Genomic DNA, 72,089 nt, shown 5'->3' with positions numbered 1-72,089 from the left:
AGCTTCTATAGTTACATTGGTGATAAAAAAGGGTAGGGGCTTTCTGGAAGAATATGGAAGACCTGGTTTCTCAGGATATGAAGAAGGTTGAGCTACTCAACAACTTTTTTGCCTTGGTCTTCACCACCAAGCATAGCTTGGAGCACAAGTGTGGCTCCACAGGTTGCCAGGGAAGTTGCTGATGTCCCATCCATGGAAGAGTTCAGGCTAGGCTAGATGGGCTTTGAGGCTTTGAGCAACCTGGTCTAGTGGAAGGTGTCTCTGCCTGTGGCAGTAGGGTTGGAACTAGATGATCTTTAAGGTGTCTTCCAACCCAAATCATTATATGATTTTATTATTCTATGTTTCATATGCCACTTTATGGCATGGCAGCAGCATGCATACAAATGCTTTTTGCTGCTGTGCTCTTTTCCTTTATTAAAAACTGAGTTGGCTGAGGTTAATTAGGCTTCTCTGAATTGACAAGAGGATTTCTTACCTGTCAAGGCTACATAAAGACAATCTCTCTTAATCCAGTTGGGGATTTCCCCTGTTTGGATAGAATCAAACACAATTTTCTCTGTTTCAACACATTCTAAATCGGACTTTGCTTTCCCAAGGTTTCTGAAAAGCTTCATTGAGAGCTGTGTCCTGTCAGTCAGAAAAAAAAAAAAAAAGAAAAAATACAAAAGGATGTTACTTAAACTAAAGAAAAGATGCAATTACCCAGAATATGAGGAAGAAACAGCCTGTAAAAATGTAGGGAAAAAATATGTTGATGATGTAGCACAAGCTTGTCAAGTAAGCTTATTTCAACCTATTTTATAACACAATGGATAAAACTTTTGTAAGACAGTTAAGCTGAATATTTTTCCTGGATTTTTTTTTAGCTGGTGTTTACGAGTTCCCTGATTTCTTTCTTCATATAAATGTAGCCTTTACTTTAATGTACTCCCTTTCCCAAATATGTACTCTTTAAAATGTATTTTCTCTCTGTGAATACATCTGACTATTTTTCTGTGTTATTTCTATATTTGCTTTATTAACTATCCAATATACCTTTTGTCATCCATAGGTTCATTTCCATATAATACTTCATACGACAGAATGTCAGCCTGAGCGTTATTAAAGGCTTCTTTCCGATCAGGCTTTTCATCCTCGTTCTTCCTGATAAGCTCATTGATGTACTGTTTTGCCCCTGGGATATCACAATACACGGTGTGAACCTACCATGGATCAAAAATTAGAACATATTTCCTTTAAAGCTGTCACAGCTGTTTGTAATTCATGTAGTTTACATAATTGAAAGGGTAGAAAAACATGTTATTTCCATGATGCCATTCTCATGCTTCACTACTTTATCTTTTAAAACAATGTTAATTCTGGAGTATACATGTCGGTCTAATCAGGCTTCCTTAGGCTGCATTTAGTGGGTATTTATGGTACTTTAATTCCATGAATTATTTTGAAAATCTTATCTGTAACCTTTAAATCAATGTATGCAGGAAACTTTTTCCAGTTTTTCAAGACAATAACAATAATAAATAAAGCTGCACTTTTTTCCTTATTGAACGTTTTTCCTTACTGAACTTTTTAGAAAACTCAGTAAATAATTTTTCAATGTTACATTAACCAAATTCTTACCTTCTTGACAAGAGTTTTCAAGAATAATAACACTGTGATTTGAGGTTTCATTGCCTTGTTATATCTTCTTTCACTTTGAAGGAGCTCAGTGATTTCTCTCTCTCTTTTCCATAAAGATTCCTGTATCTTTTCCAGCATGGTGTATGCTTGCCAAAGATACCCCTTCTCCATCGACCATTCAGACTTTTCTTCTTCAATAGGTACCTGGAGACAACAAAGATAACTCTTACATGCCAAGTCAGTATCCAGATTTTCATTATAGTATGAAAATCCCAAGATTTTAATGAGCGAGGTAGAGCAAAAGTGAAGAAAAGCAAAAGAAACATTCAATAAAGGTCTACTTGGTTCCAACATTTAAAATGTATTTTCTATAATTCAAAGTAGACCTTTAAAAGATTTTGCAGTGAAGTTAATACTACTATTATAATGAGAACAATAGCATACTATCAGTAGCTCCATGAGAGTAAAAACTGATTTCATTACTGTGCCAATTTATCATTCTCAAGCCACATATATATTTGCACACAGTTCTTGCTATCAGTTAGTCCATGGCTTACTTCAATCTTTGCAAGTGTCAGCCCTATTGCCTTTGAAATACCTGCAGTAATCCTAGAAACAACCAATTACATTTTCCTTTTTGTGCTCACTTGTTCTGGTTTTAATTCTAAAACTTCTGACACAGCTGATTTTTTTCCTTCTGCCTTTTCAGACTTTTGCTGAAGATTTTTCATCTGGAAGTTCATGAGGTTACACATACTTTCCACATATAGACTGATGATGTGAAGTTCCTGCAAAGCTGAATTGAAAATAATAGGAAAACCAGGTAAGAACAGCTTTGGCATTTCTAATCTGCAGTTCCTAGAATGCTGTCTAGACAGGCCAAATTATATCCACTTAGAAATGAAGAATTTATAATGACCTAATACATTTGAGTAATCAAGAATTACATTAATTTCTTAAAATGCAAAGAATTTTAAAGAGGTCATTCTTTAAGTTCTAAAGGGAAAGCTGCAGGTGCTGAAATAAACCCACTGAAACCAGATGCTTATTGTAATAAGCCAGTTATGCTAATGAGTTTGGAGTCATGGCAGACATTCTTTGGTGCTTCAGCATTCCTGTATTATTCCTTCTGTGATACAGTACTGCAATGGAAAAGTTTACATTGACCTCAGATGATGAGCACCTCAGTGTAAACAGAAAAACAAATATGAAAGAAAACAGGCATATTAAAAAACTCCAAATCTGAAATAAAAAACTCACTCAGTGTGTGCTGGGTGTAAAGGTAATCTGTGTTTTTACACAAATTTTCTAAAATCCAGACCTGCAAGACAACAAAAGAAGTTGTCAGAAAATCAGTGCTACTAGTTTTTATTATATTTCCTTGGGGAAAATAATCAGTAATAGTGAATTAATGTTTTTCCCAGTTATAAGCATAGCCTACATATATGGGCTGTTCTGCAGTAATTCGCTGCTACTAGAAAAGAAAGACATAAGCTATAGGCTACTCAAATCCTAGTAGTTTCACAAGAGCCTGTACCAAGATGTTCTATGCTCATATTTTCTTTAGCATTTATATTTATTACTGGAATGAAAGACAAGACAAAGGTTACTGAGACTCCTGAAACAGCTGAAGAACAAAAGCTTTTGGAAGCACAGTACTCAGGCATACCTGAAGCAAATGTTCATACCGAAACTTATCAGCATTATTTGGTGTAATGGAAAGTATTCTGTATTGTTACAAGCCTTAAAACATTGTCTCTTCTTACTCTTTATTATAATATTTTTGCTACATTTCCCTGACATGTAACAATTAGGTCAGATTAGGAAAAACTCATCAATTTGTCAAACAGGATCAGGGTATTGCAGTAGACGTTGAAAGTGTTTGAAAAGAGAAAACCTTAATTTTGAATACAAGCACTATGCAAAGTTAATTTGAAGGTGGTGTTACATCATTTGAAAAAAGTAACTTTTTTCTTGAGACCTTCACTCAGAAATCCTACAGAAACCTGGAAGAGAATCTGTTTCTGAGACTTCCAACCCCACCACACTGTTAGCTGAATACATGTCTTGGAGAAGTGCTATGAAACCTATCTTGTTATAAAGCTATAGTGAAGATTTACAAAATTAAGGATAGATGTGGAATAGCATACTATGCAGAAAATAATTATCAGACCATGCTCTCAGGTGCTATCTACAAAAAAAAAAAGACCTGATTTATTTTTCTACCTCTGTAGCCATCTCAGATCTTTAGTACACTGAAATTGCATTATTACAAAGAAATCTGGAAAGTCTAAAGAATTTTAAGTACATCCTTTTTTCCTAGGGGCTACCAAATTAGGTAGTTTTGCTGCTACTTGCATTGCAGTGTTGTAATAGTGTAGACAAGGTGAAGTTTTTTGTGAATTTTTAATGCAATTGCTAAATAAAAAAATAACCAATGTGCCTACTTGAATTTTAAGATTCTTCAAAAGACATGAAATGTGAAATGAGAAAGAGAAATTACAATCTAAAAATTCTTAGCAGAAAGAATAGTATAGTATGACAAAGAAAATAGACATCATCTTCATTGATGTTTAAAGGCTGAAAAGCTACTTGCATTCTCTGAAAAAAAGAGAAGGCATATGCATAGCAGTTCAAACTTAGCTGATTTAGATTTACATATCTGAAGGCAGACAATGTGATTTCCATGTCCCTGAGACTCCTGGAAACAGTACACACTGGAAATGGTCATGAGAGCACTGTCTAACTCCAAAACCTAAAAAACAAACTAGCTTTTTTTTTACCTTTTCTTCTTCCCATTTCTCTGTTTGTTGCCTCATTTGGTGAAGAAGATCTTCATTCTTTTGGATCAGTTGTCTGTTTCTTTCTCTCAGGCTCTGAAGGCATTAGAATAAGGCAAAAGGGATTACAGTTTCTACACCAGTGCTCCATTTTCAAAAAAGTCCTATAGTTTGCAGTTTGTTTTTTTTTTTTTCCATGCATGTTGAAAAGCCGTAACACTAGGACTAGGCTGCTTAGATGTAGGAATATTTCATTTAAATAATAAAAAAATTACCAAGTTACAATGACCACATGTGACCAGAAGTGGTCTGATTCTAAAGAGCCTCCCCAAAGGCATGAATATGCTGAACCTTTTCTTTGGCAGCAGAACAGGAGAAGGAACAGGATAGATCTTAATATCCGTTCTTCATCAGAAAACCATTATACCCCGTATATATTCCGTGAATATCTTTACACTTTCTTTCGTAAAAACAAAGCTGTTTGCAAGTGCATAAGCATGGACAGTACAGCAGAACCTAACAACGAGTTTTCATCAGAGGAGCGAAGATAAATCAGGCTATGAAGACTGTAGAAACATACTGTGTAAGATTTTATTCATCTCCAGAAGGTGACAGACTTTTTTTTTTATTACTTTCACAGTGTGTGTGCCTTCATTTGACTGTCTCTCCCTTGGAAGGAAACATTACTTACCTTGTAGCCTGTTCATGCAACCTTTGGAAGCATCTGCCATTCTTACTACCATGTAAGAATTGGTTACCTTAGCTGTGTCTTGCCAGTGTGTGTTGCTCTTGCTCATCAGCTCCAGATAAGCTTTTAAATGGGATTTCAGACTACTCATTTTCTCACTATAATGTTTTTTTATAGCTGTCATAGTCTGCTCCTGTATTACAAAACATTATTGAGAAAAGAAATAGTGAGTGAAAACATGAAAGCCAACCATGATAAAGAGAACAGTTTCTGCAACAGGTAGTGCTTGCTTCTCTTTCTTCAATGCTTTTCATTGTTTGAAAATATTTCTTATTCATCACAGGAGGTTTTAATTTTCATGCTCTGCAGGTTTTGAGCAAAACTTTACTGCTAAAATAATTTATCTTTTTTTTTTTTTCCTGCAGAGCCATTCTGAAAGGAAACAATAATGAATTCCCTTTAAGCATAGCTAAGCAATTTTAAAGAAATTAAACTTGCTCAGTAAAAAATATCTTGCTAATATGAAATAGAAGTAAGAGAAAATATAGCTCTCAGCAACAGGAAACATAGGCAAGAAAATATTAGGAGAAATACAAACCAACCAGAAACTTTAAAAAGCACAGATATTTCCAGTGCTTCTAGAAATGATTTCTACTTTCAAATGCTTTAATTAATAACACATTGCAACAGCCAAAATGAAAAAAATTCTGTGAAGAAAGATCAGTACAATGCATGTGTTTGCATCTGTGCCCAGCAGGCAATTTTCTCTTACTCTATAACTGTTCTTGTTTTTCTCTTTTTCTTCTCCATATGCTCTACAGGGTCAATTGAAAGAGTAAAATGGGGCTGTGCAAGGCTTAGATTCCTATGGAAGCACAGAAATGGATCTACACAGGTAATGCAATGCTTGTGAAGATGTGATAACCTGAGAATAAGATGAATTCCTGTTCCCTACCAACGGACGCCAAACATTTGTACACTATACATAGGGAACTTTCTCAGATATGCTTGACAGTCTGAAGACAGTCAGTGGACAGTCTGTCCACTGCTTTTTAGAGGTTCCAGAGGAATTACTGAATCTCTTTGCACCCAGAATAAACTCTAATTGTGTGGAAAACACATATCTGCATAGAAAAATGTGTCCCTGTCTTACTCTGGATTGGAAAAGGAGAATGATCTGACAGATAAGCAGAAAGATGAAGCACTAGCTGCAAGTTTTCAGAACAGTGTAGCAAAAAATCAAGTGGAAAATTTTGTATTTTGGGAGAATTACTGACTAAGGGAATGCAAGAATGCTTCCACTAAGGAAAGTGAGATACCGTGGGGTTATGGTCACTGGAAGGACTCTGCCATTCTGCAAAACATATTGACAAAATATTGCAAGACTAAAGCAAAGCTAACTGCAAAGTAGAGGAGAAAGTAGCCACAGAGCAGGAGGCTGTAAAACTTTCCAATTCTGCTGTCAGGGAAGGCAATACATCTTGGCATAGCCCTTCACAATAAGACCATTCCTGAAAGGCACAACCTACACAAATGTAAATGTTCTATGGTGTCAGTCATTAGAGGAAAGTGGCACTTACAAGAAAAATTTAGTAAAAAATAAAGTTACTAAAAATCTCTGCAAGTCTACAAGACAAAAAGTAAAAATCACATTTCACAAAGTCTTAAGACCAAATACACTTAAAGATATATTGTCATTATTTCTAGATATTGGAATGGGTACATGAGCACAGATGGAAATGTGAATGAAGCAGATTTTATCTATCTTTCTCAATTTGACTAATGTTATGACACAAAAATATTAATGCTCCAGAATAATTACCTGGGTTTTTTTCCTTATATTGTCTAGTTCTCCAATTACCTTCATGTGTTTGTTTTTCATTTTCTGCATGTCTTTTACAATCTATACAGCATGAAAGAAATTATCAAGTCAGAGCGCTAGCAACTCCAGTTATAACGAATCATCAAACAACTTGAGGTGCATTTCTCAAAATGACACATATAGTACAGTGAACTTTGATCTTGGAAACAGATAAATAGCCAACAGGACTGCAGGACAAAGCTTTCAGGCTTCAACACTTAGAAAGTATGTTACATTATTGAATAAAATTCTGTACATGAATTAGATTTTCTTTTCTGGTCCTAGTATTACATCTGCACCTCTTCCTTTTTAATGTATTGACCTGAATTGAATATGGAAGTAGACTTCAAAATTATTCTACAGTTCTTGAAAAAAAAAGATAGATAGGGATGAAGATTGCATTTTTGCATTGAAGAGCTAGATAACAAAAACTGGTTACAGAATACATTCAATTTTATTTTGTATTCAATTAAAATTTGAAAACCTACATATTTGCTATAAGGTGTACTACATGAATATTTCATGACTAATTAAACTGGATGTATAAAGAACTGGCAAAATTACTCTTTCCTGTTTGAAAATGAGTCATTTAAACTTAAAATTGTATTAAGATCCTTAATTACTTCAGTTTATGAATTTTGTTAATCCAATTCATAATAGTCACAAAAGGAAAAATCTATGATCTCCCATCCAATTTCTGCTGCCTGCTTTTTTTTTTATTAACATATTTGTCTGGTAGCTTCAATGTCAAATTTCACAATGCTAATGCTTGTGCATCTTAAATGCACAAGATACAGATGCTTTACAGGATTAATTACAGCATTAATGAACATGCTTATATGTATACTATAAAAATCTAGAACTTTTCCATAAATTTCCTTGGTTTGAGGTTTTTTTTTATAAGCTTAATATGATGCAGATTCTGCTGGCAGTAAGGACCTCAGCTGAAAAAAACTAAAAAAACAAAAAGAACTCAGGTATTTTTTGTGGTGGCTGACTTACTATTTTTCAGAAGTTGTGGCTGTTAGCATTGATCTGTGATCTTTGTGAGTCTTTACAAACAGTTAACATGGAATTAAAAAAGTAAAAAATCTCTTTTGTCTGACACTGCCAATGTCCAAATGATACAAATGTAGCAAAGCAACAACATGGTATTGAAACATACTGTCCTATTTACCCCCATGAAGAAACAGTATTGTAGAAGTAGAAAAATTTTAAAGACACAGTCCAAGATATAAGAGGCCTCTTCTAGGAGAAGACTGAAAAGATCCAGACAGGCTTTTTCCTCTTATCACCCACGGATCTCTTGGGTGTCTTAATGAGATTGCTCCAGCTATTTGAAATAGCTGATGGCTCTGTAGCCTATACCACAGAAGTTACCATAGAACTTTGTTGATGCATAATGAAACAAGTACAAGCGCATGTCTAATAGAATAAATAAGCCAATGAAACCAATACCCCAGGGTCATCTCTTTTCAAATTTAAGCAGCTTACTATTTGATCCTAACTAAAGATGGTATTTCTATTTTAATATTTGGATTTTCACGTCAATATTCAAAATTTAAATTCAGGTTTCCAAATGTGAAAAAGAAATCTACTGAACAATAAGAGTGTGTAAATTGAATTCATACCCTGAAAATGATGATCACAATTCATTATGAAAAGAGACACTTGCTTCAGTTAACAGGTTTTTGTATTGTAAATTATTAATTCATGATGTTTTGGGGGTTTTTTGTTTGTTTTTTGTTTGGGTTTTTTGTGGGGGAAATGGTGTTTTATTTTGGGTTGTGCTGGTTTGGTTTTTTTTTTGTTCTTTTTTGTTGTTTTTTTTTTTTTTTTTTACCTTGATGACAAATAATGTAGCTAACTTGTATGGAATATATGGCTCTTCTTCTTTGGTTGTACATTCCTGCAGCTCTGTTCCTTTGTGATCAACATCAGAACAAAGTCCAGATGTGTTCAGATGACCTATTGTAAAACAAAAATTACTTTATAAACTGGAAGTATAGAATTAAAGTGCACAGCAACCCCAGATGTACATATTAATTCTTTTTTTAGAGGAATCATTTTTTTTTAACATATCTTTTTTTCTGATAGCAAAGAAAATGGATCTTTGGGAGAAAAATTTTAGTAACTCTGACTGCTCACTTTTGATCTATGAACACAGTCATACATAGTTATGTGGTTTGATGATAATTTGTTCATGACTACCCTGATGTCAATTACTTACATATTTTATGTCATTAAAATTAAACAGAAAAACAGCTTGGGTTAAAAATCATGCAGAAATATGCTGCCTATTAAGAAAATTTATTTTCATCACAGCTAAGAATTTAGCACTTTAAAATCTCCTTATAAACTAACTTTTACAAGTTGTTTGGTAGACCCAGTTATCAGAGTATGATATAAAATTTTAAAATCTATTTTTATCCTAGGTTTTATTAATGAAAAATGTATTTTTTCCCCCAAATTGAATCTCTCTAGCTTAACACAATAGGTGACCTCCTATCGGAAAGCTGAGTATCATAATTCTAAACTAAGTATCCTAATAAGTAACAGGTATATAAGGTCAAAAGAGACTGCTGTCATTACTTAGAATGGTGCCCTGTATAAATCTAAGCTATTCATGTTTATTCAATCAAAAAGGAAAAAAAAAGAACAACCTTCCCCATTTATGCAGTGTATCATGTGTTCCTGAAAGCAAGAATAACATTTGCTACTTAAATATACCTTTTTCTAGAGCTCTGTTATCACTCCATCCAACCAGGGAGTTCAGAAATGACCATTTGTTTATATTCATTCCAAGCTTGTGCAGCCATGATGTTTCCTCTCCATCTGTTAACAATATTCAGGTGCTAAAATCAAGTGAAAATAATTGCAATTCTCTGAATTCTGGTAATCCACTAATTCATTGAGTTTAAATGTGGTATACACTAACTCTGTTGGGACTAGAAGAGTTTTAAATGAGTAAAAGGGATACAAAAAGAATACAAAAGAATGAGAGATTGGAAAGTCACTGAGAGACTATAGAGAGAGTGTAAGAAGGATGTAATACTTGAATGGTTTCACCTGATCCTGAAAAGTCAGATATATTGAATCCAAATGCTGTACTCCAGACTTGTTTCTCATCTGCAAAATCTGTGTTGAGAAGATTATCTTTAGATCAAGTTACTCTTTTTTCTGAATTCATTACTTTCATCACTGTATATTACATATATATTAGCTTTTGTTCTGTGAATTAGATCAATGAAGGACACATGTTAAATTTTATGTAGAAGAGCTACTTCTGAAAGGGCTAGACTCCTCATATCTATATCCTTTAAATTCATATTTGGCTTTCTTTCCACCACTCTGAAGACTACCTGAAGCCACAGCTGTTCCTGAAAAAGCCCTTCACTTCGCTTAAGTACTTTAAGCAAAATTAGCCTCTAGAGCTTCAGTGCTTTCAGGCCAAGAGTGTAGGTTTTATCTTTCCATCTAGGATAAAGATTAATCTTAAACCCTGAAAAGCAAATATACAGATATAGTTTCCTACAGGAAAATACGTAAACTACTGAAATGACTGCAAACTTCTCCATCAGTTTATTGCTGATATTATTCAGCCATTGGAAATATATTTGGAAATCCTACAAGTCAATTCATGAATGATAAATGTCAGTCTATAAGCCTTTTCTTTAGCCTACCATCTCATAGAGCATATGACTCCTAAAACTACTGAATATACCTTTTCACACTGCTCTTGTGAGTTAACTTATGCAGAACTCTCTGGCTTGGTAAGGACAAGACATCTGTAAGAGTTCTGTCCCTGTCATTTCAATGCCATCAGTCAGACTGGCTCTCAAAAGGCGTGCAAACCACCACAGTAACTTTCAGTTTAATCCCTCTATAAATGTAAGGTTCCTCAAAGCATACATCTCTCCTTTCTCCATTTACAATTAGAATCAGAGCATGTGGCACATACTAGGCAGCCACGTTACCATTTCTGAATAACAGCTGTATGCTTCGACAGGTTTAGACAGCCTGGTGAGCTGCACACCTTGTTTTAAAACAAGTTACAGATCTAGAACATTGCTGGCTTTAGTTTTAATGGGTTAAAGTCAGGAGGTATATCTTGAACATGAGGAAGTTGAGGGCTTATTACATGAATCATGAATCATGACAGGGACTCTCCCATTTAGTCCACAATCACATTCATCCATATTTGAGTTGTGTCACCACTGATGATGCAATATAGACTATAATGTTTATGCGGTTCTGCTTCTGTGAAAATATAATATAGCAATGGTGTATCATTCTGCCCTTTTATAGAAAATAGCCAAGTACACCCTCATTCAGAATACTGGAGACACTGCTTACCCTCCTCACGTGCGTCTTCAATCATAACACTTTTACTAACACATGAAGGATGGTCTTGTATCTCCTCTGAACAATCAATAATGCTGCCTGGTAGAGGAACAGGTGAGTGATTGGTGGTCTGTGGTTTAGGTTCGGGATCAATTTTTATTGAATCTTCAGGGATTTGAAAGCCTGAAGGTATAACTGATTGCACCCATGCTTCTGGAAAAACAAGCCAAATAATTATTTTTAATAAAGTCAAAATTTGAAAGATCATACCTGAGAAAGACTTTAAGATAAAAATACTGCAAACTTTCAGCCAATTGAGAAGTAAGTCTGCATAAGTTTCTTAAAAATTGAGTAGAACAAGCCCATAGTTTTTGGTCTTTCTGTCTCATTTGAAATCTAATATGATTTGGTGATGTAATCTTAGTTTGACTGCCAGATTTAGCTGAAATAAAAACCACATCAAGGTCCATGAAATAGTTTCGAGAATTGACCATCTACCTTGAGCAAAACCTGCCAAGTCTCATTCAGCGTCCACCCAAAAGAACATCTCAGACTCATTCTTCCATGCATAACTCTTGGACAGCTTTTGTCTCTGAATCTCCTTAAGATGTCTATTCTCTCATTATAATCAAATTCCACTGTGTACCCACAAAAAGTTTTCCTTTTTGCTGAATTTCAAATAAAACTAAAAGATCTAGTAGCAGAAACCCTGTTTGGGTTTGATTACTTTTTCCTTTTTTTTTTTTTTTTTTTCCAGGAGGGGAGGGTGTTTTATTTCTCCATTTGTGGTGGGGGTGTTTTTGTTGCTTTTTTTTTTTTTTGGGGGGGGGGGGGGGTGATGTTGGTTGGTTTGGCTTGTTGATTTTTTTTTGTGGGGTTTTTTTGTGTTTTTTTTTTTGTTGGTTTGTTTGTTTTGGCCTTGCCAGACTCATAATTTCCACAGAGAATGACACTGCTCTTTCAGCTCTTCATGGTATATGGAACAGATAAAAAAAAACAGACATAAACTCCCATATGAGGATAAAACCAGATACTACATTTTGAACCTGAAATACAAAAGATAAGCTTTTCAGGATGCAATCAGAGCACATGCACAGGAACTGAAATCTAGGTGGCTATAAATTCAGCAACTGCACTCATGTCATTGCAGAGTTTTCAGCTATTTATGGGTCTTAACATTGGTGCTTGCTCGCTGACTGTCAATATTGCATTAAAAAGCCTAAAGCCTTTAAAATCTTGGCTCATACACACTGTGAAGGCCTAAAAGTTACACTTCCAGGAGTTACAGAGGTAATCAAGAATTATGAAGTTGGCAAAGTAATTACTGAAAGTTACATAGACTGAAGTTGTATATATCTAATGAAGCTGACAGAATGTTTTCATAGGACAGATTGAGAAATGCACCTTGAGCAGGGATTGTATTTTGTAAGGATAAAGGATTCTCATCTGTCCTTCTTTTCAGCTACAAAGGGTAACAACATTAATGGCAAAGCTCAATAAATGTTTCTTTTGTAATGCTCTCTTTAAAGTATTCCTGAGTTCCTTTCCCATAGGAAAAAGTCATAATGATTTTAATTATTTTCCTTCTTGCCTAGGTACTTTTCTGTTGAGAATGGAATGAATCTATTGCATATCACTATGCATATCACTACAGAACACTGAAATACCAGAGCAGTTGTTAAAAATATTACTCTACACCATTCAGTATAGAGCAGTAGAAGCAAAGAGCTTCTTAGATTGCCATTTTTACCTTCATGGCTCAGTATATCCTGTAACAACTGCAGCTCTCCATTTTATGCAGAAGGTGTAGGTTAAACTTGGATTCACCTGTGCCTGCATAGCAGGCTCCACTGCCAACAGACTTTTTATTTTAGCACTCTGGGAGAGTAAATAAGTAGTTATTCCTCGCTTTGTATCTCCTTTCTTTGGTTTATGTAAGTGATAGAAATTAAGACCTTTTTGAAACATGAAACCAGCTTATCACCGTTGACCAGAATTCCTAGGAAAAAAAACTTCCATCTGAAAGAGTTGGATGAGCTAAGGAAGCATCATAGTAATATTTATAAATGTTTTAAGCCAAGACTGAAGAGGAGAGCAGCTATTGAACTATAGCATTTATTAGTAAGGGGCTTGTATCTGTAAAGGGAAAACTGTCACATATTTAATTCTATTATGATTGGGATGTAAACAAGGATTTTTCACACTCTTTTTTAGTAAATAAGATTACAGTATAAAGTGTTTTAATCTATCATCAGTTTCAGCTATCTACCCCAACAGTGATTTAGAAGGAAAGGACTAAACCTATTAAGCTTTGATGATCTTTCATTTATGCAGTCAGGATGCTACCTTTATTTTGACTGAGGCTAAAACTCCTGCATTTACAGCCAGGTTAACCGGCCTGCAACCTAATGGAAGTAATTCCCTGAAAACTTCATCTTGTGATTAAAACTCAATCGAAATGAAAGTACTTTCACAATTTAAGAAGTTTACTAGTAAAAGCCTTTCAGACTGTAAGGTCTTCATTAGATTATTGTCTTCCTGTGTAGTTAGAAAGAGGCTCACCATATAAAATAAATCACACAGGTTTACTGACAGTGAACTCTACCCTAATCTTTCCTTTGTGATTAGGGTATGCCACTAAAGACATCTGGAAAGAAATACCTATGCCTGATGTGTTAGAACAGGACTTTTAATAGCGGATGCTTCTAAAGAGCAGTAAGAAAATACATGCTTCATCTCTACAGCAAGAATGCAGACAGTAGTCAGTAATGGAATGTTAGAAGTAGTTTAGAGCTTAATTTAACCTGCAGTCATTTCTATATAGTATTTTAGATATGGAATAACTAGATTTAAGGTTCGGAGTGGGGGACTGCATCATTCTACAAAATGGCATTATATCATAGCTTCCTTCCCCGAGATACTGCCTATTTCAGCCTAGCATTACTGAAGGTGTAAAAGGAAAGACATACAATTTGAGAAATGAGGCAAACAGATTCCTTGGGGTCAAACCTGAACAGATTTTTTTTTTTATTAAAACAATTTAATGGAATCCCCCATTGCAGAGGGGTTGGACTAGATGATCTTCACAGGTCCCTTCCAACCTAATCTATTTTTTTATTCTATTATTAATTTTCATGTCACCCTCACTTACAAAAGTGGATCTCACTATGTTATATCTTTCCAGCTTTAACTTCTGGATCAGGCTGTTTCCATGTACCAGTCTATTTTTGAAACTCAGAGGGGTATCTTTTTTACTTGAAAGTTTTAGCTTCCATGCAATGTTTTAGTTCCTCTGTCAACATAGGAACTTTCTTCATTCTCCATCCATGAAAATTTAGCACACAGTACTCTTATCACTCATTCTTATCACCCACATCACTCTCATTTTGTGTGACCAGCAGGTCAAAGGAGGTGATCCTGCCCCTCTACTCTGCTCTCATGAGACCTCTCTTGCAGTATTATGTGCAGTTCTGGTGTCCTCAACATAAAAAGGACATGGAACTGTTAGAACAAGTCCAGAGGAGGACCACGAGGAAGATCAGGGGACTGGAGCACCTCCCATATGAAGACAGACTGAGAAAGCTGGGGCTGTTCAGCCTGGAGAAGACTGTATGGAAACCTCATAGCAGCCCTCTAGTATCTGAAGGGGGTCTATAAGGACACTGGTGAAGGACTATTCATTAGGGACTGTAGTGACAGGACAAGGGGTAACGGGTACAAACTTAAACAGCAGAGGTTTAGATTGGATACAAGGAGGAAGTTTTTTACTGTAAGGGTGGTGAGACACTGGAATGGATTTCCCAAGGAAGCTGTGAATGCTCCATTCCTGGCAGTGTTCAAGGCGAGGTTAGACATAGCCTTGGGTGACATGGTTTAGTGTGAGGTGTCCCTGCCTATGGCAGGGGGGTTGGCACTAGATGATCTTAAGGCCCTTTCCAACCCTATGATTTTATGATTCTAAGATTCTTCCAAGTGTTAGCTGGTGTTAGCTGGTTGTTCCATATGGTACATACAACTGGTAAACATTTGATGGGAAACACAAAATGTTCTCACATTCATAATCTTTATGAGCATGAACCTTATGCAGTCTGCATGGAAAACATGGTCAATCATGATCAATGCAGATCATCAATGCATAACCAGCTATCACAGAAAGAATAGCGAACAACTGGCTGTGGCATTTCCACTAAGATGATTAGAGGACGTAGGTGGCAGGCTGTGCTGAGAAGTCTACTTGGTTGAGATTAAATATTAGTTTATGCTTTAAAACTGAAGCATGGGAAGCACAGAGAGTTGTTTTGGCTGTTTTTTTTTTAATTAAAAAAATTTAAAGTAGGAGCAATCTCTTGATTTATAACATGCTCAGTTTACAGCTAGGCAGCACCCTGTTGGTATTTTATGCTTAAGAATTAACTGTGTGCTTCAGATGCAGTTGTAGCTAAAAAGAGCTGATCCTGCTGTGCTACTTCATGCCAACTCCACGTTTCACCATTTAGCTACCCTTTTGCTCTACTGATTTCTATTTTATGCCTTGAATCAGCATATATTGCTTTATGACAGGAAGTAATTTTCTTTTTATAGAAGTGTCCAGTTACAATTCTGAAAAATGGACATAAAGAAATCTTCATGATACTGCTTAAAACAGGCAAACAGGATAGAAGACTGTTTATTTCAATGGGTGTAACTCATAGCTTTTATCTTTTTTTCTTCCCAGTACCAGAGAACTTTTTTCACCAAAAAAAAAAAAGTCAAAGCATGCCAGCATGAAAAGCATGTTTCTATTTTATCATTATTTTATTATTATTATTATTAATAATACTATTATTATATAGCATTGTAAGGACATATTTTTGTTATGCAGCAAAAGTATTTGCATATTAAAACCTGCATTTTAAAGTGATAAAACATAAAACCCATTATTGCACTACACTCCTGATTTTCTTTTCCCTTATAACTAATCCCTCCTCAAAGCAGATGAGATAAAAGACAAAGCAGATGTGCCAGGTTGTGTGTTGTTATGTAAGAATGTTTCAGAATGTCTCAAAGAAAAAGAAACTGGTCTGGCACTTCTTTTCTTTGCAGTCAAGTTTTGTAATATGTGGTTTCCTTGAGGTAAGGTCAGCTGTAATTTAAGGCAACATACACACAGGTAGTCCTCATGTACTTACAGTGTTGATATTTTTAATTCTCACAAGAAGTACAAAAAGCACAGGCAAGCCAAACATTGTGGGGTGCAGTTGCCCCATAATACATCCAAGCAGCAGTCATGAGAGCCTGCCACAAGCTTATAATATCCCCATTATTGCAACTAGTTTCAGAAAATTTCATAAATGGACTTATGCTGCATCATCGTAAGGAAGTTGGCTCATGGATAAGCAGCACATCATGGAAAGCTTCAGCATGCAAAGTAATGAAAAAAAGAGTTGTAGTGGGTCTGAGCTTTCCTTCATGCGTGCTAATCTACTGAAGCATAATCTGATACTCAGCTTCCTGATCTCCAGTGCAATGATAACAGAAGTGCTTGCCTTAACTTTTTTGAGTAATGCACATTTTGGAGGAGACAATTTTTGCTGTGATGATGATTTCTGTTCTAGGTTCATTTTGAATTCTGTTTTTGTGCTTAACACCCCAGTATCCCTGAGCAAGATTCTGCTTTTGATAAACTGACATTGTCATTGTACATTTTCTTGGGAAAATTTTATCAGAATAGTCAGTTGTAATTTTTTCCTGATTTTATTCTGGATCAGATATCAGAAGTAATCAGAATACCAGGTTCCAATAACCTAACAGGGCTGTATCTAAACTACAGGAAGAAAAGTCCCACAAATAAAACAATAGCAAAATGTCTTTCTTTTGTCCCTGATATTGGATGACTGGTAGGTTTTACTCAAATTTCTTAAAGAATTAAAAGATTAGAAATCAATATCCTGAATAACTTCAATTCCCAACAACTTTGGTAGGAGCTGAACTAATGCAGTTGTGTTTTAGCAACTTACCTCTGAGATTTTTATGCAGCTGACCATGTTGAATCTGCAAAGTTTATGAGCAATTATTTCTTGAGTTCTTAAATTTGCTAATTACCAAGCAAAGAGGATTGTATTTTGAAACAGTTACCTCTAGTAAATGCAGTACCAGTCCAAGATCTAGAAAACCCTCTTGTATCTCCCTTTTCTCCTCTTGAGAAGAGAGAAAGTGACACAAGGTTCATTTCTTTACTAGCATAAAATTAAGTCTAGTCTAGTGGAATTACAAAATAGAAAAAAAACATGAAAATGTCTCTGTTCTTTTTTTTTAAATGGCTTATTAAGAGAGGTATGACATTTGCCTCTTTAAACTAGTCTGAACCTTATAGGTCAGCCACTTTTCTACAACTGCAGTTGTAGCCCTCAAACTGACCTTGGGGGAGGGTGGAACCATGTGTTTAACAGGTGTGTTATGATTTTAAGGCTACTCCAGTGTTATTACTGTTGTTCACACAGGTGGCAGGTAAACACATGTTCTCTCCCAAAACTACATAGGGACCCACCTAGGTTGACTAATTGCAGCAAGTCAAGCATTTACTAACACTAAATGACACTAAATTGGGAGGAGTGGCTGACACACCAGAAGGCTGTGTTGCCATTCAGCCAGACCTGGACAGGCTGAAGAGTTGGGCAGGGAGAAACTTGATGAAATTCAACAAGGGCAAGTGTAGAGTCTTGCATCTGGGGAAGAACAACCCCATGTACCAGTACAGGTTGGGGGTTGACCTGCTGGAAAGGAGTGAAGGGGAAAGGGACCTGGGGGTCCTGGTGGACAGGAGGATGACCATGAGCCAGCAATGTGCCCTTGTGGCCAAGAAGGCCAATGGCATCCTGGGGTGCATTAGAAAGGGTGTGGTTAGTAGGGCAAGAGAGGTTTTCCTCTCCCTCTACTCTGCCTTGGTGAGGCCACATCTGGAATATTGCATCCAGTTCTGGGCCCCTCAGTTCAAGAAGGACAGGGAATTGCTTGAAAGAGTCCAGTGCAGAGCCACAAAGATGATGAAGGGAGTGGAACACCTCCCTTATGAGGAGAGGCTGAGGGAGCTGGGTCTCTTTAGCTTGGAGAAAAGGAGACTGAGGGGTGAGCTCATCAGTGTTTACAAATATGTCAAGGGTGGGTGTCAGGATGATGGAGCTAGGCTTTTTTCAATGATATCCAGTGATAGGACAAGGGGCAATGGGTGTAAACTGGAGCAGAGCAGGTTCCACGTTAACATCAGGAAGAACTTCTTTACTGTGAGAGTGACAGAGCACTGGAACAGGTTGCCCAGGGAGGTTGTGGAGTCTCCTACGTTGGAGATATTCAAGGCCCGCCTGGACAAGTTCCTGTGTGATGTACTCTAGGTTACCCTGCTTTTGCAGGGGGGTTGGACTAGATGATCTTTTGAGGTCCCTTCCAACCCTTGGGATTCTGTGATTCTGTGATTTAGTCACTGAAACAGATACTATTTCATACAGTGCCATAATTTTCTGCTCAAGTGACATAGTAATTGCCTACATACAATTATCTGACAATAATACACTCAGATTTAGCTGGCACATAAAAACAATAGGGCCAGGGACTATTGTAGTATTAAGCCCTGGATGGGAAGATGTTAACCCCTTAGTCTTACAATCTCAAAAGCACTTGGTCTATCACAATACCAGTGTGACAATCAGTGTAATTCTGTGGTCATGCCTGAAACTCCCTATTGGTATGACGTGCTGGAGTGAACTTTTCCAAACACACTTTCCTCTTTCCTTCTCAACACACACACTGAAATATAAAGATTGAGAATTTACTTTGACCCCTACACCTAATGTAGAACAGAATAGATTAGCATTTTTATTTTTATTACTGATACTCACTAGTATCAGTAATGTTCCAAAAGTCATATGTGTCTTTGTATCAACCATACTACATCCAGTGCAAGGGAAAAGAAACCTGAAATCAGCTGTCCCATTTTTGTGGCCTATTTAAACTTTCCAATTGGATCTCCATGTGTTATACCTACAATTAAAGCAAACAGGTACTACAGTTCAGTTGCTGTAAGGAGTGATTCAGATCATCAGCCAAGTGAGACACCTTGATACCTTTTTCTCAAAGACTGTGCTTCAATGTGTTGTATCTTATTGCTTAAGTTTGTGGATAATTAATAAAACCCCACACCTGTATTATAGTGCTGCCATATACCCTTTAATAAGTTCCTAAAAATTTGTTGTGTGCCAATGTTTGCAAATAAAAAAAAGCTAATATTACCTGTTCTGCTTTGGCATTTAGCAGCAGGAGAAACAGAATTCTTCCTCTTCCAGAACCAGGGTTTTACTGACAGAGGAATACTTTCTTCAGAATAGGAATATTGTTCTAAATAACAGTGAGAAAAAAAACAAAACAACAAACCAAACCATGCCAGGAACAGGAAAAAAAAAAAAACCACCAAATCACATATTATGAAAATGTAATTCTTATTCTAGGGAATAGTGGAGCTTTTGGTTAAAGTGTAAAACAAAACAAAAAGAAATATAGTCAGTTATTATGCACAGTACAGATAGAAATGCGTCAAAGACAATTTAGGAAAGATCCTCAGGCAGTCCTATAACTCATATGTTAAAATAAAAGAGTATCACACTGTCTAGTATTTAAAGTAGGTTATTTAAGGAAAATCTTCATAGAGATAAATTAAAATCAGTCATTTTAGTCTAACAGGCCATGTTCATGTTCTGTATATGGCTAAAAAAATCAGTGTGGTAACCTCACATACAGCTTTTATGTCTTTGAGCCAATTCTAATATAACTTCCTGGTATTCAGTCCACAGTGTAGGAAATTTTACATAGAGTATTGCTAGCTATAGTATTAATTAAATTAATGCCTTTCAGATGCCTTTCAGATGAAAAAAAAAAAAAAAAACACAAAAGACCCAATATAGAAATTCTTAGGATATTAGGGATTAAAAATCATCACAAAGATGTATGGAACTGCTCCACTGGAGATTCCCAGAACAGCAAATTCTAACAAATCTTAGTACTTGAATGTTAGCTGCAATACCAATGTTGCATGCTAAGTGTCATGCAAGATACAGGAAAACAGCTAAAAGAGTTCTGTGCTTTTAAAATCAGAATAAGTTTTCCTTGGCTTCTAATTACAGTCAGAACCAATCCAAACTAGCTCTGATAAAAGGGCTCTGAGAGTTTCTGTAAATCATATGTAATTAATTCAAATTGCAAGTTTTGCAAATGTGTGACATGGCTGGAAACTGCTGGAATATGAGGCATAGCTTATTCTAGCAGTAGGTGCTCCAGACATCAAAAAAAAAAAAAGATGCTGCAAAGAGGTGGAGAAATCAGGCAGGTTTTTATGGTATCTTCTTTCCTTTAACTCTGCAAATGGAGTCAATAATGCACATAGTTATATATTCATGCATCTCACTAAGTGAGTATGATAAATCCCCTTCAGATTAATTTCTTTATAGTAAAACCAGAAATTTCAAGCCTGTGGCAGAAAAAGAAGATGGAAAAGCAAGAACATCTCTGTGTGTTTCTTGTTAATAGTATTTAACAGTCATTGTATGTCTCATTGAATGACCCACAGCACGCCAAGATATAGAACACTGCAATTGTCATTAAAATGACAAAATAGTCGAGTGTCTTTTAGCATTAACTGCAATTTCTCACCAGGAGGGAATTTGTTGACATCAGAAAATTAAAAAAAAACTGAGCAGGAGCAGCTGGTTCAAATTAACTTAGTGATTGTTCTGGGCCACACCCCTGTATTGTGAGAAATACCTCTAATTTTTCCCATTCATTTTTAGGAAGGTAGCGGTATCTCACAAAAAAGGTTTGCAATGACAGAAGAATATATATAATATATAAAACAAATATTCTTATAAAAGCTTTGTCAAGAGGGGCTGCCTGAGTATAAAGTTCTTTATTGCTCCTTGTTACAGTACTGTCCTACCAATACACAGACACTCTGCTATTCAATATTATCCATAATGCAAGTGCATACACTAGGCTTTATTATAAAAGCATCAATGGGCTGAATAGAACCTGTCTGTGCTCTGATGCAAGACAAGGAAGGGCACTGAGGGAGAAGACTTTCAGGGTTTGGTTGGAATGTCTTTAAAGTATGGTTCAATAGAAGACCTATAGTGAAAGAGAAAAAGATTGTTTCTTTGACTTGGGCATTGTACAGTGTTTCCCCCTTTATTATGTGGAAAAAGAAGAATGAAACTTGATATGGATAAAGAATCAGTATTCTCCCAATACCCTGAAAAAATGGGCACTGATAATAAAGACCTTATTAGTTTTCTTTGTTGCTTACAGAAAAGGAGAAATTTTTATCATTTTGGTTGCTTCTACTGAACACTCATACAATCAGCCAAGTAACAGAATGTAGTTGCAATGAATATATGCATAGCTGAATGGTTGGAAATGGGGCCCTTTTGAGTCTCTTTGTTTGTTTGTGGATAGAATAGTAGCTGCCTCTTCTATTTACCTAAAGGCTGGATGGTCTTAGTAGTCTGGTCCTTCAATCTCACTGAGCAGTGAATCACATTGATATTGTTCAATGGTATTTATAGCAGTGATTGCTGTTTCATGAATTCAGCCTTTGTACAGTTAATATGAAAATTCATCTTCTGAGAAGGGTACCTTTTATAAATCCATCTCATCCCCTGAAAGTAACTTCACAAAGAACTCTGAGAGTATTTTACATGTACAGGTTTGTTTATAATGTCACAAGCTAAACTCAGACTTTTTCCAGAAGAAAGTGCATTATGCAGGACATTTCTTCTTATTCATTCTGGTCAAACCACATTTTTTTCTCTACATTGTCAGTTTATACTGCGTTAAGCAACAGCCTTGACTAATGGCATTGCCTAACAGAGTTGGTTTAACTTGTTATTCTTAAGTTCTGGTGTCAGAGAAGGTTAGGTAGTCAGCTGACTTCTTTTAACATTAAAAATCCTTAATTACCCTAATAGAGTACATTGCCATGAAGAAGAACTTACACAGAAGCTACCAACAAATAAATTGCTGATTTGGAACAAAACTTCTAAATCAACAGATGATATTACAGCTTGTTATTACAGACAACAGAGCTTTCACTTGCTGTGTTCTGCCAATGTTATTGCAATTTCCCTTTTGAAAATGAAAGTAAAGGCACATATTTCATACTATGAGCCACAAAAATACTGGAGCAAAGACAAGAATCTAGATTTAGTGTCCCTTGGAAAATGATGTGTGTTTGCATGTTTATTTGTAGACACAGCTAATCTGTTGTATTGATTACACTTAATATTCCATAGTATTCCCAATCTTTGCTCATTCATGAATCAGTTTTCTGGGAATATAAATAGATCATAATGCCCCAGTAATGAAGTGTCATTAGTCTTTAAATCAGCCATGGCAATCTTCCTTTAATTTTAGCCATTAGTAAGGAATTTAAACCTTAAATATAATGCTTAAGAAGTATATTTGACATCTGAGAAAAATATTACTTTGTGTGGGAAGGCTTCAACTATGATCATTAATATTGGTAAAAGCAGACTTCTGATTTATGGACAGGATCTTCACGTTGCATAGGAAAAGGTGAAAATCTTTCTTATCTTTCACACACACAGCTTTTCAGCAGTCTGCTCCCTAAGGTAGGCAAGGCAAACTACCCTGGTTTTATTACAGGCTGCACATTTATTCTTTAGTTACATACCCTTGAGAATCACTCGCATAATCTTGCCTTCTGCTTCCATTTATCTAACCCCCTAAACAAAGAGTCAATAAAAATCTCAAACTAAAAATGACTGTAGATTACATGTTAATTTTTGAGGCCCAACCTTAGTTACACACTAGCCCCCAATATGCCACCTCGGGTGTGTAACAGAAAAAAATGAAATTTGAATACTCACAATAGTATCTTGTAAGACGTGTTTTACATAACAAAACTCGGTGCAGTTTAATGACAATTTAAAGATCTTACAGTTAGGATGTATGGAAAATCCAGTACGAAAAAAGCCCACAGAATCTGGCAATATATAATTTATATCCTTTTGCTGTGACAATATGTCCTCTTCTTTGAGGCAGAATTCTCTGGTAAAATTATTTGTCATGCAAATTATTACTTTTTTTCAGCAAAAAGATGTCAAGATTTCATGGAAGATAAAAGCAGCATGGACAGAAGTTGAGCGAAAGTCTAAGTTTTCAAAAAAATATTCCTAAATAATATATGTCATAGAAAAGAAAGTAGGCCCTACTTCACCCATTTTTTATCGTTTATCTAGTATCTTGTTAAATGTCCTTTTCGTTAGCATGTTTTTTGATTAAAGTCCAAATGAAAGTCCCTCCCCTTAAATTTAGTTTCATTGAGTCTTGGTCTACAATAAAATCGAAGATTTTTGAAGACTTCTGGACTGATTCTTCTGAGAAAGAATGTACATTATTAGATTCACTTTCAAGTCTTTTACCAGAAGCCACTTCCAGAATTTCCTGGTACAACCTTTTTTGTTCATTTCCTAACACTGTACTTCTTGAAATGACAATGCTAAAAGACACAATGCATAAACATGAGCACATATGACCACTTGCTGTGGCTGAAATTATAATACTTGATGACTTCATTGAGCTGTGGAAACTCAGTTCTGTTTTTCTAAAAGTTCACAAAATATTTGTGTCTTTAAGTAGAAGACCTTAACTTATCACGCTTCTCTACATGTTTATGAAGATGCGTACACAGCTTTCCAACTATTAGCATTCAAACATGCATTTTCATAGATAAGCAAGGTGGCTTTTAAAAAAATAATTACCTGTATTTAAAACTATTCTCATTCACTTGTTAATCTTTTTTACCACATAAACAGCTCTTTTAGGATGTCTTTCATATAAGTGGCTTCTTCAAACTTCTCACTCAGCTTCTTAACACAACAGTGGCCTGGCTCCACTCTTCCACTAACTGTGTGCCATAATATAGCTGAATCCAGGACAAGCATACATGAACAGTTTTTAATATTTTAACTAAACAAATAATATGTCTTAAAATTACCTTCATCCATTGTAATCAGTCTGTTTCTCAGGGCCAGTGTTTCCACAAAGGCAAGAGTTAACTACTGGTATTTTCCGACAGTCTCCCACACTATGTACGTAAATATTTAATCTGTAAAAAAATGCAAGAGCTTCACTAGGCAACAAAATACCTGCAGAAAGTAAAATGGAAGATATGGATCAGATTTCTTCTCACTGTTTCCTATGACTAGCAGTATCTCTTTTGCCAGGAGACCAAAACTGACTGGATGAAACTCAAATGTGTAGAGGACTTAAATATAACTGAAAAAAAAAAATTAGAGGTTGATGTTATATACATGGAAGCATAAATACTCACAAGATTAGAAGGGTTTCATTAGAATATTTTACAAATATTCACACTTGTTTCACCTGGAAGAATGTGAAATGTGACACTATGGGCACATTTCCAGTAGTGGTGAAACTGATAAAGTTATAAGGGAGATTTTATGCAATTTCAGCCCTAATTTCACATAAATAAGAGATTTTAAATTGTCCCAGATTAAACTTGTTGTTTTAGGGCAAAAATTCCCATGTTTTGGAGGATAGCTTCATGAAAGTGTATTTCTGTCTCCCTTCTCTGCTAATTAATGGTAAAGCCCTGTAGTTATCATTGCCAAGACCATTATGCTTAGACTGGTCTGTCTCAGCTAATGAGACAGGCAGGTTGTTTTAAACTGTATTTATGTGCTGTTTTTTTTTGTATAACTACAGGTGCACAACTTGTGATATATTCCTATATTAATGTGAACAATACAGCAGCAGGAACTGGGAGAACTAGTTGCAAAAGCAAATGAAGAATAAACTGTTCGCAGGCTGGTGTGATCCATTTCAGGCAGGTGAAACCAGTGGCTCAGGATTTCTACTTCATTGCTATTGTTGTGTACCCCACCCTTTCGTCAAAAAGGATTAAAACCAGGAGCTTAACTTCAGTTGTAGCCTAAAAGGAAGGCTTTTGGTATCACTAACTCAACAAGCAGTTTCACTCTGGGTCTATAGGAGGCAGCTTCACTGGGGATCTTATTCTAACTAAACCTCAACTAATTAAATAGCTAGCTTCCTTAGTGCTCTATTTTGAATATGTTATAGCTCCACTGAGATGTGAAGAATATAGATGATATGGGTCCTAGGTAAAAGACTTCTCTGAAAGGATACTTTCCTTATATAGAAAGAACTTTGCTGTGTCTTTTTTAAGAAAACAAAAATATAAAAGTGCACTTTTGTCATCCCTCTTGCCTTTTGCCTACTGCTACAGTTGGGGAAAAAAAGTAAGAATGGAGAAGAGAAAAATGACCATCTGAACAATTGGGAGTGTTCAACTGTTAAAAGAATTCAATCTTATAAAAATAAAAACATTTTTGACAGATCATATTTCCAAATACTTTTTTACTCCGACAAAATTATATATGACATAGAATTAACACTACAACTAAAAAGAAATTGTTTCTTGCTTTACTTACTCTATTTAGGTGTGTGTATTAGCCCCAGTCCTGAACTAGAACCTCACTGTGCTAGTTATTAAACATACACAATAGATTGGCTGTGCCACAAGTATCTTAACATTGCTTCTTTAGTACTTGGTTGGTATTTTTGCTAATCCTGTGTTAGGTATAATTTTTACCTGACAAACCTTCTTTACATTTTTATTTAAAACACTCTTCAAAAAATCCTTTAGTAAGCAGCAACACTATACGACTTTTTCTTAAACCACCATAAGCTGGGAACTCACTATTCATTCATGTCTCTAGTATTGCATTATCAATAATATTTCATGCATAATTGCAAGGAGACAAATTTCTAGGGCTAGGAATCTCATGTTCTTCTTTGTATATTCCCAACCACTTTGATTCTCTTGAAAACCTGTAACAGCTCCTGAGGTAAGTAATTTATTGTAGTATAGAATTGGGCCCAATTTTAAATGTCACAACTTCACCTTTCCCCTTTGAGAAAACTCAGATGCAAATCAAGCTCTGAGTTATGTACCTTTAGTCAGTTCTATAATGGGACAAATTACAACTAGAAACATGCTTGACGTTCCCTCTTTTTTGAAATAGAAACAAGCTTAATCCTGCTAAAATTTCTCATGAATAGCTATGACTTGCACCATGTCACCCATTGTGCTTTATGTGGCATTTCTTCCTAAGCAGCAATAGCCTTGAATCAACCCAGTGTAGAGTAAAACTGAAACACAAGAACAGAAGATTTCTGAGTTTTTAGACAGAAACACAACAAGCAATTGCTGCTTAACATCTGAATACAGAAGTCTGTAACAAATACCATGGATTAAAACACTTTTGCTGAAACTCAACAAAGAGCTTACATTTAAATTGAGGAGAAAACACATGAAATGGAGGCCAGAAGTACAACTTCAAATGAAACACTGCATTTCTCTATCTGTACCTTTTATATGAGATAATTTGAGGAAAAAACACATGAAAAGTTTCATTTGGTCTGAGATAAAACTATTCTGATCATGGAATCATAGAATGATTTGGTTTGGAAGGGACCTTAAAGATCAAGTTTCAACCCCCCTGCTGTGGGCAGGGACACCTTCCACTAGACTGGATTGATCAAAGCTCCACCAAGCCTGGCCTTAAACACTTCCTGTCCTTGAACAATGTCTCTAGGGAACCTGTTCCAGTGCTTCACCACCCACACAATGAAGAATTTTTTCTTAATCTCTAAATCTCCCCTCTGTCATTTTTAAGCCATTCCCCCTTGTCCTGTCATTACATGCCCCTGTGAAAAGTTCCTCTCCAGATTGTAGACTGCTATAACTTCTTCCCTGTTCCATCACGTTTGCAGCTGATGGCTAATTATGAATTAGTTCTGTTTGTTCCGCACAGAAATTCCACTCCTAACTTTTGCAAGTAAACTACTCAGTAAAGCTGTCTTGGACAACTTTTCCTAACCACAGCAATCCCCCACTAATGATGGGAACAATTACGGTCAGGTGTTACAAGTAAAAAATTGAATGCCTAGTTTCCTCATTTTTTTCTGACTGTTCTTATCACACCCTGAATGTAGACAATGAGCAAAACATAACTTATTATTACTCATTTATTATGTCATTCCTGTTTCTCTGTGGTAGTGGGAGACAACCCAGGAGTATCCCACTCTGGACAAATCTCAGCTTGACTGAAGTGATTCTGAAGCTTCAGAATTTGATACTTGCTCCTCATTGTAAATATGGTGTAAGATACGCTTTGCTGTTTTAACCTGGATGTTTACTGGCAATAGATCCACACACTGGTATTCATTTCAACATACAGGAAAAAAACCACAAAACAGCAGTTTTCTAAGGAGATATTTTGAAATTTTCAAGACACTAATTTTATTCAAAGGATAATGAAAACCCAGAAATGGCAGTAAATATAAGGCTACTTTGGAGAATCAAATAAGTTTCAGAATGCCAAATAAACTTGAAAATCCCAGATAGCTAAATTTAACCTACATATTGCAACACCACAGGTAGCTCATCTGCTCATTAACGTTTTGCTAGTTGTTGTTGTGTCATATATGAAGTTCCAACAACATAATTCTGTGCAGGGTTCATGATCTTTTGAGGTAGAGAGGATTACTCATCCTTCTTGATCTCGCTGGAAGACTGCCCAGTTCCACTCCTCCTGGGATCAGTTGAGACATGATAGCAGATCTCCTGTGTGTTTGTCTTTTTCACAAGACTTTTCTCCATGAAGGGCACTGAGCTTTCCACAGTAGTCATATATTTTTCAACTTTTTAAAGTAAGGCTCTTGTCATTTGTTTTCTCTTCTCTTGAATACACTTAAATACACATTCTAATTAGCATTATAGACTGTATAGGGCAGTAAAACATTTATGTCTTTCCACTTCTTTGGTTTGTTCCCTTAGTACTTCCCACTGCATTTGCACTGAATTATACCTTCCCCAGTGATTTCCTATTTTTATCACAACTTCATCCTACAGATACATATTGCTCTAGTGTGATTTAGAGAATTTGTATAAGTAGGATTTCCAAATTTTTTTTTCCTAGAGGCTTCCTAGAAGATCCAGATTTTCTTCATATAAATGACTTTGGTACTCAACCATAGTGGAGTCAGGGCTTATGCCTGAAAGGCAGTCTGACAGGTTGAAAAAGCTTCTGGAAGTGTTTCTCAATATGTACCCCTAAGATGAATTCCTGGTTCCAAGAAAATGAATGACAAAACTTGAGCTCATTTAAGCTGAATGGGATTCCTAGTTCCTAAAATGAAAACATCTTGACATGACTTCACAGTCAGTTATTCTGCTTAACTCTAGTTTAGAATGGGATATTTTTGTTTCTTCCTGTGGAAGGCAGTTCACTAATATTTGATGTCTTCTGGACATCTATCTTGTGGTGGTTTTTGTTCGTTTTGTTTGTTTGTGTTTTTTGTTTTTTTTAATTTTTATTTTCCTTAAGCATGACACTAAAAAAGAAGTTATTTGTCTAGATTGACGAAACTCTGTGCCACCTAGTTCATGGTATAACATCACAGAGATATCCATGATCACAACCTGACTCTAGATGGACTTATGTAGAATCATGCAGATAAGGTGCAAATGAATAGATAGTATAGCTGCTTCCACTGAAATTAAAATCTGATCTGTTGTAATGTCGAAAGAAGACATGAAGATCTGAGGAGGCACTATACTTGAGCATGCAGAAAATAGATTTCTCTGAATAATGCAGCTGAGACATGCTTCCTAAACCAGGAATTTGTACAGGAATTGGAAAAGATGTGGTAGTGGAAGAAGTACTGAATTTGCTCTGAAATGTCTTGGAAGTATTACTGCCTTCAGTAGGACTGCTGTAATTCAGAGAGGTGACATTACATGCTTTTAAATCTATATAATCTATATTACTATCTTTATTACTTGAAATCTGGGAATACCTGGTTATCTTGCAGTTCCTGATGTCTAAGGAAATGCAGTAATGTGTTTCTGCTCAGTTTTGTAGGATGTGGGTAAAAGCTACTGAATATAAATAAGGTAACAAAGCACAAAAGGTGGGAGAGGCAGATTCTAGGCTTTCTATCAGTTGACTTAAAATGGATGACTGTCCTGTTGGGATATAGGCAGAGTTCTGTTTTAGGACATATTGTCTAACATAGCACACTCAGGAGCTCCTGCAGGATAATGCTATTTCATAACAAAGCAATTTGTTAACATCAATTTCCACTTAATGTTTATCTCATAAGTAATCTGAAGGTGACTTGCAAAATAGGGTTCTTTGGCTAAGTGTGTGTAGAACAGTCCTCTCCCAAATACCCAGAAGCTTAGATCTTCTTCAAGGTATCCTGGGCAGAACACAAAGCAACTGCAGGGGAGGTATCAGACTCTGAAATAGATGTAGGGGCTGCTGATCTTTCTCCTAGCCTCCAATAAAATTCCAGATTCAATTTTGCTATCCTCTTGTATAAGATGAATCACTTTCAGGAACTCCATCTGTCTACTCAAGCTGTTATCACTAGTTTCAGGAAAAATATTTGGCCAGGTCATAATGCAGCAGTTTTCAAAAATTACTAATTTTCTATTTTTCTGAACATTTCCTTTTCTCTGAGCAGCAACTGCATTCCATACTATATGTTGACTATTGTATCAAAATAGCAATACTAGCAGTATCTAAGAGATGTCACACTGAGTATAAAAGTAAGAAAAATGTTTCTTTTTGCCTTCTTTATATTAAGACAGTAATAGCTGCATGCTTTGCTACTTCTGAATAAATAATACCAGGTCAACAATAAACAGTGTACAAAATAATGATGCAGATTCACTTAAAAACTTACCAATAAACACTAAAGCTCCCTCCAATTAAACTGCATTTTTAACGTGTAAGTATCTTGTACAATGAAGCTCTCTAAAGTCAGATGGTGACTCACTCCAGCTTCAGGAAGGTGATGAATTGACATTTCCCTGCCCATTAAAAAGGAGGAGCAGCAAAAACAAACAGCTCCCGCAATGAGTTGTAGCACAATACTTTCTTGTCTAAAAGAGGAAACATAGGTCTGAAAGACAGTAGAATTAAAAGGAAAAAAAAGGTTAAAAACTACTATGATGAAAATGTGACAATAATCCAATTTTTGAGAAAGCATATTAGAAAAAAGAGTTGAGGTAGAAGAGTATCTTAATAATTGTAACACACTTTTTTCCCACCTCTATAGGCCTGCAGTAAATGGTGTTGTGCTATTTTCCTTACTGAGAAAATGCTAAAAACACATAAAGGTTGTTTGAGTGAGCCTGTGTAACCCCATTTGTTAGGTTACTTAAGCACTTCAAAAGACTCAGCTAGGTGCACCAGGGACATCCACAGATTCCCAGCTTGTCAGTATAAAAAGATTTGTATTGGCCATACTCATTACTAGACAAGGGAAACAGTCCCAGAAAAAGAGTATAATCAGAGATTTTGGATAACATCGTTCAACAGTGAAATAAGACTGGTAGTGTCATACTGATATGGAGGTCAGGAGGAGTGGGAGTTATCTGAACTTCATACATGATAATTAAATAAAAAAACCACAAAAGCAACTCGACAGCTTGCTCACCATGTCACTATCAGCTGGCAGGTCCCTTCAATTATTCAGCTTATTAAAAGTATATTAAATACCTTGGTCTAATAACATGTCAAATGTGCAGAGGAAAAAAGAAAAAAAGGAAAGAACAACATGCAGCGGAAAATTGTTGCCAGAAAGTCAGGGGAGCTGGTGACTGGGGTCTAGAATTGTGGAGGTGAGCTGGCAAGGCAGGACCTGGCAGCCCCTCCTGTTCCACTGTCCCAGCCAAGAGCAAGACCACTGGGGTGCAATGGTGGCAGACCCAGACCTAGGCCTCAGGCACCGCCCTGGGGATGGAGATGGGGATGGGATAGAACAGGGCATGAGACCACAGGCTGGAATCAGCCCAGGTCCCATAGCCAATCCCAGTCCACCTGCAAGGCAGTGGGGTGAGGGCTCAGACAGGAACCAAGTGCTGGGGTTGCAGCTGAAAGCAAGTACCATGGCTGGGGAGGCCTGGTCACTGCCTCCCATAGCACTACTGAGGGCTTTCTCCTTGACTCATTGGGATGGGACACCCTTGGCGGTGCTGATCCTGAGCTTATCCCCCAGACTCACAACCAAACCCTGCTGGGGGGGATGACTTTATGGCCCCAACAGTTTCTACAGAGCTATTTTAAACAGAGGAAGACATAACCAGTGCTGGATTTTGTATGAGGAATTATGAATACCCCTGTAAAATCACTCAGCACTCTGTTCCCCTTCCTCTTAGTTTTACTAATTGCTACATTTGGGTTTCAAGGGCATGCTGCATTTCATGTGTGTTCACAAAAGACAGATCAGCCATACTTCTTCCTTCTACAGTGTGTTGCAGCAGGTCCAGGTCAGCAAAAAGCAGGGCGAAAGCCATCTGGGAAGCCAATCTGCTAATTGCAAATTCTTTTGTTTCAGGAAGTGGTATTTCTTCTCCGGGCATTGTGCTCTGGGCTAATCTGAGATGTTAGTGATACACTGTGTAGTGCTGTGCTGGACGTGCTCTGAAAAATGTTTGGCTGGCTTGGTGAGGAACTGGTTGTAAAAAACTGCTTCTAGCAGGCTGGTGAACTCCCTGGTCTTGTGCAAACCACTCCCGCTTTGAACTTCGAGTTTAATCAGAGTGTTTCAACCTGTTTCTAATTATTTAGGTGCTAGTTATTGCTCTTCTATCAAGCTTGCCACCTTCAATGTGTTTCTTAAAACAAACAAACCCAAATCCAAAACAAACAAACAAACAAACAAAAGTACCAATATTAAGTTTTAGACTTGCTCCTGGGCCATTTCTACCACAGGCTTCTGTGCAGAAGAACTGGAACTCAGTGAAACGTTGAAGCTACATTAATTCCTCTACACTCTCTCTCAAAGTTTCACTGGACAAAGATACATCTTAACATATTCACTCTGAAGTAGTATGAGACATGTAAAAATGTGAGGTTTATTTTTTCTCCATTTTGATCTATGACCCTGAGAGGTTTGTGGCAATTTCCTGCAGTGAGGGATGTAGCCATAGCCGGGGAGGGGAGCTACCATGGCATGCTCATTTGTTGTCTCTTCCCTTCTGAAATCTGCCCCTGATTTCTCCAGCACATAGTTTTGCAATGACTTTTTTGTGTGGTTCTGTGTTTAGGGCAGCACCCAGATTCAGCCTCTGCAAAGGCTGCTGGTTGCTGGGCTGTGGAAACAGCCTGGTTGCTAGGTGGGGTTTCCCTCGTCAAGCTATAAAAGTGCAGAGAGCCCTCTGCACTCCTACTACTGACAGTGCTGCCCCGAAAAGACTGTTTGGAAGGCAGAAGGTAGGTTTTTATTGCTCTTTGCTGCTGTCTGTAGATCTGACAAGCTTCAAGAATCATATGCTGAATTTGTCAAATGACATGGAGGAATTTTCTGTGGATTGCATTTACTGGCAAGGGAAAGATGGAAGTGAGCAGGAGGAATTCTTTCAAGAATTTCATGTACATAGAAGGGCTTGGATAGCTGCTGCTTTTATTTAATAAACTTAATTGGAAAAAAAACAAAAACACCTTAAAAGATTAAAGGCAGATTTATTTGGAGTTGACAGTTTCTTATGGTTTCTCTTTGCCTCTCTAGTAGGCTGCTGGAGAAATCTGTAGTAAAACTGGAGTTTCCTGGAAAAATAGTGAGCTTTGTACAGAGTTTTAAACAACAAACTGCTGTTGTTACTTCAACAGCAGTTTGGTGCTTTGGGACTGTAGAGGGGTTTTTGCTTATGAAAGTGATGAAAATGGGGCAAAACTAACTTCTAGAAACAAAAACAAACCCCTGCTTTTGTGACTGAAAACTTAGGAAAAGCCACATAAGTAAGGGCTGTATCATGGAAAAGCCACATGAGTAAGTGCGGTATCATCTGGGGTTTGTTCTGCTAAAACTTTCCACTGAGTTTTCCAAGGATGAGATTGTTCTCTCTCATGTTTTCATTCATATTCAGTAGACTTTCCACTGTAAATTAAATTCCTGTGTTAGATCTGCTGCTTTTTTTTCTGATAGGGTATAATGACTCTAATCAGGTCAAGGTCCTGATAACTAGGCTTGGACAGTAAGCAGGATGATATATTTGATATGGTTCAAGATACGATTAAGTTAGCATGGAGAAATGGTGTCATTTAACAAGACTGTAGAGTAGAAGTCTAATCGGTGTCTTTATTTTAATAAATGTTGAGTATTTTCTCAAAACCTAAAAACTTACATATGTCTAGATTAGTGTGCCTCTTCTGGGGACTGGGAACAAGACAGAAAGCAATTGCAGTAATTATTGTGAAGCAAGAGTTAGGGCTTTCAGTCTGGATGTCTGATTTTTTGTTCCAGTTTCAACGTTGTTCATTCCAATTTGGAATGTTCTCGATTCTCTTTCCTTTTTGATTTGACATCCATACATTCGAGTCTGGGAAAAGGCATGGACAATATTTTATTTAACAGAATTTTATTAAACTGAAATAGGTATTTTGTATGGAGTAACTAGAAAAAAGTGTCATAATTTTCTATGATACTTTCTGTTTGATTAATTGCATAGACATGTATCTTTTTTCCTGTATACAAATGGCTGTAAGTGCCAAAGTTTCTTATTTTTAAAAAGGAGGAAAAAAGGACAGTTTTTAAGGCACAGAATTATTTTATTGCATCTCTAATTTAAATTAGGGTAGACACAAAGGTTTAGAGACTTGATAAACCTAATTCAGTGTAGGTTAACAGCTGCCTGTTCTAGTCATCTGCAAGGGCAGCAAAATCTAGAGCTGAGGGAGAGCCATGGCTGTGGTGACAAGCAGAAGAAATTGAGATGTTAGCAGTTCTACCTGGAGCTAGCTCCCTGAGAAGTGTTACTCTATCAATCAAAACACAGGGTTTTTTTTCCACCTCTTGTCAAATGTGGTACTGTGAGACTAAATCTTGTTAGTTTTAAATGATTATACACTCTGTGAATCTATCAGTTGACTGACATTTCTGTACACCTTTGCTGGTGACTCAGTACCCCTAGTATGAAGTCTTTCAAATGTTTTCATTCTCCTACATATGGCCTTTATGTGTGCTGTCATAAAATGCAGTAAAACTTTAGATGCTGTACATTTTATCTAGCCTCATATACTTATTCTGTCAATACAAGAAAGGTACAGAAATCACTATAACTGTTTGATAAAATGCTGATTTTAACAGCAATGTCATTATGCTTTCCTGATCCTCAGTAAGCAAAACATACAGAAAAGTTTGGCCTTAAAACTTATACACTATTCTGACCATTATTTACCAACATAGGATTTGCTTTAAGTGACATACAAATACAGATTTGAAGCAGATTCGTTTTTTTTCCTGGCAGCACAGGCAGGGCTGAATTTTATGCCTTAGGGCTGAGAGAAAGGCACAAAAGCAAGATGTTTCTGGGGAAGAGGGAGTGTACGTGGCTCCAGCATTACAGTGGGAAGGGTGGAGCTGGGCTGGAGGAGGACTGTGGGAGGAAGCTATTGCGTTGTTGGCAGCTGAATGTGGAAGGAAGTTTTACAGTTTTGCTATAAAGGCAAGAAGCAGCTGGCCTGCAGCTACATTACTAGTTCCTAAGTGTGTGTTGTTCTAAATGACTGCTCTTTGCCCTTAGTATGGGACACAGGGCAGAAGTAAGGGAAGTGTGTTTGAAGCATAAGCAACATAATTTTTTATAGTTATGTATATGATCTGCATTATATTATTTGTATCATAAGACTTCAAATAGTATCTTATCTCTTCACACTAGATCCAAAGACACTCTAGTCTACCCAGCAACATTTTCTTTAGTTTATTATTTATAAGTATTCTTTGAACCCAAGCCTTCCCTAGTGTTTGCTCTGGAAGTGTGTTAGGGGGAAAATATGTATTTCGAGCAGACCAAAAATACCCTATTTGATAAAACATGAATTTATTTTCCCTGTTCCCTCTCTATTTCTATTAGCAAACAATATTCCTAACACCAAAGTTGTTATGAAGCAATTTATTAATTCATATTTGGATGTTCAATGTCAAATCACGCCACCATTAGTTTTTTTTTTTCCCCCCTTCTGCATGGTATCTTATGGGAAAGCTGGACTGAATTTCATTTTGAGTGTTTAAAAGCAAAAATTACCCCTTTTCCCTTCCAAAATGGGTAATACTTTATTCTTTTGTAAAAATCAGAGGAAATATGTGAAAAATAAGGAACAATGTAGGTGAAATTATCTAATTTTACTTGCCTTCCTTAAGAAGGGGCTGGTCAAAGAAATTACATGAGAGGGATTATCTTTTGTCTTAACACCCAAAAGTTCCAACCACAGTATGTGATCAGACAAGAATACTTGTTCACCACTGATTTGGAACAGAATCAAATATTCAGTAAGCTAAATGAGCATAGCTGATGCTATAACTAATAGGGAAAGTCATACTTCAATTTATTTCTGATAACTTTCCTTTGTAAGTCAGTGCTAATCCTTAGATATTGCCTAATCTAAAATTTCTGCAAGTAATTAAGGCTGTAGGGGTGAGCAAACAGTTATGGAGTATTGCATCACCTGGCAAACATAAAATTACCTCCTTCCAGTAGCACATGCCAATTGCTGCTTGGGAAACTAACCTCTGCGTATCATAGTTCAAGAAAAAGGATTTTGAGAGTAGGAGACCTCGAGTGACACTGGTACTGAAAATGGTGAAAGATGTTTTGTAACTTCAGGGAAAACTGGGTTTTTACTTTGTGCATCTTTTCACAGAAACTCTGTCAACATGGCTATGGTATCAGAATTTCTGAAACAAGCATGGTTCATGGAAAACCAGGAGCAGGAATGTATTGTAAGTATTATCACCTTCTGAGAGAATCATGCTTATTTTCAAGTATTTTTAGAACTGATTTAAAGGCATAGGCCACCAAATGTCTTTAACATACTCAAAGGGAAGAAGAAAAATGGCAAAAGTCCAGCAGATTAAAGAGGAATCCAATTTTATTGCATGATACAGTCTAATGGAATCTAATAACTTAGTAAGTCTGCTATCAGATGAAAAATTACTCTTCTGTGCATCCATCAGTCCAGTTATCACTTCTTAGGCATAACTAGTTACTGTAGTGAAATTGTAACTTCCAATGACCAATCACTGATTCACTCAAGTCTTTTTAAAGTAGTAATCTGATGCATGGGTGTGTGAATGTATGCGAACATGTTGGGAGACGTACATGAGAAAATCAGGGACTCAGGTTGAGGTACGGGAAGCCATGAGTTGGAGCCCAGGAATGTAAAGGAGGAACTGAAGTTACTAGTATATGTCCTAGCTTTTGAGTCATATGTCATGCTTATGGTGCAAAGAGTCACAATATGTAATAAAACATCCCAGATGGTCAGTAGTGATACTGATTAGAAGGGAGGCTTGTGGTGAGCAATCAAGAGTTAGTGTACTAGGATGACAAGGAGTGTCTTGTAATAATGAAGTTAAGATACTGAAATAACTGGCAGGAAATGTAAAGCAGTACACTGTGAAGTCCGAGGAGGTCCAGAAAGAAGGAAATTGAACATAGGGGGGAAATTTCACTAATTTTGTAATTTTGGCTCCACAGCATTTTGTGCATAAACCTTTGGCTCCATCTTCCTATCTTCCTTGCACTCCCAAGGTTCTGAATCATTCTGGTTATGGTGGTTAGATTTTTTTTTTCTTTATTGACACTAATTTGTCATGGAAACCAATATACAAAGACTAACCTGGTGTGTCTGGGAACAGGCAGCTAACTAGTCCTATTTCTCTGTTGGGTGCAAGACACTGCTTTAGTTTACAGTCCCTCTGCTCTCTTACTCCCTGTGTGGGGTGTTGAATATTTAGTTATCAGGTGTTGGAAGTGTACAAAATTCAGTACAGAATGCTGTAGGCAAAACATGTATCGTAAGCCACTTCTCTTGTGCTATTTAACTTTAGACGCAAAGGATTTTTAAAAAAATCCAACATTGTGAGTTGTTGAAACAGGGAAAAAGTGATTCTGAAAATGCTTAGAATCTGCTGTGGTTTGTTTGTTTTGTTTTTGTGTGTGTGTGTGTTTTTTTAATTACAAATCTCAGTATGTATCATTCCAATGGCAATTTATTTAATACAAGAATCTTGGAGCATTTTATAGCTTCTGTAAAAGAAGCAAACATGGGTTAGATTCATGCTGTTGGCTCATAGGCCCATAGAGTAACGTGATTTGTCATGTTGCTGACTTAGAACAACCCATACAACATGGTGTGTAGTGGAATTCATCACCCTTAGGTATTCCCAGAGCCCTGTAGACATTCATTAGGGAGTCAACTCCCTAGACTACATCTATGCCTGTGAAGAATGTGACTTACATCTCAAGTTTCAGGGAAGTTAGGCAGTAGTTCCACACTTCCTTATAACTTGTTCCAAGTTCTTGCATGCAAGAAGTGATTGTAGCCTTAGATACGGGTTAGCTGAGAAATGACTTAATGTGATGCACAGTCAGTTTGTTTAAGATGAGCACAGAAATTAGTAGCACTTCACTGGCCATGCTTGTAGTATTTAATTGTGGGTTTAGAGCATTTAAAACTGGACATAATTGCTGAAAGTGACAGTTAAGAAGTATTTTACTGTGGAATCTAGCTTTGAGAAATAGGTCTCCAGGTACCTTTCTGTTTAATAAAAGAAGTGTGAAAGGAATAGATATAATGCATATGTATTACTGAGACTGTTTTCTGTAGCTACAAAACTTTGTATGTTCTTTGACAGTCATAATAGGCAATCCCAAATACATGGTTTATACAGGCATGTAAAACTGCTTCTTTGGAATGAGCAATTACAATTTTTCCTTTTTTTTTTTTTTTTTTTTTTTTTCAGAAAAGTTCAAAAGGTGGCCCTGGAGTACAGGCATACCCGAACTTTGATCCATCAGCTGATGTTGTTGCTTTGGACAGAGCTATTACTGTAAAGGGTAAGAGGAATAAATATTTAGCCTGCTACATTAGGGCTCTTCTCAGGAAATCTTGAAAAGAGCATAACACTAAAAAAAAAATAAACAAACAAAAATAAAAGGTGAGAGGTAATGGCAAGAAGGAGGGGTGCCTCTGCTTTTAAAAGTTTGGGCATACATTAAATTATGCCACTTGGTGAAGAATCTCAACTCTTTGATACGCTAATGTTGTATTATAGTTTCAGACCTTAACACAGCTACTTGAATATGCTGAAGGAAGGACTGTAAACATTACATTTCTAGACAATAAAAAATACTGTAATGTTCCATACTAATACTTTTTGATTTCCATAAAATCCCTGAGAAAGAGAGGGGTAATACAGTATATGCTTATATTGTGCTTCTCTCTTTTGATGAAATTCCTATATGGCTATTTGCCTGTACTTTGATATATTTTTCAGTTTGACTTACTGAGATTAAATGAGCATGCTGCCTAATTTTATTTATTTATTTTTTAGTTACTCTGTGGTGTGAGTTCTGCACTCAGAACACTTAAAACTTTCTATATGAGTTGTAGAAACATAGTTTCTGTGTTCTCTGGGAATCTATTTATTTGGTTTCTTCACTAACTCCCTAATTGTAAGTCAGTAGATGATTACAGTTTTTCCTTTGGTTAAACTTCAGTGTGTCAAGAAATCAAACTATGACATAACACAAATAATAAAAAATATTTAAGAATATTATTTGGCTAAACAATGCCTTACAGACTGCCATAATATTTCAAATATGTTGGACATTTTGCTGTTTGTTGACTCATAGGTGTGGATGAAGCCACCATCATTGATATTTTGACAAAAAGAACAAATGCTCAGCGTCAGCAGATCAAAGCTGCCTACCAGCAGGCTAAGGGAAAGGTAAGGTATATTCAAGTCAAACTTAAATTTATATAAACAAAGAGAATGCTAATTCCCTGTAACTATACTGCCAGTATTTTTAAATAAAAGGAAAAAAATTGAATTCTGACTTTCCAGTTTTTTGAATGCCCTAGAGGTCTTTTAAATCACTAAATCACTGGGAATGCAAACTTCAGTACCACCTGGGAGGCAGTGTGCTGAGAGGAGGGGAGGGACAGAGAAAGGGAATTGGAGTCATCTCTCTGAATATTTCAGTGCAGATATAATACTAAACAGGATAGGAAAGTTGTAGGACTGTAACACTGTTCCGCAAGTATAGTAACACTGTATGGGAGTAGGTGTACAGGGACAATGTTGTTCTACCTCTAAGTAATAAAACTGCTAGTCACTGGAACTGAGATGCTTGGAAATAACCACTTGATTCTGAAAAAAAGTTTTTATTACTCTTAATTTTCTCTATAACAATTTTTTGTCCAGTTGAACCTGAAACTTTAAATTGAAATTAAAGTTGCACAGTTGGTGTATCAGAGATTCTGAGCATTTCCTCCTTTGAAAGCGATTCCTTTGAGTGTAACTTTTAAAATAAAAATTTCTAATTAATATTTGAAAAATAAAATAAGAATCTTCTAGTAAAATTAGAAAATAATCTAATATCTCATTTAGCCTAGATTTCCTGTTTCAGTTCAAGAAACCTCACTTGTGGTTTCACAGCTCTCTTCTCTGCTTAAAGGAGACTCCAGCCTTGCAATTATATCTTTTAAAGAACTAAATTAAAATATAACTTCAAAGACATGGTGAGACTAATGCTGTTAGATTTAGATATGCTGGTTCCTGGCACACTGTTAAAAGCAGAACAGCACTAACTATGGACATATTGCTTGCTTCTGAAATGATCTCATTGGTTTAGGTACCCTGACAAAGCAGGCTGACTTTCTCACACTTACAACCACAATCTGTAAACGTATTGGTAGAGAACTGGGCTGTAACTTTTAATGTAACAAAACACACTCTAGCATTTCCAGAGATGAGGCAGAACAAAAAGATATTTTTTATTTTAACTTTAATTTAGGTCAAATTACATTATAGCTGAAATCATAACTTTAGGACTTGCAGTTTTATGTAGAGCAAGATTACACTATGTCCACAGAATTTCCACTGCAGATTCTGTATCCTTCCTGCAATAAGTGGATGAATTAAAATGGTATCCAGAGAAGCAACCCAGTCATAACAGGAATATACATTCACTTAAAAAAGAAGCGGTGTATTCAGAATCTGCTTCTGATACTGTAAAAGAGTGAATATGGCTGAATTGCAATGTGTGAAAGCACTCCTTAATGCATATTGAGAAAACATGACACTTCAGTTAACATAAAGGTTACAAATTTAAAATTTCATTTAGGGCTTCTTAATTCTTTCTAGTAGCTAAACGAATTATGTGGACCAAGACTCGTCAGAAATGAGACTGATTTCAGCAATGTAGCTGAACAGTAGCTTTTTACCATTCACTGGCTTAGTGTATTTCTTGTTCTTCCTGTCACAGAGTCTGGAAGATGCCTTGAAAAAAGTTCTGAAAAGCCACTTGGAAGATGTTGTTGTGGCTCTGCTCAAAACCCCAGCTCAGTTTGATGCTGAAGAACTAAGAGCCTCTATGAAGGTGAAGTAAAAATGAAAAAGAAACTTTTCTAAAGAGCATAAACAAATATCAGGGCCTGTAACTGACACTGAACTTGGATTTCAAAGCTCTTATGTTGTCTTCATTTTAATCCCATTTTGTAAAATATATCTATACCAGTAATCCAGGTTCTGAGAAACACGAATCAATTTACACTGAATGTCAGAGTTGGAGGAAGTATTTTTGTAAGACGGAATCCTTTCTACCTTCTGAAAACTGATCGCTGATGTAGTAGTAGAATTGTAGTATCGACCTGTATATTTACATAAAAGAACACAAAATGGAACAGGGATAGTTTTCTTCATAAATTTTACATCCTACCTTTTATGTGCACTGCTCACCTCCTTTAGCACCTCTTTCGGGTACCAGTGATACTAAATGCGATAACAAATTAATTCCGAAAGAGCTGAAATAACAATACTGTATGGAAGAACAATGGTTCCAATTTTCCTTTCTTGTTTCACATAGGGCTTTCAAAGGCAAGTCTATGATTTTCATCTTATGTCTGTTCTTCTAAATTTTGAGTTCAGTCTGTCAAATAACATTTCTAAAAATTCAATTACTTTAATCAGGGGCTTGGAACTGATGAAGATACCCTAATTGAAATTCTGGCCTCAAGAAATAACAGGGAGATCAGAGAAGCCAGCAGATACTACAAAGAAGGTAATTCAGAGGAAGAAAGAAGTGTTAATGGCATATCTACAGACACATTACAGTCACAGCCCTACTTCTCAATATGGGAAGCTGAGGTGACACTGTAGGAGGCAAGTAAAGCTTCACATGAAATAGAAACAGTTGCAGGGGAGAGAGGTCATACAGACTTTTTCTGATCTGTGTGGATCCCAATACAGAATGAAAAGTCTCATCATTACTGCCAGAACTGCAAATGTCTCATAGAATGGGCCATGTATTTAGTTGCTTTCTAGGATGCTAGCAAAATGGAGCTGCTTTTCTTCTCTTGTAACTAAGCTTTAGCTGACTTAAGGTCTCACTAGGCTTGTAAAAAATGCCTTACTGAGTTTACAACACAGATAACATTAGTGTAGGAGCAGCCAGTGAACTGAACAGCAAAGATCTTTGAATAGATAACTAGCGTATAACATGGCATCTCATATATGTGGGGTTTATTGCAGTCAATCAATGTTGCCCAATTAAATCATGTTTTTTGAGGTTATGGGCTAACTTTTCTAAGAGGTTTCCACTCAAGTTGTCTCGTTTAGAAGCCCAGATTAATAGTTCGCATTCTGGGGGAGAGTTCTGTGTTTGAGTTCAGTGCTTATAAGAACAGTGAGAAATAAGTCTGAAATACATGGTTCAGAAAAAGCTTTTGATATTTTTTTTTTTTTTGAATTCACAAGCAAGAGCCCAAGACAGTGCCACCCACAAGACCTTTGAGAAGTACTTTTCCAACAGATTTTGTGTTTAGCACATCTCAGGGATTAGAGGACATGTTACAGATAGAACCCTTCCCTTGAAGATGAAAGGGAAACTAATAAAACTGCATTTCTAGTGGGCATATTTAAGTGGGAAATAAAAGACTGAAAAACTCATAGAACAGTTGGGATTGGAAGAGATCTTTAAAGATCATCTAGTAAACCTAGCTGATAACTTTAAAGCAAACTATGAATACTTTTTCTATTGATTTCAGTGCTGAAGAGAGATCTGATACAAGACATTACCTCTGATACGTCTGGAGACTTTCAGAAGGCTTTGGTTGCTCTTGCCAAGGTATACTGTGCTTAAACCTTTAGAGTGACATTATCTGTAATAAAAAATTAATGTTGTCAGGACTATTTCAGAGAAATACATATAATAAATAAGGATTTAGGTAATGTTTATTTATTTGCATTTTTTACTTCCATATCTTAGATAATATAAAATTGTTCTTAAAGAAGTTATGATGAAGTTTTGTCTCAAATGTATTTTAAAAACCAGTAATGTTTATTATTATTTATCATTTATGCTTTTAAGATTTTTTTTGTGGTAACTGTCTGTAAGCACTTGAAAAAGCAACAAGCGTAATGTCATACCAATTGACTAGAAATAGAAAAAGAAGAAATGCTTACAATTAAAGAAATGCACCTTTTGTATTGCTGTTAAGCTATATTTCTAGTAGGTAGATAGATAATGGGGCAGGCAGGCTGTAAACATACAAATAAAGTATTCTATGTATTTGTGTTCAAAAGCAGATGAGTTGCCCAATAAAAAGACCCCATTAAAATGCATAAATGATTCTGCAGTTGTTAAGTACATGTATATGAAGTTTGTACATGCATGCAGGATTGTTTTTTGATACATCTGTATGAACAGTTTTGATTTTCAGTTTTGGTTTCAAATCAACTTGAAAGGAATCTATAGAATTTTAATCAGGGAGAAAATCACAGCTTCTAAACCTGTAACTTCACATTAAGAAACAGTATTTCCTGTGGATTTTAATGTACGACTTCAGAAATAAGTTGCTGGTGGCCTTAGAAGAGTGAGCTCTGAATGATTTTCCTTTCCAAGTCTAACCATTTTATGATTCTATGATTACAAATAAAACTGCTTTATTGACAGAATGATTGATGTAACTGTGCCTATTTCCGATTATTTATTAAATTATGTATGGGAATGGTAGGGCAGAACTATAAAATTATGAGCTCTGCTAAACTGAATGATTGTGAGTACCAGTGAATTTTTACTTATTTATATATGTAGGCTGACAGATGTGAAGATTCTTACGTGAATGATGAGCTTGCTGACAATGATGCCAGGGTAAGATCATGCTTGGCACTCTGCCGGACTTTTTTATCTGGCTAAATTTGAGATTAGTAACTCTAGCTGTTAATGTTCTAGCTTAATCTTGTGGTTGCAGACCTAACAGATATTTGTATTTTATGTAGCAATCTTTTCTGAGTGGATACTGTTTTACAAAGTTCACTTAAGCTTGGCTATCTGAAAGAAGTTAAATCTTACCCATAATACCTAGTTTCAGAAGCATTTCTGCAAACCCTCTTCTAGGTCATGTGAAGTATTCAGACCGACAACTGTAGAAATTTGACACAATATTCCTTCTGTTTATGACACAGATTTACAGATGAGTTTGTATTCCTGAATGTGCAGAACCAGCTGCCATACCTTGAACCAGTGTGAACCTGCAGTATGTTAGCTATAGTTATTGCTTTACAGTGATTAACTTTTGAAAATTACTGGGTCAATCTCACAACCATTTTCAGAATAATTATGAAATAAACCACTCATCTTTCTCTTATTTCTTCCACAATTAGACTGGCTATTTTTAAAATCTTGGTAAACTTTTGCAGGCTTTCCTGAGTTTTCACATACAAAAGTTTTGATCATTGTTACAATTTAAATGCGGACTGGCTTTAAATTGGTTTATAAAAAAAGATCTAACCAAGAAAAAGCCATTCAGAAATATTGGTTTTATCCATGCTACATTAGGAGTTTAGTTTTGTCAGATACAGAAGGTCAGTAAATTAATACTTTGTCTAAGTTCAAAAGTTCAATACCACTTCTCTTGGTTTAAAGAGTGTTAAATCTTCTTTGCTACTGTTTGGAGGTCTTCAATTGTTACTTCTGGAGAGGTTTGAGAAGGTGAGGGAAATGAAGGAGACTTACTTGGTTCTTACTTTCCATTAAAAAGACAAGAAACACTTGGTGCATAGGTTTCTTCTTCACGGTTGTCCAATTAATATTAGAGATAATACTGGCTGTCTGAAGAAGGCCTACCAGTCCTAGACTTCTGTGCAGACTATAAACACATAATGGTATATGAAAAATATCTTCATTCAAGAATGTAAATATAACCAAGACAGCTAGATGGGGATTGTAAAATGTCTGGAAATACGTTTTTCAGCTGCACAGTGTTTTCTAGGTTCTTATGACATAAGTGAATGATGAAGTGTTACTTAACAGATCTGGAGTTCGAGGGTTTTAGAGTTTTGTTAGGGATTGTGTTAAGGGCTGTAGTTCATTATTGACAAGCAGTGGCCTACATTTGTCTTGTACCTTCAAAAGCACAGTATTCCTGCTTGAGTTTTGCTACACGGATGTAAACTTCACCACTTTATTTACGACAGGCCTTGTATGAAGCAGGAGAGAAAAGGAAAGGAACAGATACTAATGTGTTTGTTACTGTTCTTACTACAAGAAGCTACCCACATCTCCGAAGAGGTATGTTAGATGAAACTTTGTGCTTCACTTGATATTTTGATCATGACCTGCTCATGAACTTAGGGAAAATATGGTTTATCAGGACGTGAATCAGTTTACTACAAAGTTCTCTGTAATTGAGCACATGATTGCTCTTGGAGTGCAATTGGCAGTTTGGCTGATCTTTCCATACTAGTGATGAGCAGTATCATTTAGGTGGTTAACAAAACTGTTACCATAAAGTCTCACATGGCTAGTGATCACAATACCATGGGATCAGTGTGGCAGGTGTTGAATGCTCTCCCAACATAGTCTTGCTCTTCAGCCAGCTTGCCCTGGGTAGAGGGATATCAGCTAATGTCACAAGCTTGATTGGAGTCACTGGACCACCTCCATCCCTGCCAATGGGAGCATAATCCCTGTCCTATTACTTATGTTGACTTCACCAGTCTGTGCGATAACACTTCTCTTTATTTTGTGCTGTCTGAAAAAGGGAAAAATGCAAAAGATGGCCTACGGGTCACCTGTGTTCACTGCTGAAGCAGTGAGGTCAGAATAAGGCAGAAGAAATGGAGGGAGAATACCATATTTTCATTACTGTTCACCAAGTTTTCCTTCCTCATTTAGTCTTTCAAAAGTACACCAAATACAGCAAGCATGATATGAACAAAGTACTGGATTTGGAGCTGAAAGGTGATATTGAGAACTGCCTGACTGCCCTTGGTAAGTGGTTCTGCAGATTGTAACCTACCGTGTATACTGACCATATGAAAACCTACCTTTTACTTCTGTCATACTTGCTCAGGTAGGAAGACCACTGGGCTTAACCTTTGTTAAGGAACATGCTAAATAATACTTTGGATAAATCTAGTACAAACATAGATATTTGAGTTTTTTAAATTTGGCTAAACCTGATGAAACACATATCCTGATATATAGAAAAGTCTTCCAAGGAGAACAGATGTGTCATCAACATAGGAAAACCTTTACAGAAAGTCAGTGTGCCAAAACTAGCTGTCACAACAGGCACACAAGTAGTTTTAAACCTATCTTCAAAAAAAAAAAAAAGGAAAACACAAAAACCCCAAACCCACTTATCTCCAAGTTTTGTTTTTCAAATAAATTTATAATACGTGGTTATTAAAAATAGAACAAATTTCCTTCTGAATTTTTTTCAAGAAAATATTCTGATAAGGTTTGTAGTAAAGGTGTATATTAAGAACATTAACATTGTGTTCCTCATGAACAATAAGGTGAGGCAGTGATTCTCTTATATCACTTGTATCAGTGGATCAGGGATGAAATCTGAAAGTGGACACCCATCTTGTTCTCAGTTTTTGTATCATAATCAAATGTACTTTGCGTAAAAGAGTAAGTCCCATCAGATCCATTTTCGTGTCAGAAGTCAAGAGCAGGTGTGTAGTATAATTTGGTTCACAAAACATCAAATCATAACCTCTAGTCCTCCTGCAGAATATAAAAATGTTTTCTCATTTCTCTTCATGGAAACTACAACAGTTTTTTAATTCTGTGGCAGGGAACTAGGCAGCACAGTCTTGTCTTTACAGTACTCTTTCCTGACTGAATTGCTTTCTGAATAAACGGATGTAAGAAACTGCTACTGCTCCCGTATTTTGAAGGCAGGTACAAAAAGGTAGATAAAAAGGATATACTGGTAGGAACACTGAGACTGCTTTTAAAGTGTTTTTTTTCCAGACTTTAGCCTTTTTTTTAGTTGTTACATGCACAACAATGTGACCTTATCATGTTGTTTCATTACAGTGAAGTGTGCCACAAGCAAGCCAGCTTTCTTTGCTGAAAAACTCCACTCGGCAATGAAGGTAATCTAAAGAAAAAAGCCACCTTTATAAACATGGGGTACTTTGTAAGCTGAGAAATAACAAGCTACCTAGGGCTCTGTAAGCCCTTTGTCTGATAAAAAAAATCACTGCAGAAGGATATTTGGTGTATGTCTTTCTCTCTGTCTGTTTTTCTTTTTAAATTTCTGAATGTCCTTCCATAGGAGGAGCTACCTGTTTCCTGTAGTGTGTTCAGGAAGGCATTTGTCCATCCATGCACGTATCTTTTGCCCTAGACAGTGACAGAAATCTAACTGGAACTTTTATTTATGAAACCACAAAAATATTAGTGAAAATAGGAACGCAATTACAGATCTGGACAAGAACCTTGTAGAAGCCTAATCTTTGACAAGACATCCATGATCCTTTTGTTAGTTTTGGAAGCTGAGTTGAGTAAAGCAGCTGATGATGCTCAAACAGTCCAGTATACAGGTCCAGATCTGTAATTTCTTTTTTTTCTTTTTTTTTTCTTCTGTTTTTCCTGTTTGCTATTTTGTTGTTTTGTTTTGTTTTTTTATTTTTGCTAACAGGGTGCTGGAACACGGCACAAAGACCTCATCAGAATCATGGTTTCACGCCAAGAAGTGGATATGAATGAGATCAAAGGCTATTACAAGAGGCTGTATGGCACCTCTCTCCGCCAAGCCATTATGGTAGGTGATTTTGGAAGTCCAGTAAGGGTTTTTTTTACAATTCTGCTCCTCAGTCAGCATTTCATCTTGAGTAGCTCAACAGTAGCTGAGTAACTCATGTTAGCAGTGATGCACATACTGGTAGAATTATTTCATTTTCTGGAGTAATGCTTTTGTTACGAAAGCTATGGCAATCTGTTAATAGTGGTACGAGTCTCAGGATATTGTCTTAAGAATAAAAGTCAAGAGCTGAATGGGGACTCCAGCATCCCAAAGTTCTTGTACTTGAGCAGGCATAAGGTACACTGGCAGGAGAGTAGAGAGGATTGCCCTATGAAGCCTATGGGAGATACTTGATGCAACTCGCTCTTCATTTTTGACATTTGGGGTACTCCTGAATATATCTTGTTAAGCAGAAATTTATTTGGCCTGCTTTTTAGGTCACTTAAGTAAATGTGTTAAACAAAAGTATCTGCTTATGGGGGATAGACCACCCCCCAGTATATTTTCCAGCAACTTTAGATCAGTGAGGTACTAGAGAAAAACTAAACTTGCAAAGCAGGTTTGTGGAAGCTAGTAGACAACACTGAAAAACAAGAGTCTTGTCTGGAGCAGAAACATACTCCCTACATGTATCAAAATGCTTTCATGATTTTTAGTGTTGTCTGCTACTCTTTCAGTTAGGTGCCAAAGATCACTTTTATTCCTCCCTAATAAGTATATATGATCTGTAATTTGGTATGTAATTACATCACTTCATAATGTTTCAAAGTAATGATTGCATCCAAAGATCTTGAAGCATAGTTTCACTATAATAACAATTCATGTATGTTGGCAAAGTAGATTCAAATATGGGAAAACATGGTATGTAATAATTACACTGCATACTTAACACATTATTTTTTTTTCCAAGCTGAATAAGCCATCCTATGGTGAACTGTACTGTTGGCCTGTGCTGTAGATAATCCTAGATCCAATGTGTATAGCGTTTTAATATTAGTGAACATTGGACATCACTGGTCAAGGAAGGCTTTTTCTCTTTGGTGAAGAAAAGCTTAAGCTCCTGGGCAAACAGAAATTGTCTGTGCTTCTTTATTTATGCTGTGAGACCCACCCAGGGTATTTATTAGCCTTGTCTACTTTGCTCCACTCTGGAAATGAATGTGTTTATTTCTAGGTCATGTGAATAACTTCCATGAGGTTACTCAGTTCAAGCTCAGTCTATGTTTAAAGTGTATGCTATCAAGTGATTAATTTATTTAGGTGAAGGACTGAAGGTACATATATATTGAATGCTTACTGAAATTCATGTAATTTGAAACAATTATTCTAACAGTTGTGTGGGGTTTTTTTGTACTTATATTGACAGGATGAACTCAAAGGGGATTATGAAAATGTCATGGTGGCTTTGTGTGGAAATGATAACTAAGTTTCACGTTTCTGCAACACACGTCAAGTTGCTGAAGGTCTGTTTCATTTGCCTCAGTTGTCTATATGAAATACAGGTTTTACACAGTGAGGTTTCTCTGGAATGGTACTTAATCCATATGTGTAATGTCGAAAATATGTAACCTGGAATGTATTCTTTCATTATCTTTATTCTGAATGGCATTAATAACTCATTGCCATTATTTGTCCAAAATCAAAGAATGCTCCCCACATTATATTTGTTTGATTAATAAGTATGAAGTTTTCATATATGCAAAGCAAATAAACTTTTCAAAAGAAAATTAACACGTGTGGAACTTTGTATGTCTTTTGTCACTTTTCTGCATTTAATTTCAAGTTATCTGCATACAGTGCATGAGAGAAAATCAATAAGTATCTTAAAAAATGTGGCAATATCAGGCAGTGTAGCTGCTTCTATACCTTTCCATTTCACTACAAGTAGGGTTTATGTAAGCCAGATATAAGAAAAATACCATAAAATTTTTAACAAGTCATCTTTAGTTATCTCTCTTGCTCTTTTTCATTTAAATTGCAGAGTAAATAAACTTCTTAAGTTGTGTTCACAGGAAAAAAAACAAAAAAACACAACCCTCTCTGTAGCCCATGTAGGACTTTTATCTGTATCTGGATAAGCTGTGTAACATTTTATATTATCTTTAAGGTGAAAAAAACTACTATCACTGCTTCTACAATCAATAAAGGCAGTTTAATAAAGCAAAAGCAAGGGTCATACACAGAAGCAAAGAAACCAAAGATTTTCTTCTCTACGTTCTATCGGCAGGTGATGTCTGGCCACTTCCCAGGAAGGGGGGCTTCAGCATGAGCAGTGGTAGGGGTTGCTCTGGAAGGCAGTGTCGTAAATAGCAAATGCCTTCCCTCCCACATTTCTCTTGGCTTTTCCTGCTGAGCAGACTTCACATGATATAGAATATCCCTTTTACCTGTTCAGCATCTTTGTCAGACATGGACAGTGGAATTGAGTGCGCCCTCAGCAAGTTTGCAGGTGACCCTAAGCTGTGTGGTTTGCTTGATACACTGGACCAAAGGAATGGCACCCAGAGGGACCTTGATGCATTTGAATGCTGGGCCAGTGGCCAGCCTCATAAAGTTTAACCATGCCAAGTGCAAGGTCCTACACCTGGGTGGGAGCAATCCCAGGCACAGCTACAGGTTGGGCAAAAAGGAAATTCAGAGCAGCCCTGCAGAGAAGGACTTGGGGCTGTTAGTCAATGAGAAAATGAACATGAGCCAGCTTCAGTCTGCACTTACAGCGCAGAAAGCCAACCTGGGCTTTCTGGGCTGCATCAAAAGGAGCGTGACCAGCAGGTTGAAGGAAGTGGATCCTGCCCCTCTACTCTGCTCTTGTGAGACCTCACTTGGAGTACTGTGTGCAGTTCTGGTGTCCTCAACATAAAAAGGACATGGAACTATTAGAACAAGTCCAGAGGAGGGCCACGAGGATGATCAGGGGACTGGAGCACCTCCTGTATGAAGACAGGCTGAGAAAGTTGGGGCTGTGTGGACACCTAATAGCAGCCTTCCAGTATCTGAAGGGGACCTATGAGGATCCCGGACAGGGACTTTTCATCGGGGATTGTAGTGATAGGAAAAAGGGTAATGGGTTTAAACTTGGGAAGTTGAGGTTAGACATAAGGAAGAAGTTTTTTACTGTGAGGATGGCAAAGCACTGGAACGGGTTGCCCAAAGAAGTGATACATGCTCCATCTGTAGCAGTGCTCAAGGCCAGGCTGGACAGAGCCTTGGGGTGAGGTGATGTGGTTTAGTGTGAGATGTCTGCCCCTGGCAGGGGTGTTGGAACTAGATGATCTTAAGATCCTTTCCCAACCTAACCATTCTATGATCCTGAATATGAAATGAAGATGGTGTCTTGATTCTGTACCAGAGCCCCCTATCTTCCTTTCTCATTTAAGAAATTGCATAGAAAGGAATGATTAGTTGCAGCTGTGGCTTCCTTTGGAATATGTGATAATAATCATATATGTTTTGATTATATGCACATAAATATATATATGCTTTGCTAACTTTTTGGTTTGGCAACAACCTATTAAGTAATGAAACTTCAGTGAATGCATTTTGAGGTACTACCAATGTTGCTGGCCAGATCCTTGGAGAAAAATACCCAGAGCAAACCTATACTTAGTGGATGGATCATAGGTAATTAATTTGTTAGCAACAGATTATTATGTCTAGTGGTGAAACTTGTTTCAGTCATTGTGAAATTGAAAGGTGCTGTAACTATGCAAAGGGAAAGAATCTGATTTTATTAGCATAGGAAATAATTTGTTTTTCAAGATCTGTGTTCACCAGAGAACAATCTTCACCAAAATGTTGAAAAATGTTCACCCTATGTTCACCAAAAATCCATAAAAAAAAAAAAATTAGCAGCTTTAAAAAATTGCTTCCAGTTAAAGCTGAAAGAATGACTAAAAATTTAAATTTATTTGATTTGGTTTCTCTTTTTGGCAAAGTTCAAAAGAATCTCAGCAGCAGCATGTTCTTTGAGAGAGCACAGCCTAACTATTCAATTTCAAAATGTGAGCAAATTAGTACCTTAAGTTTCATTTTAAAAGATGAGATGTTATGAATTTAAGTGTGTTATTAATAGAAAAATGGTTGTTACCTGATTATGAGTTTTGCAGGACTGTGCAACAGAAGGAAATGATTACGTTATATTGCTGCATTTGAAACAGCTCTCCTAATTTTAAGATGCTTCACTATAATTTTATTTGTAACCTTGCTTGAGGCATGAGTAGTTGAATTTTAATTTTATTCTGTTTGTGTCTGTTTCTAAAAATGTGAATGCCAGTTGTTTTGAAGAGGAAGGATAAGTGGAGATCTGTGTGGTGGTGTATCAGTGAGGACAGGTTTACTACACTTGCAAGCCATCTGAGTCCCTTAGGAATTCACTTCTGTCTGAGAGGCCCACATTTCAGTACAGTGAGGGTACTATTTCCACACACACATTTTTAAAAAAAAAAAAAACAGAAGCCTTTTTTTTTAAAGAAAAGGTTCTGTTTATATGTCCATTTCATAAGTGTTTTCAATGTTAGGATACATTTCTATGACTCCTTATTTCCATGGTAAACTTGTAGCCAACTGTTACAGTGCAGAAACTTCTTCAAGTACTGCAACAAATAGGGCTTAGGTTAATACTTGTGAAACAGAGTGATTGTGCCATCTGCTTTACTGCCAGAAGGCTGCCTGATGGTTTGAGTGTAATGCAAAGGTATTTCTAAACTTAAAAAAAATACTATTTTCAGTTATACCAACACCTAAGAGACGAGGTGGTTTCCTGGCATGAAGAAAAACAGTCCTTGTCTGAAAGAGTTATCCTGCACAATCAAGGGGAGAGAGAGAGCTAAATGGACCAGCAGAAATAAGGCAGTGGGGTTTTACATAAACTAATAGAAACATCAACAGAGCAGTGCAAGTGAAGCTCTAAGTGTACGTCACTCTGGTCAGAATATTCTTAAGGGAAAATGGGTTACCACTGAAGACAAGTAAGCAAAGGTAATTTGTTTTAGTTTGCTCTTGTCTTTCCACTTATCAAATGACAAAAATGTCAGATAAAATCACTGCAAATGAGTTTGAAATGTAAGATTGTAAGGACTCCATTCAACAGCATGCTTCTTTCTGTGCTGAGCTTCAAGCATGGGATGTCCACAGATTTCTACAAGGGAGGGATGTTTGCAAAATTTGTGCAGTTGTTTTCCTAAACAATGTTAGAAATTAAGCACCAGTACAAATAAAAGGGGGGGGGGGGGGGGGGGGGGGGGGGGGGGGGGGGGGGAGAAGGGGGAAGGGGGAATAAAAAGTTATTTTCAAGTCTTTCTAAACATATCTCAAAACCAAATAAAAAGTCAACCACACCAAATTTCAACTGTGAAGCATCACTCAATACTCACTTGGGCTATCATCCAGGTTGGATGAAGCCTTGGGTGATATGGTTTAGTGTGAGGTGTCCCTGCCCATGGCAGGGGGGTTGGAACTAGATGATCTTGAGGTCCTTTCCAATCCTAACTATTCTATGATTCTATCAGGAGGAAGGCTGCTGGGGCATAGTCAGTGTGCTGGAATTTTCAGCACTAATTTAGTGAAATGCAGTGTATGAATTTTAAAATACTTCTTGTGATGTGGAGAAAGTAGTTCATAACAGCTTATAAAAGAAAGATGACTTTAATCAAACATGAGCAGGGGATAGAAGGAAAGTAGCCTATCATATTTTGAACACAGATGTGCTTTTTTTTGTAAAAGAATGTATTAGATTAACTGTAAAATGGGGCTTTTTACATTCAGCTAAGACTTCTGAAGAATGGTAGCCCACCCACTTAATGGTGAATGGCCATCCAGCCTTTTAAAACTTATAAAAGGGAGATGGGGGTGAAATCAAGAGGAAAGGAAATGTCAGTAAGTATGTTACAGAAAAAGCTATAGTGAAATTCATGAGAGGGCTTCCTTGTTTTGATGTAAGTTGGTGGGAGAGAGTGAAGGGCACATAAAAAATGTGACAGGAGGATTGAATGTGATATTTTTTCATCATTGTACACTTGCAGTCTATAAACAGGAACATATTGTAAAGACACAGCTTCAAAGCAGCCCTGTATGTGAAAGAATCAACCTTCATCTTCAGTGATGCAAGACAGGAAAAGCTTTCTTAATGGATGGCAAAATTTTAGTCAGTTAGTTAGCATTGGAAAAACATTCCTTCAAATATCACTAATTCTTTCACTACTGTTTGATAATGCACTGGAAATGTTAAATTTGTTGCAGTTCGGTTATTATTATTCTATAATCAGACATATCCTGCACTAGGGATATGTGCAGAAACTGGACAGGCTTTCCCATTTCTTTTTCACTGAGAATACTCTTCTGACCCTTTTGGCTTTGCCCTCACATAACGATAAATTTGCAGGAGGCTGCAAAAAGGCATCCATCGGTATCGAATAGTATTTCCAAAGATTTGAGCTCTGGCGCCACCTCGTGAGTAAGTTGAGAACAAGGAAGAGGGAATGTATTTCGGCAACACTCGGTTGCAAAGAGGCGAACTTAACCACTGTTTTCCAGGCTGTTGGAGTAACAAGAACTAAAATAGTTCAACTTATTATGGAAAACAGGACATTTTTGTTTGGTTGGGGTTTTTTTCTTTGTTTGTTTTTTATTTTGTGGGGTTTTTTTTCCTCCACTGCTTCGATATCTTTTTTGATGAGCTAGGACTAGCTTTAGGGGACATACAAAGAAAGGTTTCTCAGAGCACCGACAGACAGTTGTAGGAAAAAAAAACACAACCCCCCCCCCAGAAAAAAAAAAAATAACCAAAACCTTCTCTTTTAGGAGAAGTCTTGGGAGTGTTGAGTGATGAGAAACTCAACATGAGGTGTCAGTGTGCACTCACAGCCAAGAAAGCCAACCGTATCCTGGGCTGCATCAAAAGGAACGTGACCAGCAGCTCGAGAGAAGTGATCCTGCCCCTCTACTCTGCTCTCATGAGACCCCCACCTGCAGTACTGTGATCAGCTCTGGGGCCCACAACACAAAAGGGACGTGGAGCTGCTCAACCAAGTTCAGAGGAGGCCACAGAGTTGATCAGGGAGTTGATCAGAGGTCAGTTGATCCCTGAAGCACCTCTCCTATGGAGACAGGCTGAGAGAGTTGGGCTTGTTCAGCCTGAAGAAGAGAAGGCGCCAGGGAAACCTTCTAGCAGCCTTCCAGAACACAAAGAGGCCTACAAGAAACCTGAGGAACGGCTTTTTACAATGGCATGTAGTGACAGAACAAGAGAAAATAGCTTTTACAATGCCTCTTTTAAACTGCTTAGTCCTTTCTTCCTTTCCACATTAAATGATGTGGGTCATTGTTAAAAATTGCTATTTGATTTTTTCAAATATCTGGTGAATGTAAACTGATGAATGTACAGAAAGTCTGGACGTCTTAGTGCTCATTTTATCTATTTTCATTTTCATCAAACATCTCTTACAATATTGTAACCTATGCCAGAACTTGTCTGCTAAGCTACTGATAAATTAGTTTCTTGGAAGGCTACGTCAGACTTCAAGTCCAATTGAACTGTAAAATATCTTGCATTATTTTATCAATTTTACAGCCAAGTACTTCACTCTTTGTGGTCATAGATGTTTGATTAAGAAGATTATTATGAGATTTTAATATATTTTCTCAGTGGTTTGCATTTCACTTAGCGTGAAGTTATTGACATATAAATATGATTGAATTGATGATTTTATTTCCAAACTTGTTTATTCCAAATAATAAGTGGATATGAGTAAACACCACACACAGTTTATTATTCTTGCCAATACTATTCTTTTCTTCAGAAGAGACTGGAGGGATTATGTGTGGAATTTTTGTTGCATTTTCTGAAAATGTAAGTATGTGGCATTGTTTGAAATGTATCAAGTTTGCCTCTATTTGATTGAGGTGAATTCTTCTGGAATGTCTGAAAAATGTGATACTTTGCCTTGCGGAAAACTGAAGATATAGTTAATCTATGGTACATTACCAGTCTGGAAACAACGCAGTACTTGGTGTTCCAATTTTTATCAAACACAGATATGAACATGTGGCAAATTACTTGAATTTACTTAATCCCACTCCACAATATGTAAGTCTTAGAAGCTGGAATTTATAATTTCAGATTCATTTCGTCTAAATAAGTATTTAGCCTATTAATAAAGAAAATATACAAAAGCAGTATAGGAAACTGACACACAAAACTAGCAATGAAAACAAAACCCCAGGCCCCATACATTAATTTGTCCGAGATAAACTGAAAAAAAAAAAGGTAGGAATAGCAAGAAAGAAACATCAGTGCTGTTAATTACGTAGCTCTACATTGGAGAAGATTTTTACCTTTCTCTTTAATGCACAACGCAGAATGCTTTCGTGAAGTACGGCATAGCTGTGGCAAAAATTGCCCATACTACCTAAAACCACTAGATGTAGCTGTTGTCACTTGCAGGAGAAAGGCACTCCCCCCTCAGCCCCCCTTCATGTCGTCTGCCACCCCCCGCTCCCCTTCAGAAAGTAGGTTTTGTGTTAGTTTTTTTGGTTTTGGATTTTGTTTTTGTTTTGCTTGGTTTGGTTAGGGGTGTTTGTGTGTATTTTTTTGGTTTTTTTTTTTTTGTTTTTTTTTTTTTTTTTTTTTTTTTTTTTTTTTTTATTTGATCTTCATATTGTGGCTTTCCTTAAAATAACAGAGAACTTCTTTCACAGTCACTGAATTTATCAGTCCCTCTTCCATTACACTTTATACAAAAAGATAAAGTATAAAAATTAAACATGACCTGACTGTTCATAAATTATAAAATAATGCTTTTTGAAAATAAATGAGGTTATACACTTCTAGCAATTGGCCTGACATTGCAACTAGGCTGGTAGAGTGCAGGTTTCTCTTAAGCATCAGTGCATTTTACATAGCTAGGTTATAGCAGTAATCCGATCAGCTGCAATTGTCGCAGTACCAGATGGATGCCTAAATATAGAAGACCTCCAGTAATCTGTTTAGATTAGAATCATGGAACGGTTATGCTTGGAAAGAACCTTAAGATCATCTAGTTCCAGCTCACCTGCCATGGGCGTGGACATCACACACTAGACCATGTTGCCCGAGGCTCTGTCCAGCCTGCCCTTGAGCACTGCTAGGAATGGAGCATTTACCATTTCTGTGTGCAACAGGTTCCAGTGCCTCACCATCCTCACAGTAAAGAATTTCTTCCTTATAACTAACCTCAGCTTCCCCTGTTTAAGTTTGAACCCATTGCCCCTTGTCCTATCACTACAGTCCCTGATGAAAAGTCCCTCTCCAGGATCCTTGCAGGACCCCTTCAGATAGTGAAAGGCTGCTAGGAAGTCTCTTCTCCAGGCTGAACAGCCCCAACTTTCTCAGTCTGTCTTCATATGGGAGGTGCTCCAGTCCTCTGATCATCCTCGTGGCCCTCCTCTGGACTTGTTCCGACAGTTCCATGTCCTTTTTATGTTGAGAACACCAGAACTGCACGCAATACTCCAAGTGAGGTCTCATGAGAGCACAGTAGAGGGGCAGGATCCACTTCCTTCAACCTGCTGGTCACTCTCCTTTTGATGCAGCCCAGGATACGGTTGGCTTTCTGGGCTGTGAGTGCACACTGAAGCCAGCTCATGATTATTTTCTCATCAACCAACATCCCCAAATCTTTCTCCTCAGGGCTGCTTTCAATCTCTTCTCTGCCCAGCCTGTAGCTCTGCCTGGGATTACGCTGACACAGGTGTCAGGGCAACCTCTCCTCACCTCTCCTCACCTCTACTCTCTCCTATATTCTTATATCACCTCATCTTGCTTTTTCAATTTAATTCTGTTTTTCTCTATCATCCTCTCCCCAGGTAGGTGCAGGATGAATAAGCCATCACTCAACAAATTATAAGAGCTGTTATAAGATTTATTGTATTGTGAATAGTAATTCTGCACCTCTGTTTCTCTTAGGGATAAATAAATTGTGGGCTGTACATTGAGGCTAAGACTCTAAGCTGATGTTTAGTCATATGAAAACAGGAAAGGTGTTTTTTAAGGTAGAATTTGTGTATCCTCAACACCTTAAATTCTGCATGCAAGTTTCTATTAGATCTCTCTGGATCCATTCTGGGATGAATGTTATGGGGTTTTTTTGTTATGAAGCCAAGAATTCTCTTTACACACACTCTGTAAGAAAACAATTGAGCTAACAAAGTTCCTATCCTGGAGGTAAAAATCTGGTTTGTTATATCTAATTGGTAATTGTATAAAGTAGAGATTAAATACTGGTACTGTAACAGAAACAAGAATATCTGCCCCATTGACTTACTGAAGATTAAAGCCTTCTCCAAATTAGGCAAATTTTCACTGAATGTATTCATATTTATGTATAACTTTTGGTATTCTTTTGCAATATTTGTTGTCCTACACATGGAAAATATGAAATTGCATTAGAATGCATGCAAAAGTAAATTCTGAAATCATTATTGTTCATTATTTGTTTGTTTCTTAGTTAAAAAAAAAAAAGAAGAAGTATAACTTAGTGCTATATGTAGGAATGCCTTTGTTAATTCTCAGTAGTTCTACATGTTTTGGGGTAATTTTCCCCCATATCTACCCTATTTTGCTACTTTTCTTAATAGGGCTTGAGGGCTACTAACCTCCTTTACAGTGACAGTAGCTAGACATGATTTTCACAGCTAAAATAATGTTCAGGAGAGCTACTGTCATTAGAAAGTCTAGGTCTTAAAAGACTGCATTACAAATTTAATACACAGGCTAAAGAAAGAGTTGTACAGAAGCAATCTCAGAAATGTATGCCATGCAAAAGTTGTGAAGCAGGATACAAAAAGTAATTTTTTGTTTGTTTCCCACATTATAAATAATCTGTGCTTCATAAGAGGAGTCTGCTTTCCTTGAGCCATGAACTCTGGGCTGCCCCTCCCAGAAGTACAACAAAACAGTTTTATTTTGCATGTTTATGGTACAGAGGGTCATGAAAACAAGCCATCTGTGTACATAACATTTGTGTATAGTCAATGGGAAGATTTAAAGACTAGAATGGATACCTTGCACGTTTTCATCAAGATATTTGCAAATGCAAAGTATACCACTCTAGTTTGAAAATTCCAGTGATTACTCAGTCATTTAACACAAAAAAAAGAAAAAAAAAAAACAAACCCACATTCTACACTAAATGAACTTTTATCTTAACAAATCCTATCCAAATTTCTTTCTTTTCTTTATTCTTTTATTTTGTTTCTTGGGTGGGGGGGTGTATGTGTTTGTGTTTTTCTTTTTCCTTTTTTTTTTCTTGTAGTTGTTTTTTTGGTGGTTTGTTTGGCGGTTTGTTTTGGGTTTAAGTTTTTTTTTGTTTGTTTGATTGGTATTTTTATTCCCCCCCCCCTTGAAGTATCTGCATTATGAAATCTGAAATGCTTTGTTAGATACTGTAGAAATGATTCTGAATGTGAGTTGCTTGCTGCCATGTGAAGGTTCTCACTTGGAAAAGAAATGCAAATAGTATAATGCATTACCAGCATCATTGATTTGTTTTAACTCTCTTCTCTCACTCTGACTAGATGTCTATAACGTTTTTAGCCTGCTGTTTATGGTTACAATGGCTTGGTTGATCCAGTTCAGAACAACACCCTCGAAAATTTTAAATGCCTCACAAGACAAAAAAATTAATAAAAGCATAAGGCTGTTGGTGTTCAGCATGGAATCAGCTGCCCATACACATGTACTCAATGTAGATCCCCATGACAAGAAGCCTGAGATGTTTCAAGTAAAATAAAAATTAATATTTTTCTTTGTAGGTGATAGTTTACAAAAAATAGTCAAAAATAGTCCAAACTGAAAGTACCATGTTCTGTTAAACAAGTATTATCGAGCATAACTTTTCACAGTACAGTTTATAGTGTTCATACATCAAAATAGGCAAATCCAAAAAACAAGCTGAACTATGAGCACAGCAACATTGTATCAACTTTTCTTAATAATACAACTAAGCATGCGCTCACATGCAGTAGTTATTCCATTGGCTGTACATTACAGATTTTATCCCCAAAATGACTATTAATCATCATTTATCACCTTCCTTAGAGATGTCTAAAGGATGTCTTGCCAGGCCATTGACCCCATTAAGCCTTCATAGCATGTACTTTAAAATATTTCAAGTTTCACGATGAAACAATTTAGCATGTTACTTGCTGTGTCATGCAAAAAGTACAATTACTTTGATTTCACTGAAAATGTTCCTGAAAGCATGATAATACACTCAAATCCAGAAAACATAAAAGAGACCACATGCTGTTTAGCTCTGCTAAGGGCTGACACTAAGGCCAGTGTCTCAGGTGAGTGCAGTTGCCAAGAAGAGGCTAAAATAGACATTGGTATGTCTTACATTCTGCTACACTTACCTTTTCTAAAAGATTACTATTTCCACTGACAGTTTTAGAGCACATGCTGAAGCCATTTGAAGCAATATCCAAGGTAGAGGCTGTGTTTTCCCTCTTTTTTCTGGAATCATGGGAAATCCTCCTTGAATCCCTCTTGCACTCTTATAGTGCCCAGCCTTTACTTTGGAATACACACTCCTTCTAGGTAATTGTCTTCTAGAAATCACGTAAGAGTTAAAGAGCTAATTTCTGTTGCACACATACACTCCAGAGACAACAGCTGTCTCATAATTTTTTAAATGGAGCTGTATGTTTTGCTGCTGAAGAAATATGACTACTCCCATAACTCATTCGGCAGGTGCTAGTGAATAGGAAAGATGCTTCAAATTAATTTTCATTTAATTCTGTTCCTTTAACTAAGATCGTTAACTCTATGGTCTTTTAGCTATAGAAATAACAAATGAACAAAAACATGATACTGAATATCGTTACTTATAAAATGGATCTGATGTAATTATTTCTCTCTTTTCAGAAAAAAACCCTAAAACATGACCTAATGTAAACAAGAACTGCCAGAAAGGATCTCTGCCATTCCATGAGTTTCTCACATTCTTGAAAGTCAGATTTAAGACAAATGATGCCAACAGAGCACATAAGTGGCTAACATTACTACTAACGTAACCTTTATGAGAAAGGTGCATTGCTTTGTCCACTTTGTCTGGCTGCTCTGCTGTATATGCAATATTCCCCACTCCCAGACACCTTTCCCCCAAAAGATGGGTAATTAGATGTTTCACAACACTTGTGAGGAAGTCTTTTTTGAAGTATTCCAGGTCTTATTTTGAGTTTTGCATTGGTGTGAGAAAGCCAACATAATTACTTGCAATAATAGATCTTCAGATATTACATGCAACTTACTGGTGAGCAAACACATGCTTCTGAAAAGTTAGACTGAAAAGTCTATTTAATGTTTGACCGTCCACTGGAAGGAAAATTTAAAAAAAAAAAAAAATTCCTGAACTCACACTTTTCCCACCATCTGCTCTTTCAAGCCAGATGCTTTTTCTAAGGTAGTGGTGAGCCATAATAGCAATTAATGTACAACAGATAAGTAACAAAGAAAGCTCTGCTGTGATGTTTGCAAAGGTAAAACAGCCAACTCCATTATCAGAGCTGAAATTCCCAATTCTGTTCCCACTTACTCTAAGCTCACTGAGAACAACAGAATTGCATTTGCATAACTCTGCTGTTAGCAAAAAAAGTGCTAGACTACACATTCTAGCATGAAGCGCTGTTTAGTTCATTTGGTTATTACTCTTCTGTAGTGTGCTTGGGGGAACACTGTACTGTGCTGTACTGAGTTATGTCTTGTCTGCTACCTTCACAGAGATAAATGTGAGACTACTCATAAACAAATAAAATACCAGTTTGCAGAAGCTGTTAATAGGATAATACAACAGCCAGTCACAAGCACACCTGTCGCTACTACATTGTTTTCATACACAACAGAAATATTTGCAAACCAGGGGAGTAGCAGGTTGCAATGTGACAACTGGTGGCGGCAGAGAAAGGGAGAAGTTTGGGCTTTTTCAGGTAGAAAGTCCTTGTTAGCACCCTTTTAGAGGCAAGGTTGTCCTTTTTTTTCAGCTTGCAATTATAGTGACATAAAATAAGCAAAGACAGTGGTAGTCAGTCAGCACCCAAAAATCTATTAAAACACCCTGAACATCTTTGATCTGTATTCTTGTCACTGGCAAAATGTTAGAAGTCTGCATAAAGTGACAAGACAACAAAAAAATCCCAGCAACAAAGAATTACTCTGTTATTCTTTTGTACCAAATTGGAGTTCTGGCTGCAGTAAGGGATGGTCTAATCAGCAAGGAAAAAATGGTCTGAGGTCAGTTTCAGTGAATGACAACCAGCAGAAAGACTTTTCAGCATCTTGTCATTTCCTGCAGTTGATTGTAATGGCTGTTGATTGTAATGGTAGTTGGAGCCATTTTATATTATGGGAATTGTCAAAATCTGTATTGTACAAGAACTCATAGGTTTACAAAAATACTCAGTAGGAATTGCAGCTAATGCAATCTATAACCTTCCTAAATAGTAGATGGAAGCAATCTCCCATCACACTTTTCTCCTCATTTCTGCATTTCTCTGTCTTTCACTATGCTGTTATAGTAATTGTTTGCTTTGCACAATTTCATTCTGAGGACCATTGTGAGTGTTCCTGGTTGTCCCTAGTAGGAGTAAAGCCTGTTATAACCTAAAAGCAGAGTCTCCTGTTGTTATGTAAATCACATTCAACAAAGCTTATGCAGGACTCACGTTTCTGACCTCTAAAAGACACATCCTTACAAAAGCAGACTTTGAAAATTGCTGTTGTGTGTATGGCTGCTACCAGGGTTATGTTTTTTAGTTGCAAGTTTACATTATTTTACAGCTGAGACAAAATACTACAAAGCAATCTAAAAAGATTTTTCTTTACCTTCCTCAGGTCCTGTTTATATCGCTATTGTCTTCTGTTTCTCTCTCTGCTAGAACAACAGGGAAAGTTATCATTTATTTTCACTCATCTCTAGCACACCATATTACAGTTCTAACTCTACCAGCATTTTGCAAGTTTCTGTCCCTGAATATTATGGTGCAACTATCCTGAAAGCTTATGGTGTCATTGAATCACAATTTAATACAGCTTTTTACATACATTTTTTGTATATAAAGTTTTAAAATAACCTATCTTTAAGACCATAGGAATTCCCAGTCTGCCACTGAACACACCTTTTTAGCCTGTTGAATATCTACAGATAGGTTTCCAAGTGTGTTTTAACTTCAGACCATCACTTTACTCAAATGATCTATCTCATAAAAGATTAAAATGTATATCATGGTGAAAGAGAAATAAAATTAAATTTAAGATCCTTCAGCCATAAGGACTATATCTATTCAATATAAGTCAGGAAAAAAAGTAGATAATGGCTATGAATCCTAGAAAAGTTGTATAACTCCAACCTGTCTTCCAAAGTGAACAGTAAAATGTAAGATACCATGTAAGATGCTCTCAGGTATGCATCAGTTATGTATTTTAATGGGGCTTGTTAGAACAAGTAAGAAAATTTGCTGACCACTTCTGTTCTAATTGCTTCTTTCATTTAAGCATTCTGCAGCTGTGAAGAGTTGGTATGGCCACAGCATGACTCTAATCAATAAAAAATGTGCAGCTGTTATAAAAAAAGCTGTTTGCAAAATTGAAAACATGATTTCATTATAACTCTTCAAGACTGAGTCTAGCTCTGTTAGGGGGGCACTTAAGAGGCACTTCAAACTGAACTAGTTTTCATAGTTTCAAAATTTCCCCAAAAGCTCCCACAAAAGTTCTTACATGTCCTCTGCTTGCCCCTCCACCTCTTTATTTTTCTTCACAGAATTCATCTACCTGTGGAGAAAAACAATGTAACCAAACCCAAGTAGTTTCAGGGGTTTTTTTAATACTCTAAACTGAATTTATTTTTTGAAGTTACAATTTTTTCTCTTGTTCTTCTGCAGCAATTTTAGTGAGAAAAAGAGGAAAGAGATAAGAAATTCTCAAAAATGCAGAACTGAAATTTATTTTTCCAAAGAAGCATTTTAACATTTTAGCTGAAAATTAGATAGTCCTAATAAAAAGTGTTTTGTGAACCATTGGTATGGATTTTTTAACAGAAACATTTCCAGCTGCTGCTAGTAATGAAGAGTTTCAACATTGAACAGATTCCTTACATGCAGTAGCAGGCAAGGTAGTGTCTATATATCCATTCATTAGTATTTGCCTAATGTATTCTTTTCATAGCAATTATTACAAAAGAATGATTATTTTAAAATACAATAATAATGATAATAGTGCATTGGCAGTAAACCTAATCAACAGAAATAGTGACAAAACAGATAACTTGAAGTGCAAGAACATCTCAGCAGTATGAAATTTTCCTAGTTGTTATTTTAATATTGCAAGGTGGAGTGTATTGTATTAGTAAACACTGAAAAAGGAACGATTGTAAAGCCAGAAAAGAGTTGTATATTAAGGAAGAACTAATTGTTCTGAAAGCAGAGGTTGTAATAATAAACTGCAACTTGGTCTTTTTAATTTTACAATTTGAAGTAATGAACTGGATCATGCTTATCTACTTCCTCTCGCCCATCAGTCTGCCTAAGTTTTTCTGGTTCCAACCTCCTAACACCAGCCAGGCTCCTCCACGCAGATCATGAAAGGTCTGTTTTAGCTTTTCTACATTTGTTCATCTTTAAATATTCGTGTTTTGATAAAGACCCACAGAGCTTTCTAGCTATGTTCTTTGACATCACTTATATTTATCTTTCAGCCTTTTATAATGCTGATGTTATTTTATGAACTGTATACTTTGCCTGTTTTAACGTTAAACCCCAAAACAATCAAACCCCCCCAAATTCCAAACAAAACTAACCCCAAAATAGACTTCTTAGGCTTCTCCACAGTTTTGCTCTCTCTCATCTCTCTGCAATGACTGGTAACTATTTGTATTCTGCATGCTGTAGCTTTCCTTGTACAACAGTAGCATATAATCAAAGCTAACAGGTGAAACCCTGAACAAAATTCTTTTCTGTTCAAGCCTAGAAAAATTGGAAAAACACAGGGAAAAGCATGCAGCTAACACAGAGTCTCAAGAAATACTGTGTTACACTTTATCACTATTAAAAAAGCACTTACTGTAAAAGACTCTCATGAAAGGAAGAACCCCAAATAGCATTTTCCAAAGCTTTTTCTTTCAAAAAATATCTAAAAGAATAAAGTGTGTGTGGTGGTTTTTTTTCTTTACTTTTACTTTTTCTTTTTTTTTTACTTTTTTCTGTTTAATATAGTATATATTTTGATCTGATTTGAAAGTAGTCAAGCTCAAGAACAGAAAGAATAAGAACTTTTGATTTTAGGTCTGCACCAAAGCTCAGTGACTAGGCTAGAAGATGACTCAGGAACTTAAGAGGAAATCAGAAAATGAGAAAATTTACCCCAATCAACATATAAAACCCCACACAGACTTCTGAAACACCAAGAAAATCTGAAATAGAATTTGATTCCATTGTGCTTCCTCCTGCTGCTCTTAGAGTTGAACCCAAAGGTACTGATAAAACCAAAATTACAATGCTGCCCTCACTTCTAAATCAAGAGCTAGGTGGATATTTTTTTTTCTGATATTCACTTAAGAGTCTTGCCTAGAGCTACTTTAAGTACCTATGAAGAACCTGGAATAAGCATCTATTTCACCGCTTGGCTTTGCTACACTGTTCTCTAGGACATTCCTTTCTTTATCGGGGCTGGTGGAACTGCTCTGATAAAGAAAGGGAAGAGTGGTTTTGCTGGGAGGCTTGCCAGACTTGTCAAGGATGCTTTAAACTAGTTGTGTTGGGAGAGGGGAGCATCATTCCATCCCAACACACCCAGTCAGTTGCCAGCACCTATAATAAATACTCTGAGCAATGTAGTTATATCCTAGCTGCTCCAGCCAATGAGCCGGCTCCATTTGGAGCTCAGATCAGATACCTCTATACAAATGCCCATAGCATGGGGAATAAACAAGAGGAATTAGAGATGTGGGCACATCTACAGGGCTATGATATAATAGGCATCACAGAAACATGGTGGGATGGCTTCTTTGACTGGAGTGTTGGAATGGAAGGTTACAGGCTTTTTAGAAAAGACAGGCCCGGTAGGAGGGGAGGGGGGAGTTGCCCTTTATGTTAGGGGTAGGCTGGAGAGTATGGAACTCTCCCTGGGGACAAGTGATCAGTTAACAGAAAGCTTGTGGGTCAGGGTTAAGGGGAAGTCGATGATGGGACACATTACTGTGGGGATCGGTTACAGACTGCCTGATCAAGAGGAACCTGTGGATGAAGAACTCCACAGACAAATAGGAAAAAGCTCACACTCGCAGGCCCTTGTCCTCATGGGGGACTTCAACCACCCTGGCATCTGTTGGGGTGATGTTACAGCCCGGCACAAGCAATCCAGGAGGTTTCTCGATTGTGTGGAAGACAACTTCCTTTTGCAAGCAATAGAGGAGCCGACGAGGAGAGGTGCCCTGCTTGACCTCGTGCTCACCAACAGGGAAGGGCTCGTTGGAAATGTGACTCTCCAGGGAAGTCTTGGATGCAGCGATCACGAGATGGTCAAATTCAAGGTCCTCAGGACAGTGAGAAGAGCGTGCAGTAAGCTCACTGCCCTGGACTTCAAGAGAGCAGACTTTGGCTTCTTCAGGAACCTGCTTAGCAAGGTTCCATGGGATATAGCCCTAGAGGGCAAGGGGGCCCAAGACTCTTGGTTAATATTCAAGGATCACCTGCTACAAGCTCAGGAGTGTTTCATCCCGACTAGAAGGAAGTGCATCAGGAGGGCCAGGAGACCTCCTTGGATGGATAAGGAGCTGCTGAGAAAAATTCACAAGAAAAAAGAGGCTTATAAAAGATGGAAACAAGGACAGGAGGCCTGGGATGAATACAGGGATGTTGTCAGGGTAGTTAAGGAACAAGTCAGGAAAGCTAAGGCCCAATTGGAGCTAAACTAGGCAAGGGATGTTAAAGATAATAGGAAGGGATTTTATAGGTATGTAGTGGCTAAAAAACAGACTAAAGATGTTGTAGGCCACCTCCGGAAGCTTTTGGGAGAATTGGCTACACAGGACTTGGAGAAGACTGAGGTTCTGAATGACCTCTTTGGCTCGGTCTTCAATGGCAAAGGCTCTGACAGCAACACGCAAGTCTTGGAAGGCGGACGCAGGGACTGTGAAAACCTAGACCTTGAGCCTACTGTAGGAGAGTATCTGGTTGTCATGGGTTGAGCATGTTTTGAGGTTGTTTTTGTTCAAGTTTTTTTTTTTTTCAGCCAGGTGGAGGAGGGGAGTCCGGGAGGAAGGAGAGACAGGACACCTGACCCAGGATAGGCAATGAGGTATTCCATACCATAGCACGTGATGCCCAGGATGCATACGGGGAAAGAGAAAGCTGGAGAGAGAGCTGGAGGGGGACAGAGCTCTGGAGAAAAGTGGAGGAGGGAGCTCTAGAGGAAAATGGAGGAGGGAGCACGCGGTGCTCGGCCGGGCAGGGTGGAGTGAGTTATGGGTTGGTGGCTGGTGGGGTGTTGTATTCTTTTCACTTGCTGTTTGCTGTACCATTATTATTTGTAGTAGTAAATGGCAGTAGGGGTTTTGTGTTATGCCTTAGCAATTAAACCGTTCTTATCTCAACCTGTGGGGGCTACATTCTTTGGATTCTCCTTCCTAACTCTCCGGGAGTTGGGGGACTTGGTTTAAACCACGACACTGGTTTGAGACCATCTTAAGAACCTGAATGTACACAAGTCCATGGGACCTGATGAAATCCATCCACCGGACCTGAAGGAGCTGGTGAATGAAGTTGCAAAGACACTGGCCATCATATTTGAAAAATCATGGCAGTCAGGTGAAGTTCCCAATGACTGGAAATAGGGAAATATAACCCCCATTTTCATGAAGGGGAAAATGGATGACCCTGGGAATTACAGACCAGTCAGTCTCCCCTCTGTGCCTGGCAAATCTGGGAGCAGATTCTCCTGGAAGGCATGCTAGGGCACATGAAAACCAACAAGGTGCTTGGTGACAGCCAGCATAGCTTTACTAGGGGAAGAACCTGCCTGACCAATTTGGTGGCCTTCTATGACGGGGCTACAAAAGTGATGGACAGGGGTGGAGCAGTTGACGTCATCTATCTGGACTTGTGCAAAGCATTCGACACTGTCCCACATGACATCCTTGTCTCTAAATTGGAGTGTCATCAAAGTGATAGGTGGACCACTCGGTGGATAAAGAACTGGCTGGATGGCCTCATGTAAAGAGTTGTGGTCAACGGTTCAATGTTCAGCTGGAGACCAGTAACGAGTGGTGTCCCTCAGGGATCGGTGCTGGTACCAATCTTTTTTAATATCTTTGTCACTGACATGGACAGTGGGATTGAGTGTGCCCTCAGCAAGTTTGCCAATGACACCAAGCTGTGTGGTTCTGTTGATACGCTGAAAGGGAAGGAATGCCATCCAGAGGGACCTTGACACGCTTGTGAGATGGGCTGATGCCAACGTTCTGAAGTTTAACCATGCCAAGTGCAAGGTCCTACACCTGGGTGGGAGCAATCCCAGGCACAGCTACAGGTTGGGCAAAAAGGAAATTCATGGTAGTCCTGCAGAGAAGGACCTGGGGGTGTTAGTCAATGAGATAATGAACATGAGCCAGCTTCAGTCTGCACTTACAGCCCAGAAAGCCAACTGTATCCTGGGCTGCATCAAAAGGAGTGTGACCAGCAGGTCGAAGGAGGTGATCCTGCCCCTCTACTTTGCTCTCATGAGACCTCACTTGCAGTATTTTGTGCAGTTCTGTTGTCCTCGACATAAAAAGGACATGGAACTGTTGGAACAAGTCCAGAGGAGTGCCACGAGGATGATCAGGGGACTGGAGCACCTCCCAGATGAAGACAGGCTGAGAAAGTTGCGTCTGTTCAGCCTGGAGAAGAGAAGGCTGCGTGGAGACCTCATATCAGCCTTCCAGTATCTGAAGGGGCCCTACAGGGATGGTGGAGAGGGACTATTCATTAGGGACTGTAGTGATAGGACAAGGGGTAATGGGATGAATACAGGGATGTTGTCAGGGCAGTTAGGGAACAAGTTAGGAAAGCTAAGGCCCAATTGGAGTTAAACTTGGCTAGGGATGTTAAAGATAACAGGAAGGGATTTTATAGGTATGTAGTGGCTAAAAAAACAGACTAAGGACAATGTAGGCCCCCTCCGGAAACTTTCAGGAGAACTGGCTACCTTAGATTTGGAGAAGACTGAGGTTCTGAATGGCTTCTTTGCCTCGGTGTTCATTGGCAAAGGCTCTGACAGCAGCACCCAAGTCTTGGAAGGCGGATGCAGGGACTGTGAAAACCGATACCTTGGGCCCACTGTAGGAGAGGATCTGGTTCGAGACCATCTTAAGAACCTGAATGTACACAAGTCCATGGGACCTGATGAAATCCATCCGCGGGTCCTGAAGGAGCTGGCGAATGAAGTTGCAAAGCCACTGGCCATCATATTTGAAAAATCATGGCAGACAGGTGAAGTTCCCAATGACTGGAAAAAGGGAAATATAACCCCCATTTTCATGAAGGGGAAAATGAATGACCCGGGGAATTACAGACCAGTCAGTCTCCCCTCTGTGCCTGGCAAAGTCTGGGAGCAGATTCTCTTGGAAGGCATGCTAGGGCACATGAAAACCAACAAGGTGCTTGGTGACAGCCAGCATAGCTTTACTAGGGGAAGAACCTGCCTGACCAATTTGGTGGCCTTCTCTGATGGGGCTACAAAAGTGATGGACAGGGGTGGAGCAGTTGACATCATCTACTTGGACTTGTGCAAAGCATTCGTCACTGTCCCACATGACATCCTTGTCTCTAAACTGGAGTGTCATCAATTTGATAGGTGGACCACTAAGTGGGTAAAGAACTGGCTGGATGGTCGCACTCAAAGAGTTTTGGTCAATGGTTCAATGTCCGGTTGGAGACCAGTAACGAGTGGTGTCCCTCAGGGATCGGTGTTGGGACCGGTCTTGTTTAATATCTTTGTCGGTGACATGGACAATGGAATTGAGTGTTCCCTCAGCAAGTTTGCCGATGACACCAAGCTGTGTGGTTCTGTTGATACGCTAGAGGGAAGGAATGCCATCCAGAGGGACCTTGACACGCTTGTGAGATGGGCTGAAGCCAACCTCATGAAGTTTAACCATGCCAAGTGCAAGGTCCTACACCTGGGTGGGAGCAATCCCAGGCACAGCTACAGGTTGGGCAAAAAGGAAATTCATGGTAGTCCTGCGGAGAAGGACTTGGGGGTGTTAGTCAATGAGATAATGAACATGAGCCAGCTTCAGTGTGCTCTTACAGCCCAGAAAGCCAACTGTATCCTGGCTGCATCAAAAGGAGTGTGACCAGCAGGTCGAAGGAGGTGAACCCCCCTCTACTCTGTTCTTGTGAGACCTCACCTGGAGTATTGTGTGCAGTTCTGGTGTCCTCAACATAAAAAGGACATGGTACTGTTAGAACAAGTCCAGAGGAGTGCCACGAGGATGATCAGGGGACTGGAGCACCTCCCAGATGAAGACAGGCTGAGAAAGTTGCGTCTGTTCAGCCTGGAGAAGAGAAGGCTGCGTGGAGACCTCTTAGCAGCCTTCCAGTATCTGAAGGGGGCCTACAGGGATGCTGGGGAGGGACTATTCATTAGGGACTGTAGTGATAGGACAAGGGGTAACAGGTTGAAACTTAAACAGCAGAGGTTTAGATTGGATATAAGGAAGAAATTCTTTACTGTGAGGATGGTGAGGTACTGGAATGGGTTACACAGGGAGGTAGTGAATGCTCCATCCCTGGCAGTGTTCAAGACCAGGTTGGATGAAGCCTTGGGTGATATGGTTTAGTGTGGGGTGTCCCTGCCCATGGCAGGGGGGTTGGAACTAGACGATCTTAAGGTCCTTTCCAACCCTAAGTATTCTATGATTCTATGTTCCTGTCTTACTCCCATATCATGAAGATGAGGTAGGAGATTTTTTCAGGTTCTTCTGCTCTGCCTGTCAGAATATCACGCTATCACAGAATGTCCTTTGAGTCTTAAATATTTCTCTGGTTTATATATTGAAAATCACACTAAGAGGAAGCACAGATTTTTGTTCATTCAATCAAAAAATATATATGTTAATTTAATTATAAAATATTGTAGGTTTGTAAGAATTTTGCAATAGAACAGTGTAACAACTTGGAAAGTGTCATTCTTAAAGTGAAAATACATGAGAAGCTGTGATCAGATCCTTTGCATGTGAAGCTATCTTAATTCCTGGTCTGTGGTGGTATTCAGTAGTGGGAATCCCTGGGAAGGACTAGGAATGGAGCTTTTATTCAGGAGAGCTGTGACAACCCCAGATATACATGAATTCCATTTCAAAGTGAGGATCCTCAGGTAGCCAGTATAATGCAGCTAAAGTGTTTCCTGTGATCCCAAACAGATTTCATTCTCTTTTCCCCCCTTTTCATGTAGAAAAAAACCAACAGTTTTCATCAAAGAAAACAAAAAAGAAAATTCTGCCAACAGCTTTGTACGATTCACATCCAGATCAAGAAACAGATTGTTTTCAAGACAATATAAAATATCTCTAACACAAGTTATGCAAGCACTTCTTAAAACTCAGGATTATATGCACAGCAGCATGTGCCTTACTTTCAATTCCATTATGTTTCCGGCCTGCCATAGGCATTGAGCTGTCTGCAAATAAATAGCACCTAACTATTAAATAGCTAGTTATTCCAATGAAACAATGGATTCTGTCTTTCTATCAGAAACCAAGACCTGAGAAACCTTTCTTGATGTTTTCATTGTAACAGTGAATGCTAACACTTAGAACCAAGGAATAATTTAGACTGCATGGGAAATCTGAAGGAATCCTGGTTGGAATCCTGCTGAATAGAAGTCCAGTTAGTATATGCTTATGGCTGTGTCCAATTGAGCTTGGAGTGTCTGTAAGTAAACTGATATCAAGCCGTCTCTGCGTGATCTTTTCTACTGCTTGACCATACTCATGATGAAAGGGTTTTTCCTAGGCTCTAGCCAGCATTTCTTAACAAAGTTCCTAGCTTTGTTCTCCTTCTGTCATCTTCATCATGTAGCTGTGGCCAGCCACCAATTCTCAGGCTCTCTTTTTCTCCTGAGGCCAAACAAACCTAGCTCTCAGACACATTTTGGAAGTCATGTGCTCCAGCATCCTGGCCAGCTTGGTAACTTTGCTGGTCTCACTCCAGTATATCTATGTCTTCCAGTGCAGAGTCTGAAACATAGTGTCCCAATTGGCAAATAAACAGAAAAAATCACTTTCCTTTTTTTTTTTTCCTATACTTTTGCTACCACTTTGAGCATTGTATGTGACTATCCCGCAGACTTTTAAACCCAATAGCGTGCCAGCTTTTAAATATTTTCTTTTTTTAACATACAGAATCACAAAAGTTATTTTGATGGTGAGCATTTGTCAGAAGGGACAGTCCTTAAATGTCTGATACTTTACCTGTGCTGAGATTTATGGTGGAATCAGACAGAGTTGAAATGAACACATTCAGTAGAGCTGCAGTCTTTTAGAGAGAATCCCCTTCCACACTGTTCATTTATA

General features: G+C 37.5%; 1 protein-coding gene across 1 annotated transcript; it reads left to right on the top strand.

Annotated features, from left to right (window-relative positions):
* Positions 1 to 32,581: 32,581 nt before the first annotated feature.
* ANXA1 (annexin A1) lies at positions 32,582 to 49,236 on the top strand. Its single transcript, XM_005154961.2, has 13 exons — positions 32,582 to 32,670; positions 36,097 to 36,175; positions 38,201 to 38,294; positions 39,093 to 39,187; positions 40,728 to 40,841; positions 41,432 to 41,522; positions 42,508 to 42,587; positions 43,557 to 43,613; positions 44,939 to 45,032; positions 45,639 to 45,734; positions 46,794 to 46,852; positions 47,401 to 47,523; positions 48,872 to 49,236. The coding sequence occupies exons 2-13, from the start codon at positions 36,110 to 36,112 to the stop codon at positions 48,929 to 48,931; spliced, it is 1,029 nt and encodes a 342-aa protein (XP_005155018.1). The 5' UTR covers positions 32,582 to 32,670; positions 36,097 to 36,109; the 3' UTR covers positions 48,932 to 49,236.
* The last annotated feature ends 22,853 nt before the right edge of the window (positions 49,237 to 72,089 follow it).

Source organism: Melopsittacus undulatus, chromosome Z (genome assembly GCF_012275295.1).
Source record: "Melopsittacus undulatus isolate bMelUnd1 chromosome Z, bMelUnd1.mat.Z, whole genome shotgun sequence".
NCBI classification, from domain to species: domain Eukaryota; kingdom Metazoa; phylum Chordata; class Aves; order Psittaciformes; family Psittaculidae; genus Melopsittacus; species Melopsittacus undulatus.
The sequence above is the reverse complement of the archived record's forward strand: the minus strand, read 5'-3'. Positions and strand labels throughout refer to the sequence as shown.

What these genes read in the sequence shown, in the direction of transcription:
- ANXA1 (XM_005154961.2), top strand. Translation starts at nt 36,110, where the DNA reads ATGGCTATGGTATCAGAATTTCTGAAACAAGCATGGTTCATGGAAAAC. An exon ending in AACTAAGAGCCTCTATGAAG is followed by an intron (nt 40,842 to 41,431) that starts GTGAAGTAAAAA and finishes TACTTTAATCAG; the next exon opens with GGGCTTGGAACTGATGAAGA. An exon ending in CTTTGGTTGCTCTTGCCAAG is followed by an intron (nt 42,588 to 43,556) that starts GTATACTGTGCT and finishes TTATATATGTAG; the next exon opens with GCTGACAGATGTGAAGATTC.